The 71,609-nt window shown below is 48.9% G+C and overlaps 1 protein-coding gene across 1 annotated transcript; it reads right to left on the minus strand.

The window, feature by feature from the left end:
• Positions 1 to 11,535: 11,535 nt before the first annotated feature.
• Positions 11,536 to 56,599, minus strand: GYPC (glycophorin C (Gerbich blood group)). Its single transcript, XM_065931357.1, has 3 exons — positions 56,186 to 56,599; positions 14,394 to 14,444; positions 11,536 to 12,194 (listed from the first exon to the last, which is right to left on the minus strand). Exons 1-3 carry the CDS (start codon positions 56,217 to 56,219, stop codon positions 11,998 to 12,000), a joined length of 282 nt encoding a protein of 93 aa, XP_065787429.1. The 5' UTR covers positions 56,220 to 56,599; the 3' UTR covers positions 11,536 to 11,997.
• Between the last annotated feature and the right edge of the window lie 15,010 nt (positions 56,600 to 71,609).

A 71,609-nucleotide genomic window follows, 5' to 3' on the forward strand; every position in this document is an offset into this window, starting at 1 on the left:
TCTTTGATTAGCAAAGCAATTGCACATTTTTTTTCCTCCTAGAATAATTTTTTTAATGGCAAGGGGATTAATGGTTGGTGGAATAAACAAGTCAGAGAGCTTACTTCTCCTTCCCTAGGGGGTAGCTACCATTAGCTGCCAAGAATTTCAGCTCAGCTTGGCTGGGTTTTTTGTTTGTTTTGTTTTTTTGTTTTTTTTTTTTAATTAAACATGTCTGTAGGGGAAAATCCCTCCATAAAAGCAACCAAGCAAATCTTTGCGATGGTGATTTCAACAGGGTGTTGAAAGGGATGATAAGACCACGGCAGAGGTCTTCTCTTCATCCTGAGCATCTCTGTGTCCCAGGGGTGCTCTCATTCATTCTCACAGTTCTGTGAAAAAGGGCCAGTGAGACGCTTCATCCCTTTTCTACTCATGAGGAGATACAGGCTTCAAGAGGGGAGCCTCCCAACTGCTCCGTGTAATCGCCCAGGAACCAGCTCGTCTCCTTCACTTAGTGACACTCAGCTGAAAGACCCGATGGGTCCCTTCCATTGTCAGACCTTGTCTCTCGGTGTGGGGACCAGGGGGGTGTGGGGAAATCCAGCCAGGCTTTTGTAAGAGAGTGCCGCCTGTAAATGGCAATGCCTGCCAGGGACAAGTATGGGGAAGGACTTTCCCAAATGCCCAGTGCTGCCCCGATGTTGGTATTTACAACCTAGGTGGAGACTGGCCCCTCTGGAGTTTCTAAGATCCCGTTTCTTCTTCTACCTGAGAAATTAGAAGATTGACAGAAGTATCCCTATTGGTTTCTGTGACCTTAGCTGGACCATGTCCAGTCATTTTACCCAACATCCAGCACAGTCTCTTTCTTATATCCTAGTCCTATGTGAGCAAGATGGTGTTCTGACCTGAGATGGGTGTCAGAGCTGAGCCTTTGCAAATTAATGAAATGAGAAACATCTCCCTTCTCTGCCCTCCTGTCTCTACCACACAAATATGCATTAGCACTCCAATCCTGGCTCCTGCCTCCAGGCTCAGGTGCCCTGAATCTGCTGGACAGAAAAGAGCAATGTGTACAGCCTTGCTATATTCCCCCATGCTTGGAAGGATGTGTGTGGCAGAGAGATTTTCAATATATCTTCCTAAAGAACAGAACTTGAATTATGACATTTCTGACTTCCTTGGGGTTGAAAGTCTAGGTAGAATGCTTTTCATGGGTATTTTCAATGCCATATAGACAGGTTTTAAGAGGTATCTCTTCTGAATCCTTTGTTTTTATTTCCCTTCTGGGATTCTAGCCTGATATCTTTTATCCCAGAAGAGCTGCAAATATGTCTCTAGGAAGCTGAAGACCTTGGTTCATTCTGTGCAGATTTTAGTGACACAGGTGGGGGAAGAATCTTCATCCAAAACCCAACACAACTACTTTGAACTTTTGCTCCCGGTGCCACAGCATTCTGGGCACATGAAATCCCACAAGCAATGCAGAGCCAGGTGGATTCTAGTTGTGTCTGAACAGGATTTTGCTTCCAACCCAAGGGACTTGTTATAAGATGCTTCTCCCTATTCAAGCCCCGACAGGTTCTAGGTCATCTTTCTCCCCAGAGTACACCTCTAATTCAGCTTCAGCATTGGCCACCAAAGTAAACCTGACCGTATCTGCAACACATTTCCTCCCATAAGCCCCTCCCAGGGCTTGCCACCACCTTTGGGACAATATCTGGGCTCCAGGCCCCTCATTACCTGGCAGTCCAGCCTCATCCTTGGCCACTTCCACATGTCTCATACACCCCAAATAGGACAGTACACTCGAAGTTTCTGGAAACTCTATTTCTCTGCTTTCCTCATGCCTGCATCTGGCTGACTCCTTCCGAACCAGGTTCAGAGTTCCTCCTTCAAGAATCCTCCCCTGACCTCCCACACACCTGTTTTCAAAAACTAAAGTACCGTTTTGTTAGTTTCAAGTACACAGCAGTGATTCAGTTACATACATACCAATTTTTCAGATTCTTTTCCTTCATAGCTTATTATATTGAACATAGTTCCCTGTGCTATACAATAGGCCCTTATTGCTAACCTATTTTATATATAGTAATACTAGTTTATGTCAATTTATCCCACCCCCCCTTTCCCCTTTGGTAGCCATAAATTGGTTTTCCATGTTTGCGAGTTTCTTCCTTTTGACAGCCTTCTGCTCTGCGCACTTCACAACTTGAGCCATTTCGACACGTTTCCTGTGGTGCTGGGTGTCCTTTGGAGCGATGGCAGGGATTTGATCACCTCTAAATCTCTGGCATTGTGCCTGCCACATAGTATAAACTCAGTGGACATTTGTGAATTATTGAAGGTGTTTCACTGCCTGGACACCGGGGCCTGGATGCTCACCATCATTTTGTCCTAGCATCTCCACCTGTCACCCTTAGAAGACAATATCTGATGAACAACGGCTGTGAACAGGATGGAAGTGTGTTTGCCTCTGAGGCATTGAAGGGGCCCACAGGGTACTTTATCTTGAGAAGGTGAATGTAGAACTCTTCCCTAAGTTTTTTTTTTTTTTTACTTAGAAAAAGAAGTCAATTTAGTTGAAATATAAGAGTTGGTGAAGGTGTTTGCTTTGAAGTTAGAGACTGGGAGGTCTGCATACCTTGTCCTTGGAGATTTATCATGTTGGCAAGAGAGTCGCTTTCATCACAGGACAACCTCAGAAACAGAGGCTGGCAAATTCCATCCAACCTTATTGTCAAGGCTCTGGATTAATGAATTCACCCATGAACTTGAGACTCCCCTCAGTGTCTCTGTTTGTGATAGCAAAGCAGCAAATATACCACACTGCAGCCACCTCCCTCATATACATCTCCCTCATATACACCTCCATACAAAGAGTGGCAGAAAGTCTTTGACCTTAAACTCCCTTAAGTGTCTCAAGAAGCGGAAGGTGCTCTCTGGGAATTCCCTGGCTGTCCAGTGGTTGGGACTCTGTGCTTTCCCTGGTTGGATCCCCTGATCAGGGAAGTAGGATCCTACCAGACAGGCAACACAGCCAAAAAGAAGAACTGGAAGCTGCTTTCTGGTTGGCTGGTGAGAAGGTGGAGGTCTGAAGCTCCAATACTTTGGCCACCTGATGTGAACAGCCAACTTATTGGAAAAAACCCTGGTGCTACAAAAGAGTGAAGGCAGAAGGAAAAGGGTATGACAGGATGAGATGTTTGAAACTCACCACCGACTCATGGACATGAACTTGGGCAAACTCCGGGAGATGGTAAAGGACAGTGAAACCTGGCATGCTGCCATCCATGGGGTTGCAAAGAGTCGGACATGACTTGGCAACTGAACAACAACACAGGTGAGGGTCTAGTTATTTAGCTCATTGTTAGGGGGTCATGGATATGCACGTTTACTCAACAGACAGTATTTACTGAACCCCTCTGTCCCAGGCACGGGGTTAGGCAGTGCCTACCTAAATAGGAGATAGCTCTTAGTGGGTCTCTCTCATTTGTCACATCTTGTGAGTGAACCACAGGCTGCCTTTTGTTCTGGACCATCTTTGCAAGGATGTTTATAGAGCAAACAGCCTCAGAGGATGAAGATAGTGCCTCCCTCCAGAGCAGAGGGTAGGTATGCATACTGCCCATTTTAAGGGCTTTAGCCCAGCGTTCACTTTCAGAACTTAGCTCACTCATGTGGACACGCAGCTGTTTGGGACTACCCACATCGCCAGTCGGGACTTGGGGACAGAGAGAATGGATGTTCATGTCCTAGCTGTGTTCTGAGTGATGAAGCTCTCTGTCTCTGACCAAGGACTCCTATGCCTTCTGTCTGCACGTGCAGAGTTGTTACAGGCTGCCCGTTAACTCGAAAGCAGGTAAAATTTCAGCACCTCCATGGTTGCCGAGAAGCTTATCTCCTTATTGAATTTTATATTCAAAACACCATAAAATTCAAATGTCTTTATCTTCATTTAATTCATTGAACAAAAGCAGGGAAGTTAGTAACTCTTCCTGGATCACAGAGCTAGCTCATGTCACAGGGGAGGTTTTTGTTCATCTCTGTCTGATTCCAGAACCACACTCTCTCTACAATGTATGGAGCTGTTACACAGCAAACATTAAATTGCCTGTAGTTTCACTGTGGCCCTAGGCCAGTTACAATCCTGTTGGCCCCATAAATCACCCCTGTTGCCATGATGATAAAATATACTCAGCAAGGAGGCAAAGAATTGAGCAGCCTCTCCTCCAAAGGAACATAAACAAGATAAAACATCAGTTCCTCCCATGGCAGAAGAAGTTCTGCTCTAATATTTACACAATTGGCTCCAAGCCCTGACCTACTGCCCTTTCTTCCAGGGAGTGGATGAGATCCATTTCCCACCAGCAGGGTGGGTTGAGTCATGTTGAAGTCCAGGGTAGCTGGCATGACGGGTGTGCTCAGGGCGTGGAGTGCCTCGGCCCCTGGGCCGTGTCCAGACCTTGGTGTGAGCTTAGGACTCTTGTACGTTTCCACAGTGCTCTGCACCTGTGTCCTGCTGAATCTGCTCATGGCCACATTGCTGTGATGGAGACTGACCTACTCTTCATGGTTCTCTACTGCTCATGGGACAAAGGGCAGATTGCTTAGCCTGGGTCCCAAGGCCCTTGCTGGTCCACTCTTGGTCTACTGTGTGGCTGACCTGAGCCCCGCTTCCCCTCGAAACCTGCACTAAGTCCATGTTATCCCCCAGGTGGAACTGGCCCCTGCCTACCTGGTGTCCACACTGTCTGTATCACTTCTGTTACAGCATCACTGACACTTTTCCATGGTGTCCACACTGTCTGTATCACTTCTGTTACAGCATCACTACCACCTTTCCATCGTGTCCACACTATCTGTATCACTTCTGTTACAGCATCACTACCACTTTTCCATGGTGTCCACACTGCCTGTATCACTTCTGTTACAGCATCACTACCACTTTTCCATGGTGACCACACTGTCTGTATCACTTCTGTTACAGCATCACTACCACTTTTCCATGGTGACCACACTGTCTGTATCACTTCTGTTACAGCATCACTACCACTTTTCCATGGTGTCCACACTGTCTGTATCACTTCTGTTACAGCATCACTACCACTTTTCCATGGTGTCCACACTGTCTGTATCACTTCTGTTACAGCATCACTACCACTTTTCCATGGTGTCCACACTATCTGTATCACTTCTGTTACAGCATCACTACCACTCTTCCATGTACACTTAGGTGCTTACCTCCTCCACCAAGCCATGTGCCCCTTGAGGCAGGACCTGTTATATCCAGCTGTGTCACCCCCACACTTTGATAGGTACCTCATGCATGCTTGTGGGTTGCAGCTATACTCTCAGACTTACACATGCGTATATGACCCATCTGTCTCTGGGTCTGAAACGCTATCATTAAATATGCTTATTTTGGAATTGAATACTTTTTAAAAGCACAAATCATCCAAGCAGGGAGGGTATGAATAACATGGTTTCATCTAGCTGATCATTTTCCTCTTGATAAGAGTGACTTGGGCTCAAGATTCTGGGGTGTTTGAGGTGTAGGTGAGGTGTGATGGGCCTGAAAGCACTGACGGTCTCTATCTTGTTCGTTACCCCGCCCAGGACCAGCTCCCGTGGCTCAGAGCTGCTTCTGGCCTCAGCCAGTCCTCAGGAAGAATGAAAATGTTGACACAGGAGCCCAGGCCATGGCTGGCCATGCCTGTTGGGTGGCAGAGAGCTGGCCTGAGTGCCCCAACTCCCTGGCCTTCCCGAGTCCTGCTGCTGCCTGCTTTGCTCCCAGGCAGAGCCCCTGCCGATTCGCCTCAGCCTGTGGAAGGCAGGACCGTCCTCCGTGGCCTGCCAGTGAGACAGGCCTGGATTCAGAGGCTTCCTTGGCTGCTAGAAGCTGTGTGACCTCCAGCAAGCCCTTCCTCGGTTTCTACAGGTGGAAAGAGAGGTGAGGCCATCTTCCTGTGGTGCCATCGCGAGGATGGAGGAGGACCATGTGTGATGAAGCCAGGGTTCACACAGACTATAAACCCTAGCTCTTTTTCTAGCTCCTCCTCCACCCTTCTCTTCCTTTCCCCTCGGCTTCCTCCCTCTGACTGCACAGCCCTTGGAGACTTGGGGTGTGCATGCTTTCTCCTATTTGCCACGATCACATCTGCTGCAGGCCCAATGCAAGGATGCTCCAGCCCCTCATAGGAGGAGGAGTCGAAGACAAAGCGAGCGTGCTCCCTGCCCAGCGGGAACACTCCTCATTTGCACACCCGTGTGTGCTGGGTGCCACCTGCCCACGCGTGTGCCTGTCTCTCCCTAAACTGCTCTGTCCTCGTGTGGCCGCTTCACCTCCACACTCGGCCTGTGACTGCTCCCTCCCAGATGGCATCTACACAGAGCCTCCTTGGCTAACCCGGCCTTGCAGCTTCCACGTCACTGAAATAGGAGGATGGGGAGCAATCTCTGAAAGAATGACATAACCCTTAAGGACATGACATAAACCGGTTAGAGACAGTTAGCTCCAAGGTGGTGGGAGATTTGACTTCCAGTTGACTGTGAACCTCATTATATGCTCATTGTAATAGATCAGCTAAGTGATACACCCACAGGCATTATGACAGGTCTGAGGCTGACCATGAAAGGCCAAAAGGTGGGTGGTGGCCCAATTCCTGGAAATCTTTGCCTCTTCCCCAAAACAGTTGGAATAATCCTCCTATTCATTAACCTATGAAATTACCCAGCCCATAAAAACTAACTACTCTATTTATGGGCCTCTCACCTTCTAAGGAGGGGCTTCCCAGGTGGTGCTAGTGGTAAAGAACCTGCCTGCCAATTCAGGAGACATAAGAGACACAGGTTTGACCTCTGGGTTGGGAGGATCCCCCGGAAGAGAGCATGGCAACCCAATCCAGTATTCTTGCCTGGAGAATCCCATGGACAGAGGAGCCTGGTGGGCTATGGACCACTTGAGTCCATAGGGTCGCAAAAAGTCAGAAATGACTGAAGCGACTTAAAGCACACACACACCTTTTAAGGTGGTCCATACTCTATGCAGTGGGTTTCTCCTCTGCTCTCACCTTTTGAGATGGACAATATTCTGTCTACAGGCTATGTATTTCTCTAAATAATTCCACTTCTTGCCTATCACTTTGTCTCTCACTGAATTCTTTCTGTGATGAGTCATTAAGAACCTCAGCTTCATTAAGTTCTGAGGACAGGTGTGATCTCAGTTAAACCACTGTCTAGTGGTTCTAATCCCCATCTGGGTTGTGTGGCTTCATCATTGCTTCTGATTCTGGCTGGACCTGGGGCCCATTGGGCTGGGGAGCAATATGTGCTTCCATAAAGTTTTCCAAGATGCTAGGTAGGCCAGGAGGCTGAGGCTGAGGGGAGGGGATTAAGGAAGTAAGGGGCCAGGAACCCAGGTCCGATGGGCCAGCTCACGAAGTTGCGTTCAGTAAAGGCTTCCTGGGGCTGTGGAATGAGGGCTAATGGGCATTCCCCTTCCTCACAGGCACCAGCCCTCATGGAGACTCAAGGGCTGATTGTCTCCCTGGAGCCTTTCTAACGGAAGGCACTTCTCAGACCGAGCAGGACTCCGTGGGGCTCCTGAGCACAGATGCCTTTCTGCGTCTCCCATTTCCTGTTTGTAGGGAACACACTCCAGGCTCCATGACCTTCCCTGAGTTCCAAAAAGCAGGTTCAAATGGTTACTGATCATGGGAGGGAAGGGATGTGGAGACAAAGAAAGAGCAGCCAAGAGACAGCTGTGCAGCCTTGGGGCAGGGTCCTGTGCCACCTCAAGGGATACACATAACAATATTTTTGAGCTCTGTGTAGAACTAAGACCCTCAACAAATGGAAGGTGAACTACTTGATGAAGCTTCTTCATTCTAGAGTGTAGGTTAGAGTGTGATAACCGAGAGAACCATAGAAGCTCATCAAGACATCACCTGAGGCCAGATTAAGGAGTGCAGGCCTTGCACACACTCTGACCTTTACCAGCAAGTACTGTCTTGAGTCATTTCTATAAAACTCCTCACTAAATCCCTCTGGATTGGGACACACAGTTTTCAAGGGCACAAGCCTGCTGTGTCCCCCTTTGCCTGGCAAAACAATAAAACTATTCTTTTCTACTTCACCCAAATTTTGTCTCTGAGATTCAATTTGGCACTGGTGCACAGAGACCAGGTCTTTGGCGTCACTTGGATGTGTGGGCTCTGGGCGCTTTTTCTGTGCCCACTGGATGGTGATCTGTGTTCACATTCCTTAAAGATGAGGCCATGTGCCCACATATTCTCAAAATCCTAAAGTGATGACACAACAGGAAGGGATATAAGAAGTCACTTAGCATTTCCTAGAAGTGTTCTAAGGAATTCTTGGTCCACAGTTTGCAAGAGGTATTCTGGGAGGAAATGGTGTTTCTGGCCAAATACATTTGGGCAGTGCTGCCTGACTGTCCCCGCCTGTCATGCATAGGCTGGAATACTGGAGATGACAAGAGGGCTTGCACTAGCTTAGCTTTCTTAAAGTAGACCATTTTCCAAACCTATCTGCACAGAACAGTTTTTCGGTTTGGGCTGTTTATAGCCACTTTGCCAAGGTGGTGTTTGGGACATGGATACAAACCCTTTATTCTACAGAAGAGAATGTGGAGGGCCAGTGAGCTTGGGTCACCCAGGGAAAAGCCTCAGTTTCGGATCAAGTCTCTCCCATCTCTGCTTCTTTCTGTTGTGACTCCAGCTTCCTTAGATGGTAGCCATTCCTGCCTGAGCTTGTATCCCATAATTCCCCTAGGGAGAATCCTGCAAGATCTTTTTGCTGACTCCCCGTGCAGACGACTCAGCCTTAAGAAACTTGAGCCCTGGTGAGTTCCTGGTTGCCTGGGCTGCAATCTTTTATCTTAGAGCTTCTAGTCTCTAAATGAGTGATTGCTGAGTTGCTGGGACTCTTAGAAAGACCCTCATGCAAGAGGATGGTTAGTAAGTTCACTTTAACTCATGGTTACTCCTGAGGAGTCACATCTACTTCTGCTTCATTGACTACCGTAAAGCCTTTGACTGTGTGGATCACAAAAAACTATGGAAAATTCTTAAAGAGATGGGAATATCAGACCACCTTTACCTGTCTCCTGAGAAATCTGTATGCAGGTCAAGAAGCAATAATTAGAACCAGACATGGGACAACTGACTGATTCAAAATTGGGAAAGGAGTACGTCAAGGCCATATATTGTCACCCTACTTATTTAACTTATATGCAGAATACATCATGCTAAATGCCAGGCTGGATGAAGCACAAGCTGGAATCAGATCTCCAGGAGAAATATCAATGACCTCAGACATGCAGATGACATCACCCTTATGGCAGGAAGTGAAGAGGAACTAAACAGCCTCTTGATGAAGGTGAAAGGGGCGAGTAAAAAAGCTGGCTTAAAACTCAACATTCAAAAAACTAAGATCATGGCATCCGGTCTCATCACTTCATGGCAAATAGATGGGGAAACAGTGTAAACAGTGACAGACTTTACTTTCTTGGACTCCAAAATCACTGCAGATGGAGACTGCAGCCATGAAATTAAAAGATGCTTGCTCTTTGGAAGAAAAGTTATGAGCCTAGACAGCATATTAAAAAGCAGAGCATTACTTAGCAAACAAATGTCCATCTAGTCAAAGTTACGGTTTTTCCCGTAGTCATGTATGGATGTGAGAGTTGGACCATAAAGAAAGCTGAGTACCAAAGAATTGATGCTTTTGAAGTGTGGTGTTGGAGAAGACTCTTGAGTCCCTTGGACTGCAAGGAGAACCAACCAGTCAATCCTAAAGGAAATCAATCATGAATATTCATTGGAAGGACTGATGCTGAAGCTGAAGCCCCATTACTTTGGTCACCAGATGTGAAGAGACTACTCAGTAGAAAAGTCCCTGATGCTAGAAAGATTAAGGGCCTGAGAAGGGGACCACAGGGGACGAGATGGCTGGATGGCATCACTGACTCGATGGACATGAGTTTGAGCAAGCTCCAGGAGATGGTGAAAGACAGGGAAGCCTGGTGTGCTGTAGTCTGTGGGGTCGCTAAGAGTCAGAAACGATTGAGCAACTGAATAACAATGCTCCTGAGGAACCATTGAGAAGTGATGTACTGAGGAACTTTCATTGACTGATACATACCCATTATATAAAACTAGTTCTGAGCACCCAACACAGTTGTTCCTGCCACTGACCCCAAGAGTCCACCAGGGAGGTCAAGTGAGCTGCTCGAGACCCAGGAAGAGAGGGGCCAGGTCCCAGACCCAGGGACGGGGCTTGGCCATCTGCACCTCAGCCACTGGGAGCCATCATCAGCAATTGTGATCATGGGAAGGATGATGTGATACTCTGACTCATCATAAATATATATTTGGCCATCCAAATAACCAAGATGTATTGCTCCTATATTTTGATCTTTGTCCACTGTTCCTGGCTTAGAGCTCCCCAAACCCTCAGAATTTCTTAAGTGTTGAGAATGATAAAGGTATCTTTTCTTATTTGAATAAGGTGACTTTTGGAAGCCCCTAAGGTTGTGGGCTGGTTACCAGGGGAACCAACTATTCAATTAGAGGTTTGTAACTTTTAGTATCACCCCGTTGATTTCTGGAATGCAAATGGGTCTCGAGGTTGACGGTCAGTCATCATTGATGGATTTTTTAAAATCCGTGGTTGATGGATGTTTTAAAATGGAAGTTTAGTTGATTCACAATGTTTTGTCAATTTCTGCTGTACAGCAAAATGATTCAGTTTTACATATATATATATGTACATGCACACATTCTTTTTCATATTCTTTTCCATTATGGTTTATCATAGGATATTGAATATAGCTCTCTGTGCTATAATGAGGATATTGTTACTTATCCACCCTATATAATAGTTTGCAGTGTGTGTTCAATCACCTTTTACAATAAATCAGCAGTCTGAGTAAATCATGGGTAAACTGATTTTCCCAAGTTCTGTGAGCCCTTCTATCACATTAATCGAACCCAGAGAGGGAGGAGCTGGCACCTCCAGTCTTAGCCGGTTGGTGGGAAGCACAGGCGACATCTGAGACGAGGGTGATCCTGTGGGACTGAGTACTTTACCTCTGGAGTCTGCTTCCGTCTCTGGGTAGACAGTGTCAGAATTGAGCTGAGTTGCCTGTTGCTGTGGGGAAGCCTTCCCACACATGCTGGAACTGGGCTTGGGAACGCTTTTCTGATGAGGGTCACTCATATTTTCAGTAGGTCCATTCCTTCTAATACCAGGCATTTGGGAACCAGCGCTTCAGCCAGGGCCATCGGAGCTGGGACAATCTGTTTCTAGAGGGACACTGCACCCCTACATGTGTTTCCTGAAGCTGCGCTCATGTGGGGAAGAGGCCTGCTGGTCACTGGTCCCTCCCTCCCGCATGGGGCCCAGAAGCCTCCCCTATAGACCGTGTTCTCATAACCGCCCGGCGGAGCCCGGAGCTGTGCCCAGCGTCAGCTCACAGAGTTCATCAGAGAACGCAACAATCCCGGTCATGTCATTGACTGAATGCTCCGCTACATTTCAAATTTATTTCCAATCATCCAGAGCTGCATCTATGGGAGACAAAGGTGCCTAGGAGCGCTGGCACCTGCTGCTCCCCCAGATGTCAAGGGCTGACGTTTGATGCCACTGTCCCCGGTCAGCATGATGACAACTCACTCCTCGCTCCCCCAGGCCACGACCCCACTCACACGCAGCGAGGACTTCCACCCCCACGAGGTGGTAACGTGTACAGCCCAGGAGGGCTCGGGCCTCCTCCCTCCGGCTGAGCGTCCTGGGTCCTGGGAGAAGCCTCTCCAGCTGGCCTCCTCCTCCGATGCCCACCCCCGCCCCGGGTGGCACCGAGTCCCAGGTGAGGTGCGTGTCTTGGGCTGCGGGGGGCGCTGGAGGGCTGCGCGGCGCTGCAGGTGATGGGGCGGGTGGAGGGGCTCTTTCCTGACCGGGCGGCGTGGGGGCGCCGAGTCCTGCTAACGTCCTTCAGATGAAGTACTCCTTTCTGCTGCCGCCGCCGTTGTCCCGCAGGGCCGGGTCGTCCTGCAGCGCCACGTCCGCGCTCTCGGCGAACTCCGTGCCCTTGGCCTCGTTGGTGTGGTAGGTGCCCTTGTGCCGGTACAGGTAATGCAGCATGAGCAACAGCAAGCAGACCAGCACGAAGGCCACGGCCGCGACCACGCCTGCGGGACGGAAGCACAGGCTCAGCGCGGGCGGGGCGGGAGGGGCAGGCGCGGCCACGGGCGTGCCGGGACAGGCTCTGGGGGACGCCCAGCCTAGACAGGCTGCCTCCCCTCTGCCCGGCCACGTGACCCTGACCTCCCCCGCCCTCCACGCAGCGCCCTCGGACAGGCTGGAATCATCTCAGAACGGACCCTGTTCTGAGGCCCTCCTGCTCCACCAAGGGAGGCAGACCTCCAAGCATCATCCGCAGAATTCAACTCACGTTTTTGCCTAAAACTTAGAAGTTCATGGGACTTGAAACTTTTATTTTTTTAAAGAGATAAATAAGTTTAACTCCAAAGAATTAGGTGTTTTACATATAGATATTAAAAGAGTGAAAAATTTATTTTATAAAGTCATGCTCATTTTGTAAGACCTGGCAAATATAGAGAAATGAAAATGGAGATGAAAATGTCCTTAATCCTTCTACTCAGAAATCACCAGCTAACAACCTGATGTCTTTCCCTTCCAAGAAGCATTCTTGTTTAATCAAAGTTCTCCTTCAGTCTTCAGATGAATGCATGCGTGCTGTCACTTCAGCCTGTCTGATTCTATGTAACTCAATGGACCATAGCTTGCCAGGCTCCTCTGTCCGTGGGATTCTCCAGGCAATAATACTGGAGTGGGTTGCCATGCCCTTCTCTAGAGGATCTTCCCGACTCAGGGATTGAACTTGCGTCTCTTACATCTCCTGCATTGGCAGGCGGGTTCTTTATCGTTAGTACCTCAGATGAATGGCCCCCTCTAAAACTTTGTTACGCCTCAGTATTAAGAATTTGCAATCATTTTCAAACTCTTCTTACCAGAGTCCATCTGGCTGATCTGTAATTCTCCAAACACTTTTTATTTGACCATTTTCCCATGTCTTTGCAAATGTGCTGTCTGCTGAAAATATTTTCCCCTCTTATATTCCTGGTAAACTTGGATGCTGCCTTCTGAATCATAAGCCTCTACCACTTCTTCTAAGAAGATTAGCCTTCCCCTGCAGAGGGCATCACTGCATCCCTCAGTATTTCTCTTATACTTTACGAATCTGAGAGTTCTCGGTTTTAAAAGCTGGACCATCCCAACTGGGCATGGGACTCGAAGTGCATGGCGTTGGGAAGACCAGTTGAGCTGGCTGTCATCTGGGCAGGAGGACGGTGAGGAGGTGAGGGCTGTCCACGGTGTCGGGGGCAGGTTGGGTGAAATGTGGTTTGAGCTCCTCACCCCAATCCAGTTCCCTGTGCTTCTGCGGGAGGGGTCTGGTGGTGCAGTGCCAGGCCTAGTCAGAAGGACCAGGTCACTCAGGGTCTTGGAGAGATAGGATGAGTGGGGAGGATGGAAGAGTTAGGGTAGGACTAACGGGTGGCACTCTCACAGCTTGGGAAGGGGTTCAAGCTAAGGTGTTTGCTTTAAAGTGCAGAAGAAACCCTCTGCCTTGACTTAGAAGGTGGGTTTACTGAGGGAGGTGCTGTTGGGAAATATGTGGAGGCTTTAGCTGAACCCAATCTCTGCTTTGTGGCACAATTTCCTCAACTTCCCACTGCTTTTAGGCACTTCCGTCTGCAGGATGTGAATGATATTATCTAAGAAAAAGAAGGTGCAGCGCCCAGTGAGAAGGAGAACACCAGTGTGATCACCTGCTTTTATCTATTTATATTTAATCATGAAGTTCCCTGAGCTATGAATGCACTAGGGGAGACGTGTGAATCTCAGGACACCAAAAGCTATATCTCACAGACCTAGTGGGTCCTGAAACAGTTTGGGGTCACAGCCGTGACCAGCAAGGGCCAGTGTGGGGTTCACAGCAAGGCTGGAGCAGGGTTAGAATAGGGAGACAGGAGTGTAAGATGTGGCAAGGAAGAGTGTGGCTGGAGGGAGCTGGGGAAGGAGGCAGGGCGCCGTGGCCAGCCCCTCAAGCCCACCCAGCCCTGCACAGTCCTCACTGGAGGCCCCCCCTCCAGACTCCAACCCTGTGGATCCAGGGCCTGACAGGCCTGATTTGGCTGTCCGGGCCCCTCATCCACCAGGATGCGTGTTGGACGCTTTCTTACAGAGACCGAGTCCCCGGCCCACCTCCTAACCTCCTTTGCGGGAAGGGAGGTGAGGCCACGGCAGGCCCCCCCGTGAGTCTCTCTGACCCTCCTGCCTGCTCGCAGGTCCCCAAGACCGCATACCTGCAATGACAGCGATGTCCATCTCACTCGAGGCCATCCCGGGGCCGGGCTCTGCAGATAGAACAGAAGAGCCCTAGGTGAGAAGGGATGGCTCCCCACTCGCTGCAGTGTCTCCACTGAGCTCGCGCCCTCTGCTCGCGGGTGCGCTGGCCCAGGGTGCCCGGGGAACCGCGCGGCACGTGGGCAGGCCTCGGGCCGGGAGTGCAGGGCAGGGCCCGGGCTCTGCCTGGCTGCTGCCCGCTGCTGGAGAGCACTGTGCGAGCCCTGGGGCCGTCAGGCACCATGTGGCATCTCCAGGGCATGAGGGCCCCTGCTGCATCCCTACTGCGCCTCTGACCCAGAGCCCTGCCTGGACCTGCTCGGCAGACACCTGGGCAGGGCGTGATGACAGGCCCAACTGGGTTTAGTGCAGCACCACCTGGCCCTGCAGGCCTTAGCTTTTCCCGTGATGGTAAAAGCAGACCACCTGTGGGGCGTCTGCATATGTCAGCTGTTGGTTTAGCTGCTGTCCATCTAGTATACCAGGTGCGGGGTATATTGGGGGCTTCCCGAGAGGTGCAGTGGGAGAGTCTGCCTGCTAATGCAGGAGATGAACAGGAGATGAGGATTTGATCCCTGGGTCGGGAAGATCCCCTGCAGGAGGAAATGGCAACCCAGTCCCGTATTCTTGCCGGGAGAATGTCATGGATAGTGGAGCCTGGCGGGCTACAGTCCATGGGGTTGCAAAGAGTAGGACATGACTGAGCGACATAACCACCACTTTTATTAGCCCATTTCACAGGTGGGCCACTGAGGCTCAGAGTGATGTGCCCACCATCACATAGCTGGTCGGTGGTCAGGCTGGAGGCCAGGACTTAGTCTGCCTTCTCTGAGGGGCCCTGTGTCTCATCTCTCTTGAAGATGCCCCTCCCAGAGATCCGTCTCTGAGACCCTGCACAGGCCTCTGCATTCTTCTTCTGTGGGAGAGGCACTCTGTGGGACTATCCAAGCTACTGAGTGTGTTTTCCCAAAGCTGAGTGATCTGGACGGAAGGCTAGGATGTGCAAGAGAGCAGGAACCTCCCCTCTGGAAGATGCGTGAGAGGAAGGCTTTATTACAGCATGGAAACTTCAGTGTTCACATGGAAATCCCATGTTCCCATTACAAGGGCGCCTCCTATTAAAACAGAGAAGGCTGCTTCATAATAGTCATTTCCGCTCAGAGAGTTGTTTTAATTATAGTGTGATGAGGTCATTCTCCCCAGTGAAGCTGCCAGATGCCTCTTTCTGATAAGAAGCTAGCTGGTGGTGGGAGGAAGCAGGGATTCCAGGTCTGAGGCCCCAGGAGGAGGGAGGGCCAGGCTGAGGGCCCCAGGGCCAGCGCAGAGCCTGGAGGTGGGGAGAGGAGAAAACGAAGCCTCAAGTCAGCAGAGACAGAGCAGGCGCCAGGCGGGGCAGGGAGGCACAGACAGGGAAGGTCAAGTGGATGCTGGGCTCCTCGATTCAGGGTGATCAAATGCAGCTCGGGACTTAGTCTAGCACAGAGTAGGCACTTAATAAAATTTACTGAATGCGTGATTCCTAGGATAAAGGCATGCATACAAATAAATGCATTCAGAGGCCAGCATTCTGGAATTTACTAGATTACCAAGCCCCTCAGAGTAAGTAAGGAAGGCCAGCACCTTCCTTAAGTCGGCGTGGATGGGTATAGAAGCTCAAATACCCAAGATTGCTGTGAGGAATTTTCCAGGTGAAGGCAAGCCTTTCTTAAGTCAAGTTTGACCAATGCAGCCAGGATTAGAAAGGACTGTTATTTCTCTTTTAAAAACAATTGGCAATTGTTTGCCATTTGCCAGGTACTGTTCTTAACACTTGAGGTTTTTTATTCAAATAGTCCCTGAGACAATCCCATTCAGTACTAGTCACTGTTATTCCCTTTTTACAGATGTGGAAGCTAAGCTCCAGAAAACTAACTGATTTCCCTGGGTTGGAGTCTCTCCTGTGTGAGCCTTCGCAGCCTCGGGTTGGCACGCTTAACTCTGCAGGTCCTGCCCAGTGGTGAGCCTAGGTGAGCTGGGTGGGGACCAGAGGTAGGGGCTTGGATCACTGGGGGTGAATTTCTCGGCCTACGTGCAGAGACCAGAGATTAACTTGTTCAAGTCACACCATGTGCTGACTCAATGGTAGTGACACTTCAGCCTGGCCAGACTTGCCACATAGGTCAGAACAGGCATAGAGGAGGGTGCTTGGGCATGTCTAGGAGGGTGGAGATGGTGTAAGATGGTGGTTCTCAGACCGTGGTCCCTAAAACAGCAGGGTTTCCTGGGAGCCTGTCAGAAATGCACATTCCTGGGCTCTACATTTTTGTACCAGAAATGCTGGGGTTGGGGCCCAGGTGATTCTGATGCACATTCAGGGGTGAGAACTGCTGGTGTAAGAGAAGACTTTCCAGAGAGGGTTTATCAAGATGGGTTCATGAAGGATGAATAGGGGTTTGCTGCACAGACAAGAGTATACGCATTCCAGGCAGAGAGCTTAGCCCCTATAAGACTGCTCACTTCTCTCTAGTTCTGTTTTCTCCCCAAATAACTGCTTGCCATCCATAGCACCAAAGGTCCTAAAACCTGGGGTTTGATCTCTTGCCTCTGGAGATGCGCAGTGAGAGTCCTCAAGGGCTACACCACCCTGTACTGTTTCAGCTAGCAGCAAGGACAGGGATATCTGCAGAAGGCTAGCGGGACTAAGACAGACCCTGTGCATGGAGTTGACGGGGTAGTATGCAACTGGATGAGGAGCCTGGAATGAAAGGTCGTCACTGCTGAGGGTACATATGAGCTTGAGATTAGGATCACTGTGAGCTCAGGATCTGGGCTGGGGGTTGATGGGTAGCTGAAGGTAGCGGGGTGGGGGGTGTTTATGGCAAAACAAAGTGTTATTTATGGTCCCTTGTGGGTCTGGGATCAGAAGCAGACGTCTAGTCCTGAGACTGGACAAGTATGAGTGGCCGCCCCACCTTCTGTAGAGACCCAAAGTACCCTGTGTTTTTCCTTCCTAGCTCTCCTTGAGACTCCAATGCCCTGACCAGAGATGAGGGGCTTCCTTGGTAGCTAAGCAGTAAAAGAATACTCCTGGCAGTGCAGGAGGTGTGGATTCAGTCTCTAGGTTGGGAAGATCCCCTGGAGAAGGAAATGGCAACCCACTCCAGTGTTCCTGCCTGGGAAATCCCAAAAACAGAGGAGCCTGGTGGGCTCCAGTCCATGGGGTCGTAAAGAGTCAGACGACTGACCAACCAACACACACACGTGATGCCTAGTTCAGAATAGGTATTTATCAGTTGCAGCCACTGGCTTGATTCTGAGTCTTATTATGGATATTACTCTGGGTCCCTCACCTGCAGCTGGGATACTGTTTAAGGAGCTCTGACTTCCTGTGCACACATACCACGAGCCTATCGATCTGAGTCACAGTGTAAAGTGGGTTTCTTACCGAGGGTATCATTCACCATGATGTTTACAGGCTGTGATTTAGACAACTAAAGAGTCTCTTGATGAGGGTGAAAGAGGAGAGTGAAAAAGCTGGCTTAAAATTCAACATTTAATAAACTAAGATCATTGCATCTGGTCCTATCACTTCATGGAAAATAGATGGGGAAAAAGTGGAAAGAGTGACAGATTTTATTTTCTTGGACTCGAAAATCACTGCAGATGGTGACTACAGCCATGGAATTAAAAGATGTTTGCTCCTTGGAATGAAAGCTATGACAAACCTAGACAATGTATTAAAAATCAGAGATATCACTTTGCCAACAAAAGGTGTGAATAGTCAAAGCCATGGTTTTTCCAGTAGTCACGTATGGATGTGAGAGCTGGACCATGAAGAAAGCCAAGTGCCAAAGAACTGATGCTTTTGAATTGTGGTACTGGAGAAGATTCTTTTTTTTTTCCTTCATTTATTTTTATTAGTTGGAGGCTAATTACTTTAAAATATTGTAGTGGTTTTTGCCATACATTGACATGAATCAGCCATGAATTTACATGTGTTCCCCATCTCGATCCCCCCTCCCGCCTCCCTCTCCATCCCATCCCTCTGGGTCTTCCCAGTGCACCAGCCCTGAGCACCTGTCTCACGCAGCCAACCTGGGCTGGTGATCTGTTTCACCCTTGATAGTATACTTGTTTCAATGCTATTCTCTCAGAACATCCCACCTGGAGAAGATTCTTGAGAGTCCCTTGAAGTGCAAGGAGATCAAGTCAATCAATCCTAAAGGAGATCAAATCAATCAGTTCTAAAGGAGATCAACCCTGAATGTGCATTGGATGGACTGATGCTGAAGCTGAAGCTCCAATACTTTGGCCACCTAATACAAAGAGCTGACTCACTGGAAAAGACCCAGATGTTGGGAACGACTGAGGAGAGGAGAAGGGGGTGACAGAGGATGAGATGGTTGGATGGCATTACTGACCCAATGAACATGAATTTGAGCAAACTTCAAGAGATAGTGAAGGGCAGGAAGCCTGGAGTGCTGCAGTACATGGGGTCACAAAGAGCTAGACACGACCTAGTGACTAAACAACAACAAGAAGAATAAATTAAACCCTTTGTCCTAGGGCAGCCTGATCAAGAGATCAAGCAAGAAGCCGACAGAAGGAGAACAAATCACAGCTGATTTCTACTTCACTTGCATCATACCCGTGAAAGCTCTTGTGGTGATGGCAGTGGAATGGCCAAGCATTCTGATACCTCTGGGCTTCTGAATCCCCTGCAGAACTCGCCAGAGGGGGCCGGGTCAAGGGTGGGGACATCAGGTGTTTCCTGTAGCTGTGGATCCAGAGAGGAAGGGAAGGGCTGTTCCTGCCCCAGCTCTCACGTGGGGATGTCACCACCTCCCATGGAGGTGGGGCATGGGGGTAGGGGTCAGGGGAGGGTGATATTCTAGTGAATCTCGGGGATTTTCAGGGGTGGGCACGATGTTCCAGGACTGGGGAAGTGCTGACACGGGTGCTGGGGGCTCAGCCTTGGGGTGGGGGTGGTGAGCAGGAGGAGGTCTCACCAGGCAGAAGGCACCGGGTGAAGTTGCCTCATAGCTCTGAACAGCAAGTCAGCAAAAGGGAAGCCTTTGCGCCTTTTTGTGAATTGCAGACAATAAAATGCGTGCCCAGAGAGCTCAAGTAAGAGGTCAAAGTCTCACAGATGGAAGGGGCAGCGCCTGTGTTGTAACCTGGGATGCCACAGCACTAAAATGTGTTCTCTCCCCTCAGCGCCAGCTGCTGAGTTTGGAGATGGCCTTGCTCCTGCGCCATATGTAATTTGGCTGCAGCCAACCCCTGCTGATTTTCCAGGTCTGCAGGGTAGCCAGTCGCCTGTCCCCTGGTCCAAGGCAGCAGCCCTGGGGGCAGCAGGGTGCAGAGGTGCTGCTCCCCCACGCAGGCGACATTCTCCGTTCCGCCGGGCAGCTTGGACACAGCTCACAAGGCACAGCCTTAAGCAGCAGCTGGACTCTCAGGGGTCGCAGTGCGTAGGCACTGGCCCCAGGGACATACGGCGACCCTCCTGTCACCACCAGGGGCCTCACTTCTCTTGTATTTTCCGATAAAGCTGTGCTGGGGCGTTCTTTTTCCTGCAAGGCTTTGTCTTCATACCTTCCCACCCACTTCTGATGATTTTTCCTCCTGCTTCGGAGGTCCTGGAAGAAGCACCCCATTCCTGTTTCACCCGGTCCAGCCAAGAAAAGAACTCACACACAGGGCAGAAGACTCTGGGAAGAGGAAGATTATTTCAGTCTTCGAATCCTGAAGGGAAACTCGGGCGTGTCACGAAGTCTTGGGTGAATTCAAGCCATGACAGCGGTGGATGTCCGCAGTGCAGCGGCAGCCACGTCTGTTGCTTGATGGTATTGGGTCAGAAAAGTCACCTTACCCAGCGAGCTCGGGGGGAGGGGGCGATGGCCCTGCGTGCGTCCGACTTGGGTCCAGGGGAAGGACAGGAACCTCTGTGGCTGCAGATAACTCTCCTTTGCTTGCACTAGACTTTCTCCTTCCTTTTCTACATTCTGGCCTCAAAGGCCTGATGCAAGTGAAGTCGAAATCAGCTGACAACTGATGTCTACTAACTGACTTTCCTTTGAGGTAAGAAAAAGGTCAAAGACATTTACTTTTCTTTGGTCTGTTGTTAATCTTGCCCTGAAAGGGTGTAGCACTCAAGCTAAAGCACTCCACGGAAAGAAACGGATAGCTTGTTATCCACTTTCCGTTTTTTGCAAACCAGCATTTGCCCAGCCCCAGGCTTCATGGTATGTGGAGAGGATGAGGTCTGTCCCCAAGACACTTATGACATGGTTGAGACCGACACATTTATGTGACAAGTTAGACTCTGTGTCTTCGAGTGTCACTATAAGCAATAAGACGTGCCTGGGAAACTGTCACAGATGCAGAAAAAGCATGGCTGCCGAGGGGGAAGGCGGGGGAGGGGAAATGGGGAGAAGGAAACATGGGCCGGTTAGGATTGACACACACATTATTATATAACACTGATCACTAACAAGAATACACTGCATAACACAGGGAACTTGGCTCAGTATTCTGCAAGGACTGTAAGGGAAAGATTCTGAACAGGAGTGAATATTCGTACACGCGTAACTGGTTCACTCTGCTGTGTGCCTGAAACCAGCGCCGCGCTGTAAGCCAGCTGCGCTCCGACAAAAGCTAATAACAAACAGAAGACGCGCCTGGGGCTGCTCTAGCGGGAACTCAGCCATCAGACTCGGCCCCAGGGTGCCCCGGTTCCAGGGCAGCGCGGAAACCCAGGCCTTTGTTCACTCGTCCTTTCCTTGGCAAACTCTCTTTAGCACCTACTGCACCCCACGGCAGACAGTTACGGCAAGGGCCCTGCCTTCAAGGAGCAGATAGTACTTGACAAGTAGCAGAGACAAGGATGCCTATGGGAAACTCCAGAAAGGGTAATTCTTTGGCTTCTCACAAAGGTTTCCTAGAGGAGATGGTCCCCAAGACTGACCTTCTGAGATGCTGAGTGGGCAATGCCAGCAGAGGTGGTACGAGAAGGGTGTGAATGGAAAGGTGATGGGAGGTGACAGGAGGCCCTCCAGGTGGGTCTGCCTGTTGGGATACCTGGTCATCATGGGTCAGGGTCTGGGCTCCTGGGAGCTGCTAGTTGTATGCTGGAGAAGGGGAGTTACCTGCCTGCAACTGCCAGCAGGTCACCCTTCCTATCTGTGCAGAGAGGCTGTGTCCACTTACCCAGGCTCCCAGATCAAATTCTCAGCACAAAGTACCTAGCCAGGTGAGGCCCATGTGAATCTGATGTGCCTTGGTGAAAATGTGTCTGCTTGTCTCAAGGTCAAAATGATTGCCCTCATGGTCCCGTGTGTTCAGTTCAGTTCAGTCACTCAGTCGTGTCCAACTCTCTGTGATCCCATGGACTGCAGCATGCCAGACTTCCCTGTCCATCACCAACTCCTGGAACCTACTCAAACTCATGTCCATCGCATCCAGTAATGCCATCCAACCATCTCATCCTCTGTCATCCCCTTCTCCTCCTGCCTTCAATCTTTCCTAGTATCAGGGTCTTTCCTAATCAGTCGGTTCTTTCCATGAGGTGGCCAAAGTATTGGAGTTTCAGCTTCAGCATCAGTCATTCCAATGAATATTCAGGATTGATTTCCTTAAGGATGGACTGGTTGAATCTTCTTGCAGTCCAAGGGACTCTCAAGAGTCTTCTCCGACACCAAAGATCAAAAGTATCAATTCTTCAGTGCTCAGCTTTCTTCACAGTCCAACTCTCACATCCATACATGCCTACTGGAAAAACCATAGCTTTGACTAGATGGACCTTTGCTGGTAAAGTAACGTCTCTGCTTTTTAATATGCCGTCTAGGTTGGTCACAGCTTTCCTTCCAAGCAGGAAGTGTCTTTTAATTTCATGGCTGCAGTCCCTTATGTGTCACCTTATAAATAATCTCCCCAATCCAAGGGCGGCCAAAGCGCTCTGCAATGTCATCACACTGCTCTGAAACCCCATCCAAAGATTCAGCCATATTTGTCTCCTCCTGGCTGTGATCCCACTTTCCCTGTTGCCCTGGTGCTTGTTTATACTGTATAAAAACAGGGACAAGTGTCTGGTGGGTACTTAATCCTTGCAGGCTGCAACACCCCAGCCATATCACCTTACATGGGTGAAGCACTGGGGCTTGGGATCGGGTGAAGAGAGGAGGGCTCCCTGCTTTGGAGAATAGAGCCACTCCTGGCATTGATACACTGGACTTCTCCAGTTTATATGCAGACTGGGGGCAGATAAGGGGGCTGGAAAGGGGTTCTTCCTGTCTTTGGATCCTTACCCAGAGAGTTTGCATGTCCAGGCATTGCTGTTTTAGGGATGTGCTCAATGAAGGGGAACTGAAAGTTGAGGATGCTGTAACTCACAACCCAGAGTATCTGCTTTCCTCCAGCTATATTTCCCTGCTATTATTCCTGAGGTTTTTTGTTTTTTTTTTTTCAAATAGAGTCTTATTCCAATACAGAAGTCACCACTGTCCATAGGTGGATGCTCCTCTGAGAGAGGGGCCTTGTCAGCTTTGGGTTGTGTGGGGTTTGGGGTTTATTAAGGGGGCAGCAAATAGCCTCAAGGCACAGAGTGGGAAAGGGAAGCACTGCTTCCTCTCCACACCCTGCCCTTCTTCCTCCTGAAGATCTGAGGATTTCTGAGAAAGTGGAATTCAAAGGAGACCGGAAGATGGGGACGAAAAGATCGCAGTTTGGCCACTGTGTGTGGTCCTGGGGAGGAGATGGGGCGGAGCAGGGCCAGAGAAGTGTCTGGTCTAGCAAGCACCACCAGAATCTCAGATAAGACAACACCAAGACCACCAAAAGAGTTCAGAAGGTTTGCTCTTCCTGGGAGGAGGCGAAGTAGAATGCCTCCACGTGCCACCATGCTGGGCTCCAAACCCCCAAGAGGACTGAAGTTCCTTTGTTTGGGAACCTGCCCTGTGAATCTCTTCACTGGCTGTTGATCCCTTCCTTGTCTTCCTCTTTACCCTGGGGAGGCTGACCCTACTCTGCATCTCCTGAGCGACCAGGCAGCTGGTTTCCATTTAAGTTGGGAGATGGCAGCAGGAAACTGGAGTTTGGGAGGACAGAGAGGGGTGGTTATGTTTTCTCTGCCGCCTCCATGACAACAGCTCGTAACCAGATGGTCTTCCCTTCACAACTTCCGCTGTAACTCCAAACACACCATCCCCACCCTGTTCCATCAGCCTCTTAACTATGGCTGAGAGAGACTAACGACCAAATTCACATGGCAGTGCTGGATCTCCTGCTGAAGCTTGAGTTCTTAACCACTTGAAACTGTGTCTGCTTCTTTTCAAGAACAGAACAACCTCACGCAATGGGAGAGGTAGGTTGCCAACTCAGAAAACCAGGGGCTGACTACTTTTGTTCTAGATACCAGTATATAGAAGAATGCACTATTTTAAACTTGTTGTGAAGATAAAATTAAGAATGTACTTTATAAAACATAAAGCACTACAAAAATTTTCATGATATTTCATGCATTTACATGCTATTGTCTAAAATACATGCTGTCAAGATTGCTCAAAAAATGTGGGATTCTCAAAAATAGGAACCTTTCCTTCTCTCACACATTCTTTGGCAAATATATCACCCCAAGGATCAAACTCCATTTCTAGTCATTGATCCTGGAGAAATCACCTGGAAACAGCAACACAAATTCATGTGTGGCAAAGTGTATTGCCATTGGGTTTAAGATGGAAAATAAGAGAGGACTATCTAAATGTTTTGCGTCAAGAAATTGGTTCTGTAAATTATGATACACCCACAGGACAGACAGTTCTGCTCCACTTACTGAGGGACACATGGGAATTCTTAGTGACAGGGGGAAACGCTCATAGTATGATCTAATGGAAAGGAATAGGACTCTAAATATAAACTATGTTAAACATTCTGAAAAAGAGTCAATAAAAGAAAAGAAAGGAAATACACTTTCTTGAGATGGTGGCTTTTGGGTGGTTGTGGGGGTTATGGGGGTATCTTTCACAACATCCTCATTTACATATATGTTCATGCGTGTACCTGGGACCTGCAGCTCTATCAGTGGTCTCCCTGGGCTGATGCAAGTGCTTCTCTAAGGCACGGTCCCCAGAGTTCACTGATGGTGAGTTATGCCCCAGCCAGGGCCAAGCGGGTGGACAGTGAGCAGATCCAGTTATGATGGGGAAGACGGCTCTTTGAGGAGCAGCTGAGCTGTGCAGGCCCAGGGAATGGGCCAGCGATGCTCCTCCCAGCCCTGATTTCCGGCTGGGGGACCAGTGTGGGTACCAAGGGCCTGACCTCTCCAGCCGAGAAAAGAGCAGAGGCCAGGGCTATAAAGCCTCTCCTTGCTGGGGGTTGGGGAGAGACATCTGGCTGCTCTGAAGATTTATCTGAAGAGAACGTCTCCTCCCGCAGATGTGCCGAAAGCAGAACCAGGCCCCCTGGCCCCCGCCCCGCCCCGTGGTGTGTGGGGCCTGTTTGCTCTCCCACTCACACCCTGAGCTTGCTGCTGTTTTGCGCATGCCTGGCCTGCAGTTAGATTTGGTGATAGGAAAGTCCGGCAGTAGATGGAAGAACTTCCTTATCCTCACTTCTTCTTCCCTCCCCTTTCCTGAAGACAGTGTGGCCCCATGAGGAGGATCAGGGGCATCCATGGACCACGTTGGGGGTGTGGGAACCGCAGGAACCTAAGACCCAGATATAGAGGGAGCACTCGGCTGGGGACCAAGGGGGAGTCTCCATCACTGCTGGCTTCTCTGTCCCCCTAGAAACACTGGCCTGAGACAGGTGTGAGCATCCTTACTTTAGAAATGTGGAGAGTGAGCCCAGGGAGCTCCTGGATCTTACCCAAGGCCTCACAGCTAGAGAGCAGCAGGGCCAAGGCCGCAGCCCAGCCAGGCCCTGGCTCTCCCCCTGCCCCAGTGGATCTCAGAATGCCCCCTCCCACTCCCACAGCACCACCAGCAGCAGCAAAGGTAAAGTGTTTGGTTGGCTAAAAAGTTCCTTCAGGTTCCCTCTACCCCTAGCTTCCACTTCCCCCAGTGACTATTGTCTCTCTTCTCACTTGAAAGCCCTCCTTTCTAGATGTGCATAATGATATAATCACCACCACTTAGGGGCTCACTTTATAAGTTTCTATATCTGTGCAATTTCTCAGGAGAACCACTGAACTGGATGCAATAATGCCCATCACTTTACAGAGCAAACTACAACCTGCCTGAGGTCACACACAGCAACACGGGGGTGGGAATTGGGTCTGATTCCAAAGCTTCCTCCAGAATCCTCCCTTCAGAGAAGGTTCACTGAGGACCCATCACATTCCCTTTATTAGAGTCTGAAGGTCTAACAGTTAACTGCCCTAAGTAAGACCTGCCCTTGGGGTTTTTCTTCTAGGGTAGGGAGTTAAAAATAGGGATTCATGATTTAAGGCCAGGGTGGTGATAAATCCTGAAGACAGGGAGAAAGGGAAAAAGAATAATTGAGGAGGTGATCAAGAGGAGGCAGCTTTTGGGTTGTGCTAGACTAAATGCTTTTTCCCCTCTGCCCCACCACCCCTGCCCAATTTCATATGTTGAAACCTAACCTCCAGCGTGGTGGAATTAGGAGGCCATCAGAAGGTGACTAGGTCATGAAGGTGGAGTCCTCATGAATGGGATTAGTGCCCTTGTAAAAGAGACCCCAGAGGGCTCCCTCAGGCTTTCTGCCACATGAGGACACAGAGAGAAAACGCCTGGCTATGAACCAGGAGGTGGCCCCCACCAGACCTCAAACCTGCTGACACTTTGATCTTGAACTTAATTGTCAGTGCCCAGAACTGTCAGAAATGCATGTCTGTTGCTTTAGCCCAAATCTGTGGGAGCAACTGAACAACAATCGCGGCATTCACTATAGTGCCAGAAAGGACTAACACAGGCTGAAATAGATGGAGAAGATCTATACAGTCAGCAAAACCAAGACCGGGAGCTGACTGTGGCTCAGATCGTGAACTCCTTATTGTCAATTCAGACTTAAATTGAAGAAAGTAGGGAAAACCACTAGACCATTCAGGTATGACCTAAAGCAAATCCCTTGTGATTATACAGTGGAAGTGAGAAATAGATTTAAGGGACTAGATCTGATAGACAGAGAGCCTGATGAACTATGGATGGAGGTTCGCGACATTGTACAGGAGACAGGGATCAAGAGCATGCCCATGGAAAAGAAATGCAAAAAAGCAAAATGGCTGTCTGAAGAGGCCTTACAAATAGCTGTGAAAAGAAGAGAAGCGAAATACAAAGGAGAAAAAGAAAGATATTCCCATTTGAATGCAGAGTTCCAAAGAATAGCCAGGAGAGATAAGAAAACCTTCCTCAGTGATCAGTGCAAAGAAATAGAGGAAAACAACATAATGGGAAAGACTAGAGAGCTCTTCAAGAAAATTAGAGATACCAACAGAACATTTCATGCAAAGATGGGCTTGATAAAGGACAGAAATGGTATGGACCTAACAGAAGCAGAAGATATTAAGAAGAGGTGGCAAGAATACACAGAAGAACTGTACAAAAAAGATATTCACGACCCAGATAATCATGATGCTGTGATCACTCACCTAGAGCCAGGCATGCTGGAATGTGAAGTCAAGTGGGCCTTAGAAAGCATCACTATGAACAAAGCTAGTGGAGGTGATGGAATTCCAGTTGAGCTATTTCAAATTCTGAAAGATGATGCTGTGAAAGTGCTGCACTCAATATGCCAGCAAATTTGGAAAACTCAGCAGTGGCCACAGGACTGGAAAAGGTCAGTTTTCATTCCAATCCCAAAGAATGCTCAAACTATTGCACAGTTGCAGTTATCTCACATGCTAGTAAAGTAATGCTCAAAATTCTCCAAGCCAGGCTTCAGTAATATGTGAACCATGAACTTCCAGATGTTCCAAATGGTTTTAGAAAAGGCAGAGGAACCAAAGATCTAATTGCCAACATCTGCTGGATCATCAAAAAAGCAAGAGAGTTCCAGAAAAACATCTATTTCTGCTTTATTGACTATGCCAAGGCCTTTGACTGTGTGGATCACAATAAACTGTGTAAAATTCTTCAAGAGATGGGAATACCAGACCACCTGACCTGCCTCTTGAGAAACCTATATGCAGGTCAGGAAGCAACAGTTAGAACTGGACATGGAACAACAGACTGGTTCCAAATAGGAAAAGGAGTACATCAAGGCTGTATATTGTCACCCTGCTTATTTAACTTATATGCAGAGTACATCATGAGAAATGCTGGGCTGGATGAAGCACAAGCTGGAATCAAGATTGTCGGGAGAAATATCAACAACCTCGGATATGCAGATAACAACACCCTTATGGCAGAAAGTGAAGAAGAACTAAAAAGCCTCTTGATGAAAGTGAAAGAGGAGAGTGAAAAAGTTGGCTTAAAGCTCAACATTCAGAAAACTAAGATCATGGCATCTGGTCCCATCACTTCATGGGAAATAGATGGGGAAACAGTGGAAACAGTGTCAGACTTTATTTTTGGGAGGGCTCCAAAATCACTGCAGATGGTGATTGCAGCCATGAAATTAAAAGACGCTTACTCCTTGGAAGGATAGTTATGACCGACCTAGACAGCATATTAAAAAGCAGAGACATTACTTTGACAACAAGGTCCGTCTAGTCAAGGCTATGGTTTTTCCAGTGGTCATGTGTGGATGTGGGAGTTGGACTGTGAAGAAAGCTGAGGGCTGAAGAATTGATGCTTTTGAACTGTGGTGTTGGAGAAGACTCTTGAGAGTCCCTTGGACTGCAAGGAGATCCAACCAGTCCAACCTAAACGAGATCAGTCCTGGGTGTTCATTAGAAGGACTGATGCTGAAGCTAAAGCTCCAATACTTTGGCCACCTCATGCGAAGAGCTGACTCATTGGAAAAGACCCTGATGCTGGGAGGGACTGGGGGCAGGAGGAGAAGGGGACGACAGAGGATGAGATGGCTGAATGGTATCACTGACTCGATGGACATGAGTTTGAGTAAACTCCGGGAGTTGGTGATGGACAGGGAGGCCTGGCGTGCTGCGATTCACGGGGTCGCAAAGAGTTGGACACGACTGAGGGACGGAACTGAACTGAACTGTAAGCCCTACAGACATTTGAATGAGGAATGTCCCAAGGAGACATTAGCCAGACGATGTGTTCCCAGGTGAGCCAGAGCCCATGTGGCCGCTGCAGAGTGAGTGCGGGGCAGAGTGCGAGGAGGTGCGGCGACGACAGGACAGGCTTGCCCCTGCAGCACTCTGCGAGGGATGGGAGGCCCGGACAGGGGTCCAGCTGAGCCACATGAGCTGTGCGTGAGAGAGAATCGTCACTCGGACTGCCTGCTGAGGACAGACCCTGAGTAAAGATGGCAGAGCCTGTGGCCGTGGTTTAGGCAAGCGCCTGGATAGGAACCGTGGTGGCACAGGTGATGAGGAGTAGGGACATTTGGGGCACATCTGGAATGTGGGGCAAGCAGAGGCTGCTGATGGATTAGATGTGGAGTGTGCAAAGAAAGAAAAAGAGTCAGAGTTTTGGCCCGAGCAGGGAGGGGGGCAGAAATCAGCGCTGGTTAAGGATCTGTTAATCTCAGGGATGTGTTAGATGTGCGGCACAGGTGCAGGGCAGGCCCCTGGAGAGAGGAGCCTGGAGCTCGGGGGAAGGTGAGGGCTGAAGGAATATCTGGAGTTGGGCGTTGCTCCAGCATCATGACGGTGCTCACAGACATGGGCTGGGGCCACATCCCAGCAAGTGTAGATGAAGGAGAGGAGGCAGAGCTGAGCCCTGGGCTTCGGACTCATGCCACAGCACTGGAGCCCAGGCCGAAGCAGGCAGTGGGCCAGGAGAAGCCGGGGGGCGGGGTGAGCCACACCTAGGGGACAGGCCAGGCTCCCCTGCAGGGGCCCTGTTCCATCTATGGCTGCCCTGCGCTCCCCAGGCCTGTGTGTGTGCGAGATGCCACCTCCCACGCTATGAACGTCACCACCGAGATCTCCCCTCTCTCGAGGGCATCATCAAACTGGCCCCTGCCAGCAGATGACCCCTGACAGCACACTGTTCTGCAAACTGAAAAAAAGATAAACCTTCCTTCTTCACACCTTGTCTCCCTCCCACTCCTGGGCCCTGTCTCTGCTCCCCCTTATAGCAAAACTCCTCAAAAGGATTTCTATACCTTCTTTTGATGTTTCAGACGTTTCTTTTTCAGTGAGATAAGCCTCCCTCATAATTGGTGCTTGGAGGGAAAGCAAGCGGAGGGAAGAACTGAACAGAGAGAGGTAGTGGCTTGTTGAATAGATAATTGGGGTTGGGGATCACAGCACTGAGTGTGGGGGGGATCAGTCAGTGTGAGGATGTGCGTGTGTGTGAATAAGGGGTGCTCTTAGCCAGCCGTGAGTTCAGCTGCACAGGAGGGGGAAGAGTTACATTTCCTGATCTAAACAGGGGCCGTTAGGAGAAAAGGAGAAAAGGTTAAGAGAGCTCACATGTTCATTCAACAAAATTCATCTGGGGACATAGCAATTAAAACAAAAATAAAACAAACAAAAAAAAATAGCTGAAATTCTTCTCTTTCTGGAGTTTACATTCAAGGGAAAGGATACAAAAAATACAAAGGAGAAAAACACAAGCTATGGCGTATCCTAGACAGTGTGAAGACAAAAAAAGAAAAAGACAAGGACCATGAGTAGGAGTAATAAATGTGAGTAAGTGTGGCCAGGGAGACGTGGCATTTGACCGTGACCTGAAGGGGGTATGGGAAAAGCTATCCAGTGTGTATCTGGAGAAGAGCATCTCAGACAGCAGGAACAGCAGGTGCAAAGGCCCTGGGGTGGGAGCAGCTCCAGTGTCAAGGACCAGCCAGAAGGCCAATGTGGCTGGAGTGAAGTGAGCCTGGAATGAGCTGTAGAAGATGCAGTCAGAGAATTAACAGCAGAGGATGATGGAGGGCCTGGAGAGCCTTGGACGAGTTTCAGCTCTTACTCTGAGAAGGATTTTGAGCAGAAGGGTGATGTGAACTGATTGTCATGCTGTCAGGATCACTCTGGCCACTGTTCAGAGGAAGGGGACCAGGTGGGGGCCATGGTACAGTCCACAGAACAGAGGATGCTGGCTTGAACTTCAGTGGGAGACGTGAGAGGTGATGGGTTAGGAATGTATTTTCTAGGAGGTCTGATGATGGGCTGTGGGGTCTAAGGTGCTCGGTGGGGAAGTGAGTAGATGGAAGGTGATGGACAGGGGAAGTGGTCAGGTACTGGATTCAAGATGCCCATGTGTCTGAGGAATTGCTGGAGTGAAGATGTGGAATCAGCAGAGGCCTGAGCTGTCGGAGAGAAGGCCACTTGAAATGAAGACTTTGGAAGTGCCCCGTGAATGTGTCATTCTGCTTATGACTGCAGGAGCTGATGCCAAAGTGGGGAATTGAGGTCAGTGGTGTGTGTGTGTGTGTGTGTGTGTGTGGACAGTTCAGAGTGATGCTGGTGAGAAAGCTGAGATGGTGAGAGAGACAGCAGACGACTGCTTGGAGGAAAGGGTGATGTGTGTGTTCAGGGGGAAGGAACAACAGTGTCTCCTATTCCCACACTGTGCCCAGTTGTAAAGCCAGGTGTCTGCTCCAAGGAGGGGAGGTGTGTTCAGCCAGGCTGGGGTAGGAGGCTGGGTGGTACAGCCTGTGGTCCCTGTGTGCTGAGACGTCAGGGAGCTGAAGGGATCTGGGGATGGGGATAACTGCAGGCCTGGGTATCCAGGCATTTGTATGCCTTCTCCTTTCCCGGCAGTTGCTTTTCTCTGCCACATCGTTCAGTCCCCAGGTTGGATCTACTGGTGATTCAAGGGCTAACATCCCTGGCATCGAGGCCACAGGGCATGAGAAGCTGAGTGGTCTGTCCCTCTCACTGTCTCGGTGTTGGGGGTCAGCCAGCCACATCCAGTCCTTCTGCTGTACAGTGGGACAGGTCCACATCCCACTGCCTGACATTTCAGAACCTCTGGACTCTCCCAGGCCCCCTTTCAGGAACGAATCCTCTAAATGTATCCTTTGTGGTTGCTTGTGTATGGTGCACTGGCTGGTTGGAAGGAAGTTCCTGGGAGATGGAGATGCCGTGCCGCACTGCAGACACGCCTGCTTAGCTCTGAGTTCAGGTCATGTCCCCTCCTCTGAGAAGCCTTCCTGGGTTCTGTGTAGGGCTCCTCTGCTGCCGCCTCTATTCCTGTAGGAGCAGCAACCTTCCTCATGAATATTTTAGGCTTTGCAGCCCATGTATGGCCTCTGCTGCATATTCTTCTTTATCAGTTTTTCTGTTTCTCCAAACAATCCTTTAAAAATGTATAAACCCTTCTTAGCTAAACAGGCCACAGGCTGGGTTTAGTCTGAAGGCTGTAGTTACTGAACAACTTGTTCAAATCATCACTAAAATGCTTTGTGGTCATCTATCCCTACACTTACTTTTGAGCTATAAAGAGGAAGGATTGTATTTGACCCCTCACTGTCTGACACAATGTTAGGTTGTTGGATGAATAAGTGATGTTGCATAAAATATCCTCTGACATGTCCCAACTGACTCCCTTATCATTATTTTTTCTACACACCTGCCTCTCACATGTTAAATAATCTCTTTGAGAGTCTCCAAGTCAGCCATCAAACAGTCGTCACTTCACAGAGGTACACAAAGCTCCCGGCGACATTAACGGCTCTCATTTATTAAGTTCCTGGTTTGCAGGAGATCATTGTAAAGGTCACGCTGACACCTTGTGTGTGTGCAGTGCACGCATGCATGCCTGTGCATGCATACGTATGTGCATATGTTCACGTGGTCACCCGTGTGGTTCAAGTACTGGCCACTTGGCTCTGAGCATGCCATAGTCAGGCTGACATGCCTTCCATGGTCCCTGCTCTCCAGCTCGATCACATGTGCTAATCCTTACCGCTTCTCCAAGGACTTCATTCACTTAAGAAATCATATAATTGCATTTGCAGCACAATTAGGTACCTGATTACACGACTAAATGTCCTCGATCAGACTGCACGTGCAAATGATGATGATGCAGTTAGCCATGCTTTGTTACTGGGTTCCGCAATTTGAAGAGCAGGACACAGAAAATGCTTTTCTCTTCCCTTTGTGAGCTTTGACAGGCAGGATCCACAGAGACCCATGTCAGGCCCGGAAAGTGAAAAGGATGGTGGCAAGAGGTGGTAGGGGACTTGTGCTGCCCTGGGATCCGGTCAAAGCCTCAGGGAGAGCCTGTCAGATGCAGGAGTGGGGTGCTTGCATTCTACAGACAGACACTGGTACTTCCTCTAGGATGTACTAAGGGGAGTCCAGACTGAACCAGAGATACAGTACTTTCAATTCACGAACTCGAAAGGTAAAGGTGTAGACAATGATCCTTGAAGGAAGGAAAGCATGTTCCCCTGTCCATTCCCTGAATTCTCCTCCGCCTCCCAGGCCAGGGAGGGGGCTGCATCAAGGGACTCTGTCTTCTCCTTACCCTGGGTGGAGGCAGGCTGGGCTCACTATTGTTACGTGTGCAATGGGGTCACAAGGGAGCCTGCCTCTGAGGGTGTTTGTGGGGATGACATGAGATGATGCATATGATCGTGTCTGCGCACACTCACAGATGAGTCTGGGCACAATACATGTTAGCTGATACTGTGAGTAATACCACTGTAGATTTTTTTTTTCCTGCTGGAATAGTGTTTGAAAAGTGTGCTAGGGAGCATTCTGATCTAAATGCTGGGAATGTGTTGCTCAAGGTGGTGGTAAAGAAAAAGGAGAAACAGCACACATCAGCAAACTGCTCTTTACAAAAACTGTCTGAAAGTGATTCAAGGGAGTACCTTGGATGTGAAGGGAGGGTGGACTGCAATGCCAGAGAGGTCGGTCATGAATCCTGGCTCCTCCACTATGGCCATCTCCAGCCCTCAGCTCACTGATCTGTAGAGAAGGATGCACCTGTATGGCTCTCAGGAGGCTTGTCTCCAACATATGACAGCTCTTCCCATCATCCCCACCTTGCTGAGAATAGCTCCTTCTTCTCTCTTTCACACACACACGCGCACACACACACACACATCCTTGGCTTCTGAATGTAGGGAGCCTGGGGGGCCGGAACAGGGGACCGGTTCTTGTGACTTGGGGGGCAGGGAGGGCGTGCTCGCCTCCTGAGTGCTTCCGCTGTGCTGCGGGCACTCTTTGTCCCCTGGCTATCGGGGCAGGAAGGGGCTGCAGGAAGTCATCAGCTCATCTCTTCAGTCTGCATCAGGCCGCGGAGCTAAGAAGTTGCCTGGCTCTAGTTCAAGCCCTGCATAGCCTTTGTGCTTGGGGAGAAAGAGCGTTTCTCTTCACTGCTCCCGCCCCAACACCCCTGCGTCCCATCCTCCCTCCGTTTCCTCCCTGATGAAGGTACTTTACAATATGTCTCAATCCATCACCCTGACATGCTCCTGCATCTCTCTCCCCTAAAGGTCTTGTGATTTATGTTTCACTAACATTAATCTTTTAAAAGCAAAGAAGTCATAAACACACACATAACTCTTCCTCCTGTCAGTAGAAATCCCATGACACAAATCAACTGCCATCTAAATTAAATGTTTCTTTCACAGAAGGTGATAAATGCCCTAGAAACCTAATCAAATAAAGCAAACAAACTTAAACTTTGTTTCACTTCAGGATTTTGTAGGTGGTTTATTTAAAGTCCCACAACTGGTTAATGTCTAATAACCAACAGGAAGGGTGAATTTCACTCTCCTGTTATTTTAATGCAGCTAATATAAACAGAAAGGATTGTCCATATTGCCTCATCAGGGATCTCAGCACCTCAAAATTGGGTTTGAAATCTAACACATATTAGGGGGTCAAGGGTAAGTATAAACAAAATTTACTATTCTTTGAACAGGTATACTGATTTCTTAAGCAAACCAAGTAAGAGAGCAAAAACAGAGTTAGCAAAAAAGATATTGGTCATCTACAGGGTTGGATCTATTTGAGTAATCAGGATTAGGGAGGGACTATGAGATAAGCCAGATGGTCTAAGACAATACAGATTTGAAATACTGTTATCCTTTTTAGTATGAATGATTTTACATTAAAACAAACGCAATGTTTAACTTTATACCTCCTATTTGGAATAGGAGAAGGAAGGGGAAAATATCAATGACTAAATTCAGTACATGTTTTTAGTTTATTTTCCTCTCTTCCTTTTCCTTGTCTTATTACATCTTCCATCATCACTATCCGATTTGATATCATTAATAAACTTTATCACTCATCTGCTTGGTGAGTAATGAGTAATGAAGAGTCTTAAAGGTGAGGTTAGATAAACTGAGTCTTGTCCTGTAGGCAGTGAGCAGATGAGAGATTACAGAAAAAGAAAATCTCTAGAAAGTTTGTAGTACAGGAATAGAGAGGAAAGTCTCTCTCCTAAGTTTAGAAGAGCCCTCTGGCGCTACCAAGAGAGGATCAGCATGACACGGTAGGAGAGCAGCAGGGCTGAGGGTGATGGACACGGGGAAGGCGGCCCGGGTGTGAGGTGGGGACTCCAGGAGGCGCACTTGGCGAGGCTGGGAGCTTCTGGAAGGAGTGTGGTTAGAAGTCAGTGAAGGAGACATGTGTTTTGGGAGTGGGATAAGCATTATGAATAAGGATTTATTGTTTTGTATTTAAGTATATCCAGTCATTGAATCACTTCCACAATTACATCACTTAAAGTATTAAAAATTAATTGGCTTCGGATTTTCAAATTTATACAAAAACAGGTTTTTTACCTGCTGTGGGAGGCATCCATGAACTAGATGGAAAGGATGAATAAGAAGGAAATCTCAAAAGCTTCCCTAAAGATGTTTTTAAGAGTGGGAATGCTTCATATACTCAAAGAGTCTTTGCAGTTAGGGACCTGGCCTGGGGCTTGAGACAGTGAGCTTGCTCAGAGCATCACCAGCCTCTGGCTCCTGGTCCTCAACTCTAACTGGACAGTAGCATCTCATGAGAACCTTTGAAAAACACTCATGTTCTGATCAAATGCAGGTTGCTAATTAAATTTGACTTCTGGATAAATAGCAACAATTTTTAGTATGTCCCAAATAATGCATGCCAGCTCCACGGACTGTTCAGTTCTTTGGTCAACTTAACAGCTGCTCTGTGAGTTCCCTAATAGGGATCCACCCAGAGGAGACCACGGGGGCTCCCAGGCCTAAACCCAGAGTGACAGCCACAAGCCAGTCCAAATTCCCACACTGTCATCTCAGACATTCACATGGTTCCTGTCCCAGGTCAGCCCCTTGGAGGTCATATGAACTCCAATTACATTTTGCACCCCTGGGTTCTGGCTCTTGCTGTGCCCTCTGCCTGGAATGTCCACTCCACCTAGCTTATCTGGTGAATGTCCACACGTCAATCCACACTGGTCCAATGCCACCTGTAGAGGGCATCTATTCTGACCTTCTGGAAGGAAGTGACCTTCTGTTTCTATGGAGAGGCTCATCAAACACATCAAAGAACTCTGGGGCACAGTGAGGGCTCTGGTATCTTCCTTTTGGCATCTGGTATTTTGCCAGGTGACCTACACATGGTAGGTGACCATCCGGGTGATCATCAGAAGCTCACTAAGTGAGAGCTTCTCCCAGCAGTGCAGTGGACACAGCAGGAAATGTATCCAGATGAGTCGTTACAAAAGCAGGAGTTGGCAGTGATGTGAAGCCCAACATATTAAGTATTGACTAGCTGCTAGGTGTGAAGACCATCTCTCTTGCCTTCATCACTGCAGAGAACATTTATACATGCTGGTCCTCTGGCTCTCAGGATTACACATGACGTTTTGACGGATTCCAGGGGAGAGATTTGAGGAGTCCTGCTGTTTCTTCCCTAGACACAGCTCATGAGAGCAGCCACCCTGGGCTGGTCCTATTGCTCTGCCCCTCAGCCTGCCTTTTCTCTGGCCTTGAGTATCTGTCAGCCTCAGTCAGGGAAAGCTGGTTTCTTGATATATCAGGTTCCCCTGGTCCCTCTAATCTCAGGTCTCCAGCTCGGTGTCCATCTCAGGGCAGACCACCTGTGTGGTCCTGTTTTGGGGACTGAGTCAGGAGCAGCTGCTCCTCCTGGCTGTGCTGCCAACCCTTTAAAAAATGTATTATTTATTTGGCTGCATCAGTTCTCAGTTGTGGCATATGGACTCTCAAGCTGTGACCCCCCGGCTCCAGAGTGTGTGGGCTCGATGGCTGTGACACATAGGCTTGGCTGCTCTGAGGCATGTGGAACTTTAGCTCATTGACTAGAGACTGAACCCTGGTCCTGCGTTACAAGGTGGATTCTTAACCACTGGACCGCCAGGAAAGTCCCCGTGAGGTCTGCTTTGACAGCGCTCCTGAAGGCCATCTGAAGACAGGCCGTACCCCTCTGCACCCACGCTGCAGGCCTCTTCAGTGGCTGCACATCCGTCACTGGCCCAGGATGCCAAGTGGCCCTGTTGGACCTGCCTTGCATGGAAGCCTGCTGTCTCTGCTTGTCTCGGAGGGATCTTCAACCTCATACGTATCCATGTACCTAAGCACCTGGAGCAGAGGGCAGCCAGCAGGTCAGCTGGGCTCGCGCTGCTTTTTATGGGTCTGCTCTGTGCTGGGGACTCACTCACATCATCTCACACTCAAGATGCTTCTCATTCAAAACCATTCTCATGGGACAGCCACAAATCACGAGTAGCTCTCATGAACCGAACTCCCCCAAACAACCTTGCCAGCCTGGCACTTTCATCCCGACTTTAAATATAAAGCCTGGAGCTCAGACAAAGCGTCCAAGGACAGAGCCAGGATTCAAACCCAGGCTGAGGCGCCACTGTTGACCTTGCTGCTAGGCCCTGGCCCCGTCTCCCAGGGTGGAGCAAAGCCTGGTGGTGGACCCTGGAGAGCAGTGGAGGCGAGACGCCCTCCTCCTGTGAAATCCTGGGTGCTCCCAGCAGGGACTGCACTTGGGGTGACAACCCAGTTCACAAATAAGGTCAGAAAGGCCAAGTCACTTTTCTTTCTTTTTTTTCCTTTGTGCATATATTATAATCAATTTTTACTGCTTATTACAGGAAAGGTATTTTTCTTTAAAAATTTTTTTTTTAGTTGGAGGATATTTGGTTTACAATGTTGTGTAGACTTCTGTCATATAACAAGGCAAACAGTCATAATTACACATGTGTGGATGCCCTCCCACGTGACCTCCCTCCCCACTCCCACCCCACCCCCTGGGTCACCACAGCTCCAGGCTGGGCTCCCCGTGGTACAGGCAGCTTCCAGTAGCTCCCTGTTTCACACGTGACCGTGTGCACGTCAGCGCTACGCTCCCAGCTGGCCCCGCTCTCCTTTCCCCGCTGTGCGCACGAGTCCGCTCTCCCTGTCTGTAAGTCATTCCTTCCCTGCAAATAGGTTCATCGGTGCTGTTCTTCTAGATTCCATATGGCCAAGTCGCTTCTCACAGAACAGTCAGCTAGCCCAGTCTGTCCTACCTCGAGGACAGGAAATTTAACAGTGACCCAAGCTTAAAGGAAAATAAGTTAATGTTTGAAGGTAGAATTTCTGTCTTCAAATGGGGTGTGTGTGGGGCGGTGGGGTGGGGGGATGAGCTCTTTGATCTCCTTCAAACCAGAGCTCCCAGGAAGGGGGCAGGCAGCCTGAGCTTTTGGGTCTGGCAAACCGACTTCAAACATGATCACGCCACATTAGAACAAATGTCTTAACACCTCCCCTTCCCTAGTCTTGGGGTGTCTTAACAGGACCAGGAACAGTAGGGCCTCGCAGGGAAGGGCTCAAACCACACACTTGATCCCGAAGCGCCCTGGGAGGAGCCGGCTCCCATTGTCCTGTGGAGCCCTAGCCCTCCTGGGCTCCTCTGTCCCCTCAGCCTCATCACCAAACCTCGGTCCCCAGTGGATTCCTATCAGATCCTGTCACCTGCGGTCACCCGAAGTCAGCTCTAGTGCCTAAGAAGGAAAGAAGCTTCCAGGGTCTGGCAACCCCCCACTTCTGATGGGTCAGGCCTTGGGGGCAGGTTGAGAAAGCTGCTGGTGAGCTGGGCCCAGGCCCATTTTATCAGCACCAGGCCCGCCCAGTGCTGGCACCAGATCCACTGCTCCTGTCTGATAAGAGGCTCCGCTCTTGAAACCGCCTGGAGCTTATCAGAGGCAGGCCTGGGTGAAGGAGCCATTTCCATCAGCATGAATAAAGGGAGGGAAGAAAAAAAAACCCGGGAGAAACAGAACGCCTCTGCATGCAGACACAGTCAGGCTATAATCCTGATGCTGGTGCAAGGCAGCTTCCCGGGCACGGGCAGCCCCACTCAGAAGCCGGCAGGACCTGAGCTGAAAGCAAAGAGGCAGGCGCCCTCATAGTGTGTGTGTTGGTGGTGGTGGTTTGGTGGTTCAGTACCTAAGTCGTGTCCGACCCTTCTGACCCCATGGACTGTAACCTGCTAGGATCCTCTGTCCACGGGATTCTCCAGGCAAGAATGTGGGAGTGGGTTGCCATTTCCTTCTCCAAGTGTGGGGGTGCAAACCAGGTTCAAGCATGAAGCATTTACCCCCTTAGATTTTAATTTTTTTATTGAAGACTAGTTGATTCACAATGCTGTGTTAGTTTCAGGTACATAGAACGGTGATTCAGTTACATATATAAACGTGTGTGTGTGTACACACACACACACACAGGCACACGTGCATACATGAGTTTCATAGGTGGCACTAGCGTTAAGAACTTGCCTGCCAATGCAGGCGACGTAAGACACGTCAGTTCGATCCATGGTTTGGCAAGATCCCCTGGAGGAGGGCATGGCAACCCACTCCAGCATTCATGCCTGGAGAATTCCATGAACAGAGGAGCCTGTGGGCAACAGCCGATGAGGTCGCAAAGAATCAGAAATGACTGAAGTCAGCAACTTAGCATACACGCAAGCAGTATGTATATATTAATCCTATATTAATCCCAAACTTCTAACTTATCCCTCCTTCCTTTCCCATTTGGTAACCATATGTTTGTTTTCTGTCTGTGGGTCTATTTTTGTTTTGGGAATAAATTCATTTGTATCTTTGGTTTTAGATTCCACATATAAGCAATATCCTATGGTAACTGTCTTTGTCTTACTTCAGTTAGTGTGATAATCTCTCGGTCCATCCATGTTGCTGCAAATGGTATTATTTTACACTGTTTACGGCTGAGTAAAAAATGTCCCCAAGGTTCATAGCACAAAAAGCACTTGGCATCATGGAGGAGGATACTGCCTGCCAGTGGGTGAGCCTCGGGGGTGCGGACATCATGGAATTGAGAGACAGCCGGACTCTGGGGTTGGCTCTCCCATCTGCTGTTGGTGTGGCCGTGGTACAGTCATCTGTCCCTTTTCCAGGAACACTCAGGATGCCGAGCTGTGTGGGGACCCCAGACCCCTCTCCTAAGTGGTGTCTAAGGGCACTCCCCCCCCCCCGCCCTGCCGGTGGGAACACAGACAGCCTGCCTGGCCCCTTGGCTTAGAGAGATCTCAGGGAGGCTGACCCTCCCTCCACACCCTCTGGCCTGTCCCAGGCTGTGGGGAGGACCAGGCAGGATGAGAAACGTGCCCATGCACTGGGATATGCCAGAGGGCCCAAGTACCAAGGATGCTCAGGTGACCCGAAGTCCAGCATGCCTGTCCCGCGGAGATAAGGAGCCAGTCACTTGAGGATCACCTGGATTCGCATGCAGGGACGATGTTATTTGAGGGCAGGAGGCAGCCAGGATGAGCTCCTGAGCGATGTTTAATTGGCCCCCACCACTTAGCCAGATGGTTTCCGCGGCAGCTCAGCTGACTAAACACAACATTGTGTAAACAAAAAGCAGATGAAACCTCAACCTCTGTCTCCGCCTTATGAGCCTGGGGGCTAGTGGGACCTGCGTCTGTGACCAGTTGCATTAATTTGTGCCTCTTACATGGGGGTGCGGAGAAGGCAATGGCAACCCACTCCAATCCTCTCGCCTAGGAAATCCCACGGACAGAGAGCCTGGTGGCGTATAGTCCATCGGGTCGCAAGGGAATCAGACACGATGGAGCACACACGCATAAATACAGATGGGGAGCCTGGTGAAGGCCTCCGTCACCACTGCATCTCAGGCATCACTTAGGAGTTCTCCGTCATCCTTTTCTCTCCTTCCCAGCTCCCAGCACGTGTCACAGCTGACTCAGAACCTTGCTAGAGCCTTGGCAGAGATGCCGAGGGGCTCCTCACTCGGGATGAGAAACCTCCTGGCAGGGAAAATTCAGGAAGGTGGTAGAATTCCAGCTGCTGCAGCGGGCGCTGGGAGACAGTCCCATTGGCCCGCTGCCTTACCTGCCTGACTCCAGCTCCTAGTCGCCACTTCCCACTCCTCTCCCCCTGCACTGCCTCCGACCCGCTCCCCCATCAGGCCAGCCGCTCCTACGGCAGCACCGCTGCGTGCGCTGGGCTCCGTCTCTGGTGCCTCCTCTCAGACGTTCAACCCCATGTTTGGCTCCCTGGCTTCCTTTAGGTCCTTCTCAAATATCAGCCTCCCCAGTGAAGGTTCTCCGCCCACTCTCCTGAGAATGGCACCACCTCTTGTCCCTTGGGCCTCTCCCCGTTCCTGGCTTGATCTTCCTCCCCACACTCAGCATCGTCTGACTTACTGAGCACTCTGCCTGCCTACCTGCAGGTCTTGTGTCCCTCTGTCCACCACCACTGAAATGTAAGCTCTCTTTTTGGAGGACTGTTGGTTTGTGCAGTCACATCCCCAGGGCCTGACACACAGTGGGCGCTCAAAACACACTCACGGACTGGGCTAAAAAGCTTGCTGATGCCGGTGGCAGAGGCAGAGTAGGAGTGTAGACTCAGGGAATCCATTGAACTCCAGGTCCACCATCTTACAACTGGTGAAATGTGGACATACTTTTTCCTCTGAGTCAACATACCGAATCTGAAAAGAGGGATAATAACCTGCTGAAAAGGGGAAAGATGTCACTAAGTTGGGTAAAGAAAATGTGGTACTTATATAGAGTTGAATATTACCCAGCCATTAAAAGAATGAAATGATGCCATTTGTAGCAACATGAATGGATCTAGAGAGTGTCACACTGAAGTAAGAGAAATAGAACTAGCATATGATATTGCTTAAATGTGGAATTTTTTTAAAAAGATACAAATGAACTTTTTCAAAACAGAAACAGACTCAGACTTTGAGAACCAACTTATGGTCATCAGAGGGGAAGGGTTAGCGGAAGGGGTAGACTAGAAGTGTGAAATTGACATGTGCACGTTGTTACATTTAAAAGGGACAACCAACAAGGACCTACTATGTAGCACAGGAACTCTGCTCAACATTATATAACAACCTAAATGGGAACAGAAATTGAAAAGAACAGATCCATGTACATGTATACCTGAATCACTCTGCCGTACACCTGAGACTAACGCATCATGCTAATTAACCATGTGCCAACACAAAATAAAAGCTAATCAAAGAGAAACAAAGCCAGGTTCAGGACATGCTCCTATCCCGATGCCTGCCTGGGCCCTGTGAGGAGCCCTGTTTCCTGAACGGGACGGGAGAGCTGGCGGGTCCGGGCACAGCCTGTCTGACGTGTGGCCCTTTTTCCTATACCTGCCCAGTTGGGGTGGGATTTTCTGCAAGGCAGGAGAGCCCCGGCTGCCTATGTCTATGGGGGCAGGGGTGGACGGGTGGCGAGAGGGCAAAAGAAGGTAAAAGCCACAGGGGGGAGCCTTCCTTCCCCTGGCAGCTCGGGTGGATCAGCCCATCTTCACCCAGCTGAGCCAGGCCTGGCCTGACGGGCCTCCCGGCTGCCACCTGGTCCTGGCCTCGGTGGCAGGTCTTTCTTCTGTGGCTTCTCATCCATCCATGAAGCTGTGGCCTCCCCAGAGAGGAGTGCAGTGGGCCAGGCGGGCTCCAGGCCTAGAATTCGAGCCACTGGAGACGCTCCTGTTGGTTTAAGACAGCAGTTGGGCCACACACCAGAGTCTGTACACCATGTGGTCGCTGCTACAGCTCTGCTGCTGTCCCTTGAAGGAAGCTTGTTTATAGAAACGCATGGGTGCAGCTGTGTTCCGATAAAGTGAAAGTGAAATTCGCTCAGTCGTGTCCGACTCTTCGCAATCCCATGAACTATACAGTCCATGGAATTCTTCAGGACAGAATACAGGAGTGGGTAGCCTATCCCTTCTCCAGAGGAATCTTCCCAACCCAGGAATTGAACCAGGGTCTCCTGCTTGCAGGCAGATTGCAGGCTGAGCTCCCAGGGAAGCCCATTCCAATAAAACTTTATTTGTAAAAACAGGCAGCCTACGGGCCTTAGTCTGCAGACCCTTGGCTTAAATCTGTGTCACTGAGCCTCTTTCTTCCCCCTCATATTGCAGATATTTGCAATATTTGCATTGTGGTGGCCCCGTGCTAGGCCTGGGCCTTTCCTACATCTCATTTAACGTGCTCATGAGGATGAAGACTTGAGTGGCTAAGCTGCATCTTGAACCCAGGTCTGACATGTTTGCAGTCTATACTTTCAAATGGCCACCCTCTGCTCATTTTTTTCTTGGTGAGGGCCCTGTTCAATGGAGCAAGGAGAACCATAGAGAGACCCCAGGCAGAAAGCAGGGCAGTGAGAGGTGCAAGTTGAAAGATCATTAGCTATAAGAACACAGGACGCCATCCACTGCTGTGGCCACTTTGCACAGATTTCAGAGTCTGGCTGCACCCATGGCTCGCTGTGTCCTGAACACTCCATGAGTGTGACAGGATGCAGGCACCGGGGCAGTGGAGGCCACAGAGGCTGAGTCACCAACTCAAGTTCACCTGCACTGGTCACTGGTGGGGTTAAGACAGTGGCTGATGAGATGGTATGGGAGTGACAGGTCCCACCTCTGATTTAAACCTTGTACAGGTTCAAGCCCATCTCTGCAGTGAAGGCTATGGCCAGCCCTCTCTGACTGGGGTCTGTGCACCTCCCCTGGCCAATTGCACTGATTAGAGAGGCCTCATCACAGAGGGCGCTTCCAGGGAATCTTGAGTCCTGAGATGTCAGGTCCCAGACCAGAACAAAGTGCTTATTCAAGTGGTCACAGCCTGGCTACACAAAGGCTTTGCTCCAGGGAGGCCTGGGGAGGTCTGGGAAGCATTTGTACAAGGGTCCCCGAGTGGAGCTGGTTGGCTCGGGAGACATCAGGAACTAAGGTCAAGGAGAACGACCATCCTCTGTTCATTTCTTCTTAGAGGAGGCCCCACTCAAGGGAGCTCAAAGAAGAACCTTGGAGACCCCAGGCAGAAAGCAGGGCAGTGAGCAGTCAACCTTTTATCTGTGCAGACAGTCAGGCCTCTGTTTCTAGAGCCCCAGGGCAGAGAGGGCAGGAACCAGGATAATTGTGCCTCTGGGCGGTGTGACCCCGTGGCTTTTACCAAAGGAACAGAGGACAGTGAACAGTTGGCCAGAGACCAAAGCCTCAGGAAATAAACAGCCCGGAAACACGCCTCACAGGGTGTCTGAGCTTCGGAGGAAAACCATGGGTTTCATCTGTCATTGACTGCAATGTCTTCAAAGATGTATTCTGACTTTCTCTAGCATTATGTGTCTTTTCAGTGAGTGACAAATGTCATTTCACTCGAATGTGTTCTTTAAAAATAGCATGTTCCAGAAGATCTTTTCAGAAGCTCCAAGATTCTTAAATAGGAAATGACCTAGGAGTAGCGACCAAAGCCTGATATAAATAAGCGTAGCTAAAAAGCCCATTGGAACCAACCTTCTTTCACTCCTGTGAAAGAGAATTTTGTTCTTTTTTGAAACTCTCCACTGTCTACACATACAGTGATACTGAGCAGGGTTGAAAAGATGGCCTTGGGGAGGGAGCACCTGGGTTCAAATCACAGCCCTGCCGCTCACAGCCTGTCCTACATCCAGGGGAAGGGGGTACCATCCACAGACCCATCTCACAGAGAAGGAGGGTGACAAGGAAAGAAGACTTTGAACCAACATTTGCTCAGCACGCGTGACACGTCAGATCATCCACACTCACAGCAGGTACCCCATACACTTGCACTATTTTCCGTATTTGAACATTCTTTCAACTTGTCTTAACTTCAGTCATTCCCTGAGTTAGAACATTCTCAACAATGAACACTGGTCTGTGAACTAAAATATTGCCTGCCACATCAGTAAGCAAAGGATGTTGCAGCCATCAAGCCATCTCATCATAGTCACTCAGACAGTCAGTCCCGAGGGAACTTAGGGTGGAAGCCGGACACCTGCCATCTAGCGCTCTGCTGGGTAGCCACCCCTCTGAGACCCTGGATGAGAAAGCACAGGCTCCTGGCCCCATAGCCTAGCTGCACATCAAAGAAATTATTTCAGTGAACCTAGATTCTTGCATCTTCCCAGATACAAAAAAGTGCTGAATTCATTAACTTAAGATGTCTAGTTTTCTTTGATAAACAGTAATCTTTTGATTACTTGATTTTCCAACTACGTGGTCTTGTTGCAAAACCTTCTGTATATCCTGGCTTTCCCTTTGCCTCTTTGGAGCAGTCTTTCAGAGCTATCTGAGAGGCTGCATCTTGGGTTTAAGTCCTCAGATTTATCCACCAAATAAAACATAATTCTAAACTTTTAGACTGTGCATTGACAAGTTCTTCAAGGACAAAATCTTAATTCAACAAGATAAACCTATGACAAGTTAAGGAGAAACACACCATAATTTAATATTAGCTATCAATGTTAACTAATTTTAGATAGCAATTTATATTTAAGAAGTTAAGTTAGTCTTTAAATTGCTAGATATCTATTCAGCTATGAAGAATCACAAGAAGCCACAGGTGATTCAATCTGGAACCTGAATTCAGTTGCTGAGAAATTTCTCAGTAAGGGGACTGGATGCTTTTTATTCCTGGCATGATGTGTGGCCCAAGAAGTCCAAGGATTCTCTGAGGACAATAATCTTGTCTTAGACTTTCTTTATCTCCTCCTACATCCCTAGGTCAGGGTGGATACATAGAAGTCTTGAGTTTCTGTTGATGAACCAGGGATGTACACGGTCACTACTAAACATGTGAGGATAAATTGCTTCCCTAATGGAATCACCCATCTTTTGGGTTGGCCAAAAATTTCATTTGGGTTTAAAAACCTGAACAAAATTTTTGGCAGACAGAATAGTTTCTAACTTTTCAGATCTTCTTCATGGAGTCTCGAGTTTGATAAGAACCTTTCTTATGGAGCTGGGTGTATGCTGCAGTCTGGCTGTAGGCAAATAATTTAACCACGTATGTTCACGCGTGCCAAGTCGCTTCAGTCGTGTCCGCTTCTCTGCGACCCCAGACAGCAGCCTGCGAGGCTCCTCTGTCCGTGGGATTCTCCAGGCAAGATTACTGGAGTGAGTTGCCATGCCCTCCTCAATTTAACCACAGTGAGAGCATTTTATGGCTTCATGTGAAGAAAATGTCTAATATGGAAGGACCCTCCAAAAGCCCCAAAACATCATCACTAACAACAAATAGTAATGAGACCTCAGGGGGCCATTCTGGGACGCCCCAGCCAGGAGACTGGAAACCAGGTGACCGGGGCCCTCCGTGTCCAGCCATAACTTGACAGTGACAATCACAACGGGGTCCAGGCGTGGAGTCGCCAGGCTGCAGCGCCACTATACAGATGGGCTTTTTACCTCTTTCATATTTGCAGACTTCATCTCAGAATTTATTTTGTAGCAATGTCATTTCTCCTGAAAGTAATTGCAATGGAGATTTGTTGCTGTGACATTATTTTTTAATGTGTGTGTTTTTGGGGGGTGGGGACCCCAGGTGGGAAGTCATTGCTTTTGGAGATTCAAGGATGGGTAGACTTCATTCCTTTTGGTGACTCTATAGTCCCAGCATCAGTTCCTCAAAGTCATTACATCATCCTGTCCCCACTTAAGAACCTGATGAGTGAATTTCTGTGGAAGAACAGTGCATTCCCAAGGGAATCAGAGATATGCACCCCCAACTTGCTCCACATACTACATCTGGTTGTGTAACCCTCCTAACATTTCTGAGCTTCGCTTTATTCACCTACCACAGAAGGCAAGCAGTGCCACCTTTTCTTCTTTATTTTTTTAAATCGAAGTATAGTTGATTACAATGTTGTGTTAATTACAGCTGGTATAGCAAAGTAATTCAGTTATACATATATATGCATCCCCTTTAAAATATCCTTTTTCATTCTAGTTTACCATAAGATATTGAATATAGTTCTCTGTGCTATACAACAGGACAGACTGCGGTTGCAAGGGCGAGAGGGGTGCAGGGGAGATGGAGTGGGAAGTTCAGGTGAGCATATGTAGGCTTGTATATACAGAACAGAGGAACAAAAAGTAGTGACTCCTGAATGAAGGAAGGAAATAGATTTGAGAGTGCCTAGCAAGGGAGAATACAGTGCAGGAATGGTCCCACGGCTGGTGGTATTTCAACAGAAGACAGCTCTGCCGACGCAGGGGTGGGTCTGTGGTGGAGGCATTCCAGGAGTTGGCCAGGAACTGGTGGGGGCATTCTCTCTGGGTGCCCTTGCGGCGACCCTGAGAGGCAGCTGCCCACCGCCCCCCTGAGGAAGAGCAGGGCCTGTGTGTGGGCTGGCCTCAGCTGGTACGATCGGCACAGCCCAGGCCGCGCAGGCCACAAGGCGCATTTGCTCAGCAGCTGCTCGGCTGCCAGGCGGGGGCTCGCTGAGGCGGGCAAGGCCAGCACAAGCGGCCCGCGTGGGGTGGAAGAAGAAAGGCCTTTCCTTCCAAGGCAGGAGAGTAAGCTCGGGGACACAGGGAGATGAGCAGCCCACCGGACTGCCGGGGCCATGGGCAACACCCACCCCGCCCAAGCATGCGTCTGCCACATCCCAGGGGCGGATGGATACACCGGGCTGCGGCGGGCGCGCCAGCGATGCCCGGTGAGGCCCTGGGGGAACAGTCCGTTTGAACCTCCGTTTCCATGCTTCTAGGCTGGCATTAATAAAGTCTACATCTGGGGAGATGGTGAAGGGCAGGGAAGCCTGACGGGCTGCAGTCCACGGGGTCACAAAGAGTCGGACACGGCTGAGCGGCTGAAAAACAGCGTCCGGGTAGCATCTTCCGGCGGAACGGGGCGCCCGGCGTGCCCTCCCCGGGCGCGGCCAGCTGCTCGCCCACCCGGCCTCTGCGCCTGCGCTGAGACCACCGTCCAGGGCCCGCTGTGAGCCCCGCGGGCCCTGCCCTGGGCGGCCTCCTGACTCCGGGCTCCTCCGCCTTTATCTCTGCCTGGTCTCGTCCTGAACTGCCTTCCCCCCGGCTCCTGGCTACCCCCTAGGTATCTGAAAGTCACCTCTGCTCTGGAGACTCTTCCCACTGCCTTCTTGATTTTTTGCAAAATTGTACAAGGAACACAAATTGCTTCTTTCGCAGTGAAACGGGGCAAAACTTTTAAACTTTGATGTAAAGAACAACAGCCTAAATTCATGGCTGAAAAAGGCAAGAGGATAAGAGAAATACAGAGATGGAGATAAAGATAGGACTTCCCTGACCGTCCAGTGGTTAAGACGCAGGGTTTTCACTGCAGGGGGCAGGGTTCGATCCCTGATTGAGGAAATAAATTTTTTTGCAACGCCAAAGTTTTTTTTTTTTTTTAAGGGAGTATTCTGGGTATCCTCAAGCATTTCCTTTTGATTGAGGCAATCTCCCAGGGTAGAGGCAAACAGCAGGCATGGGGGAGCCACTGCAGCTGCCCAGCCCAGGAGCCCTGCCTTTGTTGGGGTGGGCAGGGCTGCTGGGGTGCAGGAGAGTGGGGGAGCTGACGTGGAAGCCCTGCAGAAGGTCAGGGTTGCGGTCACTGGGCAGGGACCAGCGGGTAACAGACCCCGGGGCCTGGATGGGCTGAGCCAGGGGGCCTCTGTGGGCCTAGGTGCTCTGCCTTCCTGGGTCCTTTCTCCCCACCCCCCATGTTAACAATCATATTTTAGAGGGGACACTGATGTAAAGACAAATACAAGGTTTAGTCTTAAAAGTTCACTTTCCCCTTTTGATTGTAAAAGAAATACCTTTTTCTGTGGCCCTCTAAAAGCTCTAAGTGCTGTGCCGAACGTGCGGGTTGGCCCTGGCTGAGTCCCTCGTAGAAACACCTGCTGTGCCTCAGCGAGGGCTGGTGGCTCTCGGCAGCTCACGTTGCCTCTTGAGCTTCTGTATTATCGCATGCAAAACGGAGATAAAATACTCACCGGAGGGCTGCGAGAGGGTGAAATGAGATAACTTAAGCAGAGTGCAGCCAATTTTTTATGCTCTGAGTCAGGGAGACAGTTGGTCAGGACAGTTTATAGAATTTGTGGAAAAGAGGGAAAAAAGAGATTTCAGAAATTAAAAAGACAACTCGGGATTTTCAACCAAAGCTGAACTGAATTCACTAAATTGAGACCTTTGGAAGAAGCTGAAGTAAAGTTATTCAAATGACAAGTCAATCCCAGGGCACAACCAAAGGAGGGAAGACCCAGCTTCCTCGCAGGAGCGCAGGCATGGGTCGGAGGCCGGGAGTGGGAGAAGGGGGCCCAGGAGAGCGGGCCCACCAGCTCCGCACCCGCCCAGTGGCAACATCGAGGGACAGACACTGAGGGCTTAGCAGTTGCAGGCCAGGCGGGAGGGAGGGAGCCCCTGTGCACACAGGTTGGGGTGCTCAGGAGTGCTGGGAGGGCAAGGCATCGGGCTGAGCTCGAGGCCGCTGGAGGCCACCGAGGGGCAGGGCTAACGCAGGACAGGGAAGGTGCAGGTGAATACGGGACTGGCAGCGCTCTCTGTGTAGATCAGACTGTTTACCCTGGTTGGCCCTTCATATCTCCCCATCCCTCCACCCACCCATGCATCCATCCCTTTCTTCCTCCATCCACCCACCCATCTCATCCATCCACCCCTCCATCCATTCATTCCTGTATGATTTTAAGGAGCCTACTCTTCCTCAAGACAGCCAAGACGCTTATTGTTAAGTGGGCGGTGAAGCTGAGGGAGCATGGGTTGTTCTCCTTGGATGCTAGCTGAGAAGACGAAGCCGCAGAGGGTGAAAGGCTGGTTCAGAGTCCCAGCTGGTGGGGGAGGACACATGCAGTCTGCCCCACCTTGCCCACTGCGTGATACACAGCGGGAGAACAGAGCCTGGGACGAAGCTGCCCCAGCACAGAAGGGCGCAGTGTCCCGAGCCACCGCCAAGGTGACTGCTGTGCTGGGCCTGAGGGCCGCGTCTAGGGCCCTGGGACCCGGGCAGACTTTGCCTCCTGCCTCTGGTATTATTTTCAGCGGCCAATGAGCAGACAAGGGGAGGAGCCGGACAGCGGAGAGTGAGCCAGAACGCACTGAGCGCAGATGGCAGAGCACGCGGGCAGGGACAGTGATAGACGCAAACCAGGCTTTGTGTCTGGAGCTTCACCCACGAGCTGAGAACAAAGGGCCGCAGCCAGGTCAGAGCCCATCCACGTTCAAACCCAAAGCCTGACTCTAGAGCTGCTCTCTAGCCTCCTGGTCACTGGACAACTGAGGCCGAGTGTATTTGCACTAAATGGCTTCACACGGTACCGCAGAGGGGCCTGAGCTTGAACTCCCTCCTTGCTAACGGCCGTGTGTATGGTGAGCATCCCAAGAGAAAGGACCTTTCACAGCCCGGGACTCTGCTGTCCAGTGAACACAGAGGTCACAGATAGGAACCCTGCACGAAAGGCAGATAGGACGACTTATCTAGTTTTGATCTGGCAAACCACAATCCCCTTCACTGTAAGACACGGCTGAAATATGTGTCCACAGCTACAAATAAAACAAGAAGACTCTCCATTCCAGGGCTCAAGGGGGTGTGCCGGGGCCCAGGGTCAGCTGGTAGCTGCATACTTGAACTCTCATAAAAGTGCGCATTGTATGAGGGAGAAGGGGGGTGGGGGGTCCCAGCTGTGCTCCCCGTAAGTGACGTGCCAGCCAGTCCATCACAGTGGAGATAAAACACCTACACTAGGTGTGCAGTGAGGTGATGGGGCATTCTTGTCCAGAGCATGTTCCTCCCAAAGGCCCCAAATTCAAGCCTCCTTTCCTCGGAGACCCAGCAAGGGTCACAGGTGCGTCCACTGAGCAGCAGGGTATTCCAGCCACAGCGCTTTGGCGATAAGAGAAGGGGGGTGTGGCAGATACAAGAGAGACTATAATAAAAGTGTCATAAAGAGTTACTCATCACAGTCGTTTTAAATTCCCAGTGTGATAATTCCCACCTCTCTGTCTGGTTCTGATGCTGGCTCTGTATCTTCAAATTGTGTGTTTCGTCTTCTTGTATGTCTTGCAATTTTTCTTGGCAGCCAGATGTGACATACTGGGTAAAATGACCTATTGTGATGGGGTGGTGAAGGGCAGGCAAAGGGGAGCACCCTGTGGTCTAATGAGGTCTGCCCGTTAGAGAGCCCGTCTCTCTGGACTGTGAGCTTCCCAAGTGTCCCTCAGCGTGTCTCTGCCCTTGCAGGTGGGTACAGGAGGCTCACGTGGGCGGGAGGTGGGAATTCCCTTCCTCTAGGTCAGTTTGGCTCTGACAGCATCACATCGGACCAGGCTCTGGTTAAGTTTCCCTGAGGCCAGACCTTGTTAAGAACAGGTGCACTTATCCCCTCCTTCCTGCTGGAACCTCAAGATGACTTTTCTCTGATATTTACTATGGGCACCTGGTCAAACTCCAGATAGCGGATCTCACCATATTGTGGGGGGAGGGCGGGGCGGGGTGCTTTCAATGGCTGGGCCCCTACTCCTGAGGTTTTTAACTCGCAGAGTTATCCACACTGTTTAGTTGCTAAGTCATGTCCAACTCTTGTGACCCCATGGACTGTAGCCTGTCAGGCTCCTCTGTCGATGGGATTCTCCAGGCAAGGATATTGCAGTAGGTTGCCATTTCCTTCTCCACAGACTCTTGAGCAATTTATCAATCCTGAAGAGTCAGGAATGAGAGCTGCAGAAGATGCTGGGCCAAAAGGAAGGGCGGGGCTTCAGAGCAGGAAGATGGGCAGCCAGTGATGCTCTGATACAGACCACCAGGCGAGGCAGCCCAGTGGCTGTCTGGACCACAGGGAACCAGCACATGGGCTCTCCGGTGGCAGGAGGGAGAGTGAGGGGAGTTGTGGGAGGTTCAGCCTGTGAGGGAGCCAGCGTCTTGAGCTCATGCTCCCGCTGGCCTGAGAGAGAGAACTGACCCTTGACAGTATCTGCCCTTGGCTAAGATTTTGCACACTAACATTTGTTCTGGAAGGATGTACCCAAATTAAAGTTTATAACAACTAAGGGCAGGAAGTGGTGTTCCCACAGAAGTTCAGATTATGTAATGCTCTGAAGGAAACCCTGAGCAGAGATGGGGAGGGCAGACGGGGGAACAGAGGAGGCAAAAATGAAATACCAATCAGTGAATGCAGAGCGGAAGAGCTCAGTGGTGGTGCCTGGGGCCCATAAGCATGTTCTTAGAATTGGTTTTGGTTTGACTATCTGTCCATTGCAAGGTATTATTTACTGATACCCAAGTTCTGGATTAGGACCTATTGAGCAAATGATATTAAAAGGTGCTTTTGGCCCTTCGAATGGACATGGGCCCAGGAGTGTTGGCCCTTGGGTGGTCTGTGCAGTCACCTGTTTGTGTCTGAGTTGTTGGCTAAGCACTTTTCTGAGCTAGGCCCCAAGTGGTAGGGGACAGTTGGGGTCACAGAGTTTCTTGGAAGTCAGAATTCCTGAAAACGTGACAGACCCAGAAATTCCTCAGGCTGCAAAGCGTCCTCAGGGCCCCAGTGAGTGTTTTTCTAGTGTCAGGAGGGCCCAGGGAGGCCTTAACTGACCAGCAGGTATAGGTGTGTGTCTGGGGGGCAGTACCCAGAGAGCCTGGAGGCCTGAAGCAGGAAGGTGTGAGGCTGTAGCTGGAGAGACATGGTGGTCCAGGCAGGAGGAAGGACCCTAGGGGATGGCCCAAAGCTGGCTGGGAGGGCAGCAGCCGGCCCAGTGTGGGTCAGGCCCGACCACAGAGTCGGGGTGACAGCAAGCAGTGGTGGACTAGGGTTGGACCACAGGCCTGGCCGAAAAGCTATGGTGTGGTTGGCAGGTTCTAAGCATCTGTGCAAAGGCACAGCGCTGGTTTCCTGGGTATGGTTCTCATGGCCTGTGGGAGGCAGAAGGCCCTGCTTGGCACACGCGGGCAGCAGGCCCACGTGCACCCTGAGGCCCCCTCAGGTTAGCCTCTGTTGGCTCGGGGCCTCACACCTGTGTCCACAGCCTGGCTGTGCCCTGGGGACCTGGGGGCCCTGAGGGTCATCACCCCCGCCTCCATTGTTTCACCTGCACAACAGGAGGGAGTATGCCTGTGAGGCCAGGCAGTGCAGGGGTGACCCAGGCAAGGCTGGCCCGCGGGCCCAGGCACACAGGTTCTGACATTGCTTCTGCTCCGTTATCAAAAGCAAACTCGCCACTCTCTGCTAGGGAGACCCTGGGGACGATCTGCACCTGCAGGCCAGGTCTGCTCAATTCTGTAACAACAACATCTGCCAACACCGCATCACCGGGCGCGGCGCCAGGCCCTCATGCTCTCGCTCATCACATGATTCCCGAGAAGCAGCTGTTGTGATCCCAGTGACAGGTGAGAAAACTGAAGCTCCGAGGTCTCCTGCCTCTCCTGAAAGTCAGTACGTGTTGGGGATGGTGTCCAATCAAGTCTGACTCCCCAGCACAGCACTTGTGGGGCTCAGGTCCACCCTCTCACTCACCATGAGAAACAGCACACTTCATTTAACTTCTGGGGCATGTTTCCTCATTGGGGGTAGGGAACCTGCTAGGAAGTGAAAGGCCATACAAGGTACTTCTCAGCAAAAGAAACACAGTATCTTACAGAAGTGCAGAAGCATGTGTAATTACAGCGGCACACTCAAAAGTGACAACATGGGCTACACATCAGATTGGCCAAGATAAAAACCACACGGTGAGAGTGAGGACGGGGGAAACACCATTTCCATTGGCTGGCGGAAAGTGTTAGAAATTCATGTGACCTTTTGAAGGGCATTTTTTCAGCATCTAAAAACATTTTACACGTATATACTTTTAGTCCAAATTAAATTCTGAGGGAAAGTATCCTAAATGTATATAAACACATGTATATGAAACCCTACATACAAGGGTTGTCATGGCAGCACCGTGTCTGGTTAAAAAAAGAAATCAAAGACTGTACACAACCCAAATGTCCATTTTTGGAGGAATTGGTTAAATAACCCATTCATATTCATACTATGCAGCCCCAAGAAGGATGGATCTATATATGGTGATAAAGTATACTCTGTAAAACATGGTCTTATAAAAAAAAAAAGATGAAGTAGAATACATGTTTCATTTTGTAAATGAAAAAGTAATTGCATAGATGTACAATACTTCTAGAAGGTTTCTCATAAATCTATAAAATTCCTGCCCTGGAGGTGGGAAGAAAGTATCCTTTTCTATTATGAACTCTTCAAACATTGTTTAAATTTTCTTGTTTTGTTTGTAACTTGTGCTAAAGAGTGCCTGTTGTGTTTGCTCACCCTTGTTTAGGTTGGGGTCTCAGAAGTGCCTTTGATGGACTATATACCTGCCACTCAAAGGGGCAAACTGACTTGACTTGCCAGCTTCTCCTTGCTGGTGAAGGGCTTCTCTCTCCGCATGGTAGATGGGCTGGTGAGCTCCCACTGCAAACACAGGACACCTCTTACCCCACATTCCTATTTCCCTGGAGGCACTGCAAGTCCCCAGAAATAACTGACCAACCCTGGGCACCCTTGGAAGGTGCACTTGCTGGCTGTGCCAAGGCCATGTGACTCCCAAAAGCCACGGATATCTGGAGGGGTTGAGCAACAGCTTCGATGGAATGTCATCTGGCACTGAACACAATCCTCCCAGCTTCTGCCAGAGGTAGCGCATTCTATATAAAGCTGCCAGACCTGGCCATCTCCTCACTGAGCCTGATCCCTCCCCACCAGGGGCAAGACACTGGATTTCTGCACATGACCCCTCCACAAAAACTGTGACCCTTGGGTTTATGCACCCAGTTGGGTGGGGGAGGCCTGGCTGGGAGGAAGCACCAGGTCCTCTCGTTCTAATCTCTGGTTCTGGGGGTGGGGTAGCGATGTAAACTGAGACAGGAAGGATATAGACACATCCTGCCTGAGTTAGCAGCGGTGGTGAGAAATAGAGCCCCATGGTTCTCCCACGGCAGAGATCCTGCCAGAAAGTAAATCCTAAGGGTAATCTGGAATGGTGTGCAAGTAAGGGCTGCATCTCCATCACTTCTGGAGGAGAAGTGTTTGCAGTCATCCGTCAAGGGTCAAGGTCTGAAACCTGAATCCTGGAGAACCGCTGCAGAGGGGCAGGGTGAGTGGATGGGTTGGGGGAGGGCAAGGCTCCCTGAGCATGCCCGTCTTCTCCAGCCTGCACTTCCTTGGTACCTGAATTGGCCCCCTGAGACACACATACACACCAAATGGTATCCGATTCACACAGACACACACTCACTAGTGTCTGACTCACACTCACAGACACACACACAAAGGTAAACACGAACTCACAGGAGCTCATGGATTCTCAGTATGATAAAGATGCTGGAATTTACCAAGCGCTGAACATGTGTTCACCTCTATGCTGAGCCACTGATGTGTACCAACTCTCACAATCCAGACAGGCACACTATCCTCTTATTCCCACAAAGGGTGATGACACTGCAGCCAAGGGATGTCGGCTTGCCTCAGGTTCCTGTGATAAGCTGCACACACGGTTGGAAGCGGGCAGCGAGGAACTCGGACACCTCGTGGGCCATGTACGCAGAGAGGCGGCCCAGCGGCCCTCAGCCAGGCTCAAGTTTGCTGCCTAAGGCCACACGGCCGTTTTTTTAAAAGAGAAACAAACGGAGTGTGTCTCCAGTACCCATGACCAAGACCCTGTTAACTACTAAATGTGTTACATTATAGACTCAGAGTCTCCTCGAACAGTTTCTAAGAGTCAGACCTAGCCAGGGTAGGGAGGAGTGATCAACACTGTCTTTTGTTTGCTTGCTTGTTTTTTAAATGAAAATTTAATGTTTACTGCAAAAGCCCAACGGTGGGGGAGAGGGTGGGGTTGGGGGAGGCCCAGAAACGTTTCAGAACATTGCTTTTGAAATTCACAAAGAACCCCAGCGGGATTTCCTGTCCTTAAGAAAGCAAGTGCTGGTTTTAAAAAGAAAGAAAAGAGGCTCTGGAGAATTGCAACCGTCCAAACGGTCACGGCGAGCCGAGCCGATCCCTGTGACATCTGCGTGTGGCTGGTTCCCGCCCGCCTGGGAGAGGAGAGGAGTCGGAGTTGGCGGAGTTAACTCCGAGTTTCTCAGAACGCGCCTCCACCTTCCTGCCAGCGCAGCCCGAAAACAAGTTGTTGTGCTTCCTCTCTGCGCTGCCTAGCGAGCTGTCTCTCCCTCTTCATCTCTTAGGGGAAAGTTCTGGCCACAGGCACCCCGCACCACCACACAAAGAGACAGACAGCCAGCGGACGGCCGCTGGGACGGAGGTGGCCTCCCCACCCCGGGGCGCGCAGCCCGCGCCGGGCTCGGGGGGCGCCGACCCCGCGATGCCCGGTGCCCAGGGCGCTGCGCCGCCGGCTTCCCCGAGGTCGGCGGCGCGGTCGCGCGGGTCCCTCGCCCAGCGGGAGGCCGGGCCAGCCGGCGGCGCAGCGCCCTGGCCGCAGTGCGGGTCGCCCCCGCCCCGGCGGGCACTCACCTTGCTGGGTGGTGGTCGGCGGCGGCGTGCTCATCGCTGCCCGGCGCGGGGCGCGGCCCGGACCGGGGAAGGGTCGCGTCGGCCGCTCCGACCCTCAGCAGCCGGAGGAAGCGGCACCTGTGTCAGACTCGGCGCGGGCCGCGGGGAGGGGCTCCGGCCGGAGGTGGGCAGGCTTCGCTTAGCTTTCTGCAGACTTGGCTGATGGGGTTCCCACCCATTTTTTTTTTGAACACACACTCCCGCCCACTTCTGAACTCTTCTGTGCTCCGACTGTCCTGCGCGGGAATCACGATTTTCTAACTAGTTTCTGTTTCTATCTGCAGCTAACAGGAGAATTACCCTGTGTGTGGGCCGAAGAGCCCGCAGGGTGCCGAGATGGCCTTCCCCAGGGCCTCCCCCGCCGCCGCGGGCCGGGCCGGTGACCGAGGAGAGCCAGACTCAGGTCGGCGTCTTGGCGGAGCCTCTGAGGCCTCGCAGAGCCTTGCGGCCTGCGGAGAGTTCCTGGCCTCCTCGTGACTTAGGGGAACTGTCCCAACCCATGGGCTTGTGTTTGGGAAAGATTCTTAGAGAAAACGGGTGCTGGCTAAAGACCTGTGAGTTGCTTTGGATCACCTTTGTCTGAGGCTTTCAGAGAGAGTGGAGTGTTTGGAGAATTCACTTTACTAGGCAATTAAAAACTCAACAGGGATTTTGACACTCTGGTTAAATGAACTCGACCCATCTCAACCAAAAAGAATATTGTCTGATATACAGCATTATATTCTCTTCACCCGGCAGAGAGAAAGGCAGGTAGCTTCAGACAACATCACCTTCATTTTAAATCCCTGTCCAAGGAAACACCCTGGCCTTCTCCTGTCTCACCTTTTCTGCGCAGTTTTCGCTGCTGTTTGTGGAACAGCCCTCGTCTCTGCTGCGACCTCGGGGCACGTTTCCAGCGGTCTGTGCAGTGTGTGTGCAGCTGGGATTACATCCAGACTGAACACAACTCAGGACTGCTCCCTGGAGGTGTGCAACGCCGATGATCTGCCCGTTTCTCCCAGCCTAGACCACTCCAGGCATCTTTACTAGAGCTGCCTGTTTGACACACTGGGAAAGTATTTCTAAGTCTCTTTAGTTAGATAATATTTATAGAGCTTTAATCAAAATTCCACACTCAACATGTCTTGTGTTGACGAGAAGTGAACTCTTCACAGAATGTCTTTGGCCAGGTATGGAAATTTTGAGTCTCAGTTTCCCTATCTGTAAAATGGAGACAAGAACAATTACATTCCAGAGTTTTAAAGAGGCAATGTCTACATAATGACAGTGGGACAAAAAAGGCATTTAATAGAAGCTGGCAGTGATTACTGGAACAGTTAATACATGTAGGTTCATGTTGGATAATAGCGTCACCTGTGTTCAGATTCATAAATAAAACAACTGCAATTATCTGAATGGCAGCTGGGGAATTGAAACCAAAGACCAGTCAGGTAAGCAAAGGTTGAGTCCCGAGATCATTGCACCTCGCTAATGGGAGGACATCCCAGAACCTCATTTACAGTTAACTGGTCTTTGGACATAAGCCTAGGATTTGCTTAATTAATTTTTAGTGAAAGTGAAGTTGCTCAGTTGTGTCCGACTCTTTGCGACCCTATGGACTGTAGCCTACCTAGCACCTCCGTCCATGGGATTTTCCAGGCAAGAGTAATAGAGTGGGTTGCCAGGTAGGACAGGTTAAAAGCACCAAAAAAAAAAAAAAAAAAGCCACAAATCCCTTATGGACAGGAAGCCCAAAACTAAGTAACTAAACAAGTCAACAACAAGAGTAGAAAGCTGAACAAACTATTCAGATGAGCTACAAGAACAAAGTAGCGTTCTAAAACATCTCAGCTCCATCCTTAAGGAGAGAATGTGAGCGTGCCCTGGGCCACTGAGGAGCCGAGGCTTTGGGACTCCATCCGGTTCTGTGACTTTACTGCCGTCTAGCTGGGTAACACTCGGCATTTTACTTGACTTCTCTGAGCCTCGTATTTCTCGTCTATGAAATTGAGGAGATCTGCAAAGTTTGGTTGTTATGAGTGATACATTAGCCAGTTAATCACGAAACAGACAATATGATGTCTTACTCAGCACATAGGAGTTAAAGTTATCTGTTCCCTTCTCCTTCACTGGAACACTTGGTTTATGGTAAGGACCCCAGGCAAATCTGAAAAGAAGGTAAATAGTATTTAATGGTCCGTGGGGTCGCAAAGAGTGGGGCACGACTGAGTGACTAAGCACAGTGTTTCATAGTGAGTAGTTCAGCTAATAGGGACATGTTTGATATTTTAGAAGATTAACCATGAAAGTGCCTAATATTAAAGAAATGAGGACTAGTTAAAAGGGTAAAATCATTATATGAGATGTTAGCTAATATGGCAAGTGTCTGACATTAAATCACAGAAATGCATTACTAGTGTATCTTAATGTGTTAGATATTTATTAATGCGGTAAAGAGCTCAGCTCTGTCTTGAAACAATAAAGCAGTTCTTATCTCACTTACTTCCCATGAGTACCTTCAACGAGGATATTGTCAAGGGCCCGTTTTATTTTTAAATTAATTTTTTAGTGGTGCACAGTTGCTTTTCACTGTTGTGTGAGTTTCCCTGTGCAGCAGAGTGACTCGGCCGCACACACAGATCTGTTTGGACTTCCCTTCCGTTTGGGTCCCTGCAGAGCGCTGGGCAGAGCTCCCTGTGGTGTGCAGCGGGTTCTCAATAGTTATCTGTTTCACCCAGAGCATCGATAGTACATGTGTGTCAACCCCCATCTCCCAATTCATCCCTAGCCCCTTTCCCTCCTGAAGGACACATTTTAAAGGTGAGAAAACTGAGCTTGGGAACAGTGACAAGAATTTGATCACGGCAGTAGAACCAGCATTGAGTCTCAGCCCTGCAGACTCTAATGCATGTAGAACAGGGTTGGTGTAACCCTCCTACAACCCTCCAAGGGATAAGAAGGTGCGACGGAGACCATGTTGGGGATTTTCTCTTCCTTCCAAGCACCATACAGGGTAGGCGTTGCCCACAGGAGGTGTACCCCTGCCTGCTTTATCCCCAACCCAGACTAAAATGCACGTGCTGCTGGTCCCCTTCATAGGACAAACCTGTATGCAGGTCAGGAAGCAACAGTGAGAATGGACATGGAACAACAGACTGGTTCCAAACAGGAAAAGAACTACATCAAGGATGTATATTGTCACCCTGCTTATTTAACTTATATGCAGAGTACATCTTGAGAAATGCTGGGCTGGAAGAAGCACAAGCTGGAATCAGGAGAGAGAGAGAGAAATATCAATAACCTCAGATATGCAGACGACACCACCCTTATGGCAGAAAGTGAAGAGGAACTAAATAGCCTCTTGATGAAAGTGAAAGAGGAGAGTGAAAAAGTTGGTTTAAAGCTCAACATTCAGAAAACTAAGATCATGACATCTGGTCCCATCACTTCATGGCAAATAGATGGGGAAACAGTGGAAACAGTGTCAGACTTTATTTTTCTGGGCTCCAAAATCACTGCAGATGGTGATTGCAGCCATGAAATTAAAAGACACTTACTCCTTGGAAGGAAAGTTATAACCAACCTAGATAGCATATTTAAAAGCAGAGATATTACTTTGCCAACAAAAGTCCGTCTAGTCAAGGCTATGGTTTTTCCAGTAGTCATGTATGGATGTGAGAGTTGAACGGTGAAGAAAGTTGAGCACTGAAGAATTGATGCTTTTGAACTGTGGTGTTGGAGAAGACTCTTGAGAGTCCCTTGGACTGCAAGGAGATCCAACCAGTCCATCCTAAAGGAGATCAGTCCTGGGTGTTCATTGGAAGGACTGATGTTGAAGCTGAAACTCCAGTACTTTGGCCACCTGATATGAAGAGTTGACTCATTGGAAAAGACCCTGATGCTGGGAGGGATTGGGGGTAGGAGGAGAAGGGGATGACAGAGGATGAGATGGTTGAATGGCATCACCGACTCGATGGACATGGGTGTGGGTGGACTCTGGGAGTTGGTGATGGACAGGGAGGCCTGGCATGCTGGGGTTCATGGGGTCGCAAAGAGTCAGACATGACTGAGCGACTGAACTGAACTGATGAGTTCTTAGAGGCAGAGGTGGACAGATTTTACTTGAGTCCTTTAATTTTTTAATTTAAATGAATTTCTAATAAAAAGTTTAAAAATTCTAATAAAAGGTTTGTCCTTCATCAAAGGAATAGATGCTCTTTGTGTAAAAAACTAAATGGAGAGGAAAGAAAAATGAACCACAAGTCTAACAACTGCTCGGAGCTCTGGTATGTGTCATGGATCAGTCGCTCAGTCGTGTCTGCCTCTTTGTGACCCCACAGACTGTCGCCTGCCAGGCTCTTCTGTCCATTGGATTTTTCAGGCAAGAGTACTAGAGTGGTTTGCCATTTTCCTCCTCCAGAGGATCTTTCCAACCCAGGAATTGAGCAAGTGTCTCCTGTGTCTCCTGCATTGCAGGCAAATTCTTTACCTGTTGAGACAGAGTCAGAGAAACCCTAATTTCTGGCATGTGAAGGTATTTTTATTTCTAGCTTTTTTTTTTTTTTTTTTTTTTTTGCATTTGTGGACCTTTGTTCTGTACTACTGAGATTTTCCTGACTAAAATTCCCAGGTGGCACTAGTAGTAAAGAACCTGCCTGCCAATGCAGGAGATGTAAGAGGTGCAGGTTTGATCGGGATCGGGAAGATCCCTTGGAGGAGAACATGGCAACCCACGCCAGTATTCTTGCCTGGAGAATCCCATGGCCAGAGGAGCGTGGAGGGCTTACAGTCCACAGGGTGAGAGTCAGACACTGCTAAAGTAACTTAGCACACATATCTTCATTTCATGTATTTTTCCCTCTTAGCTAGTATTCCACAAGTGGGATTACTGAATCAAAGTCAGAGTGTATTTAAGGCTTTTGATATATTCATGAGCTGTGCCGATAACAATTTGTATTCCCCCTAATCAAGAGTGCCAGTGCTCATCTCAGAATTAAACGTGAGATTTTAAATCATTCTGTAAATTCTGTAGATGAGAAACATGTAGTTATCTGCGTTTGCATTTTCTTGATGACTTGTGAGGTTGAATATGCTGTCATAGGCACATTTACAAATTATGTGTTCTTTTAGGTGAGTATATTTTTCCTGCTATTTCCAAATTCAGAGAGGGAGCTAATGTTTTTCTTATTGATTTATCTGAACTCTTAACACACAAAAGGCAGCAATACTTTTTCATGTATATTGCAGATATTGTCTTCCTAGGTCTTTTTCTGGTTCTTCCCCATCGGCATAGAAATAGTTTGACTTAGCTGATTGGCAAGTTGGCAACTTTTCAGGAAAGCGGGCTGTGGCTCTCTGTATTTTAAGAGTAGTGGAGGAAAGGGCTTTGGCTCAGTGATGCTGCCACAAGTCGTGAGTACTGAGGAGCACGGAGAGCAGGGTGGAAAAGGCCACGCACGAAGCACAGACAGTCCTCGGGCAGCGCACCCCACCACCACACACTCCCCAGGAAACGCACCCCTCTCCAGGAGCACGCGGGTCTTTCCGAGGGGGAGTTTTAGAGAGGAGGGATGAAGCCTGAGAGGGAAGGAACCTGATGTTGGTTGCTGATGCTGAGATGCTAGCCCACTTTGATCTAGACTGCTGAAGGCTGGCTCTCAGCTTGCCAGGCAGAAAGGAGGGTACCCCAAGTTCGAGCTACAGTCCATGCCCCTGGCTTACAGGGCACCTCATCCAAGGGCAGATCTTGAAGCATCCGTAATGGCCTGTCTCTGACAGTTTGTAAACTGAACCAGGGGGAAAAGGACTGCATAGAAACTCAGCAGAAACACCAGGTAGTCTGAGATAGTTTGAGGCTACCATAGGCAAAACTCTCATGTGGCGGGGGACAGCTCTAATGTCAGTCTATTAGGAGCTGGGATTGGAATGAGCCAGGAAGCTTCATGCTGGGAACAAAAACAAACAAACAAAAACCAAACAGAAGCAAAATAAATAAACCAACCCGAAACCAACCAACCAAAGAAGCCAAACAAACAGAAAGGAAGAGCACAGGAAAATGTGGGAGTGGAGCTGGTTTGAATCTTAGAAGAGCCTGGGTAAAGGGCACAGCAGCCTGGCTGGTTCCCACACTGTAGGGAACGTGCGAATTTCAGGGAAGCACATCCCCCAGAGGCATAGGATTATGTAGATGGAGACAGTTTCCTGAAGACAAAGGACGTGCCAGACCCATGCTGCCTCGAGGACTCTCATGTGTGATTACTGCTAATGTCACAGTGTCCTTACTAGGCTGGAGGTGCTTTATTTTTGCTTGTTTTTCCTTTACATCTTCTTCATTTCACAGAGAGGAAACCGGACACCAGAGAGGTGAAGTAACTGCTGAGGTTCACACAACACTCAGTGAAGGCTCTGCTCTGGGGGAAGGGCTCTCAGTTCGCTCTCCTTAGGACCCTTCCCTCAGTCTGTGTTCCTTGGGGATTCACTGGCTTCCTGCTCAGCTTGATGGGGTTATTCACACCTGAGGAAAGGGGCAAAAGGTTGCTAGATGAATTTCCACTGGGTCCCCTCAGAACATAGGGATATAGAATTTTCCAGCATTTAGTGAATTACAAAGTTCCAGGGAACCCTTTTTGGGCCACAGCCCTTTTCCTCTGGATTTAAGTCTGGATATGACTGAACTAAAAAATTATTTTCCAGGTGCTCCCAGCTGAACTCTTGGCCCAACAAAGGAAGAGTCAACTTTCTCCTCTTTTACTGTTTTGGGCCCAAGACGAGGGAGGAACTCTGGGCATGGAGTCTGTGGCTGGGAAGACGGAGTGGGGATTCTGTTTGCTGTGAGCTCCACTTATTTCATGCCAGAGCAATGTCACTAGCAAGGAAGGACCAGGACTGGGGATGTGGTGATATGACTTCTCATTAGTGGGACACCAGTTGCCACTTTGCTAAGTGTCTTTGCCTCCAAGGTTTTCTCATGTGCAAAATGGGGTTAATGATGCCTCCATCTGATGTGCTTCTAGGGAGCTGTTGCAGGACCCCCTTGGAAGCTCACAGTTTCATTAAGACGATAAAGGTACAGGCTTCAGAGCACTGTAGAAAAAGTTTAAAATATGTGAAATAAATACACACAGACATAACTGTGTGTCATGACCTCCACTAGATATGATTGGTTCACCCCCAGACGGTAATGGTCATGGCAAGGCCACATGGATGTGAGTGACTCTTTCTTTCTTTCCTTTAAAAGTTTCTTCAGGTGGATGGCTCCAGACAATAAAATTAGTGTATTTCATACTCTCTCACTTTTGATAGCCCATTACAATTACACAAAAGGAACAATAAAAGAAATTAATTTCCATGTTGCAAAAAGTCAGACATGACTTAGCAACTGAAGAACAGTAACAACAAGCGTATAAATAGAATGAATAACAAAGTCCTATTATAGAGCATATGGAGCTATATTCAGTGTCCTGTAATAAATCTTAATGGAAAAGAATATGAAAATAATATATGTATATACATAGGGCTTCTCCTGGTGGTTCGGTGGTAAAGAATCTGCCTGCAGTGCAGGAGCTACAAGTGATGCAGGTTCGATCCCTGGGTTGGGAAGATCCCCTGGAAGAGGGCATGGCAACCCACTCAGATGTTCTTGCCTGGAGAATCCCATGGGCAGAGCCTGGTGAGCCTGGCAGGCTACAGTCCATAGGGACGCAAAGAGTCAGACATGACTGAAGCGATTTAGCATGCGCGCACATGTGTATATATATATACACACACACACACACACACGCATATACATGTATATATATACATAATGGAAAATCTTAACGGAAAAGAATATGAAAATACTATATATGCACATATATGTATACATATAATCTTAATGGGAAAGAATATGAAAAGAATGTATATTATATGGCTTCCCTGGTGGCTCAGTGGTAAAGCATCCGCCCGCCAAAGCAGGAGACCCGGGTTCAACCCCTGGATCAGGAAGATCCCCTGGAGAAGGAAATGGCAGCCCACTCCAGTCACTTTGCCTGGGAAATCCCATGACCAGAGGAGCATGGTGGGTTACAGTCCATGGGATTGCAGAGAGTCACGCACGACTGAGCACACACGCACACACACACACACACACACAATACACACACACGTAACTGAATCTCTTTTCTGTACACCAGAAATGAATGCAACATTATAGACCAACTGTACTTCAATAAAAATTAAAAAATTAACTTCCAATGGGAAGATGCTTTAAGGGGATCCTTCGGCATGTATGAGATTTCAGTAATTGTGGGAAAATGGATAGGGTGTGAAGCACGGTGAGTAGAGGGAATAGGGAAACAAAGGCTCCAGCTCTGGGGGAGGCCGGTGGGTTAACCTCGGGGAGCGAGCGGGTGGGGAGGGTACCACCAAGTCTTTCCAGAGGTTTAGGCTGTGTCAGCAGTTGGAGGGTGGGAGTTAGAAGTGGGGGTGATGGCAAGGAGATGTGCTGAAGATTTGGGGTGGAGGAAACTCCCCTCTCCCATATGTTGGGGACAAAATGCCAGCCTCCCCCACCCCTCCCAGACAAAAACAAGTGGATGTACTTAGGAAAATTAAGAAAACTTGTAAGTGAACCAAGCCTGCTAGTGTGGGAAGGAGCTTTTTTCACCAGAACTCTCCTCTTTCTGGGGTTTGGGGGGCACAGAGCCTGTCAGAAAATTCCTCTTCCACATACTCTAAAGCAGAGACGGTGTGATTCAGGAACATGGATCTTCCAGTCAGAGTTTTGCTCCCAAAGAAGGCTGATTAGGAAACAGATGGATTCAGACAATAGAAAAGGAAGTTCTTAACACCCCTTTAGAATAGTGAGCCTGGTCTTTCATTTTTAAATGTTGATAGACAACAGTATATGACAACCAAGTCACATACAAGAACCACAACATGGGAGGAAAAGGCAAGTCAAAAAGAAAAAAAAAAAGGAAAGAAACTAATGTCAGTTAAAAAAAACAGAAATAAATAAGGAAAAAATTTAAAGTGAAGGGAAAAAAAAAGCAGAATTGTAATATGCTCAAAGATTTGGGGAAATACTAAAACTGTATAATAAGAGTAATGTGCTATGAAAAAGGAAAAGCAAATAACCCGAAAGAATTCTTGGAAATTAACAATATGCTGACTGAAGTGAAAAATTCAATGAAAGAGTTGAAAGTTAAAACTAAAGTTATAGATAAAGAAAGTTAAATCTATACTTGGGGCAAAACAAAAGAAAAAAAGATGAGATGACCTAAGCGGTCCAACTAGAATTAACTTCTAGAAGAGAGAACAGAGAAGATGGAAGGGGGGAAATTACATGTAAATTACAAGGAGACAAAGAAGAAGGGAGGAGGAAATAGTTCCGAGCTCAATCAAAAATATGAGTCTTCAGACTGGAAGGGATGAATTTTAAAAATGCATATATCTCTGTTATGTAGCTTTAGAACAACAATGCTGAAGAGGAATTTGTAACAGCTTTCAAAGACCAGGGGGTGGAGGGTGGGCAGCAGGGGCACATTCTACAGAAGAATAAAATCGGACTGGCATCAGAGCTCACATCTCTAGGACAGGATGCTGGAAGGCAGGCAGTGCTTTCAAAGGTCGGGGTGGAGATGCCCTTGAACCTTCCATCTTGCTACTGACTGAAAGAGTAATTGGACTGTGAGAGAAGGATAAAGATAGCTATGGATATACACAGACTCAAAACATTTAGCTCTTAAACACAGAAGAAAGCTCTTGGAGGATAAAATTTGCCAGAACAAGAACATATGTATATATGTATATACATATATTATTTTCATATTCTTTTCCATTAAGATTTATTACAGGACACTGAATATAGCTCCATATGCTCTATAATAGGACTTTGTTATTCATTCTATTTATACGCTTGTTGTTACTGTTCTTCAGTTGCTAAGTCATGTCTGACTTTTTGCAACATGGAAATTAATTTCTTTTATTGTTCCTTTTGTGTAATTGTAATGGGCTATCAAAAGTGAGAGAGTATGAAATACACTAATTTTATTGTCTGGAGCCATCCACCTGAAGAAACTTTTAAAGGAAAGAAAGAAAGAGTCACTCACATCCATGTGGCCTTGCCATGACCATTACCGTCTGGGGGTGAACCAATCATATCTAGTGGAGATCATGACACACAGTTATGTCTGTGTGTATTTATTTCACATATTTTAAACTTTTTCTACAGTGCTCTGAAGCCTGTACCTTTATCGTCTTAATGAAACTGTGAGCTTCCAAGGGGGTCCTGCAACAGCTCCCTAGAAGCACATCAGATGGAGGCATCATTAACCCCATTTTGCACATGAGAAAACCTTGGAGGCAAAGACACTTAGCAAAGTGGCAACTGGTGTCCCACTAATGAGAAGTCATATCACCACATCCCCAGTCCTGGTCCTTCCTTGCTAGTGACATTGCTCTGGCATGAAATAAGTGGAGCTCACAGCAAACAGAATCCCCACTCCGTCTTCCCAGCCACAGACTCCATGCCCAGAGTTCCTCCCTCGTCTTGGGCCCAAAACAGTAAAAGAGGAGAAAGTTGACTCTTCCTTTGTTGGGCCAAGAGTTCAGCTGGGAGCACCTGGAAAATAATTTTTTAGTTCAGTCATATCCAGACTTAAATCCAGAGGAAAAGGGCTGTGGCCCAAAAAGGGTTCCCTGGAACTTTGTAATTCACTAAATGCTGGAAAATTCTATATCCCTATGTTCTGAGGGGACCCAGTGGAAATTCATCCCGTGCCAATGCCCGGGAGCCCTGGGATCCAGGCGACAGTTGATGTGGCTGGAGGGCAGGGAAGTTCAGAGGTATTTCTTTCCTTCTGCGGGCTGGTGAACCTCAGAAGGGGTGATTCTATAGATGACAAGATGCCTGATTGCCTGGATACACCTGAAAATATGGTGAGAGTGCATACATAGCTTCTCCACATGGTAAAAAACATTGTTGGCTATAACCCCAGGAAAACAAAAATCTGTACAAATAAGTCATGGCCCAAATATGAAGCCAACTAAAATATGGCATCACTTGGGGCCATTTGTGGAGAGTGAGAAAAGAACACTCATTTTGCCACAAGTCTGGGGAGATTCTCTTTTGGGAAATGCTGGCAAAAAGATGTCAGACCCCAGGAACAGGAGATACAAACCTCCCACACCTTCAGGCTCTTCAGTGGAAATCATTCTGTGGCTACCACACACAGGCACTGTTAAATGGTATTCAGATTCAAAATAAACTTGTTGGGGGAGGGGGGAAATCACCATGGAAGACAGTTGGGGTCAGGGCACAGACTGCAATTTTTGATAACATTTTGCAGGTCCAGGTCCATCGGTGATGGAGGTGGAGGGGAAGGATGCTGGTATTCTTGATTGACAGAGAGAGCATAGAGGTGTGGGTGGCATGTGATGGCAGGTGTGCTCCCTACGTATCTCATTTAAAGTTGCAAAAATAACCAACCAAGAGAGCACCAAACATAATGATGCAACTATTCGATTTTTGGAGAAAAGGGGGACAGGAAGGGGGCTGGTGCCAGCGTGCTAAGCTGCCACTGTCCTCAGTACCTGGAGTGGCAGTGATGAAACACATGGACGTACAGAGAGCTTTGAGGGTGGACTGGGCTAAAGGTCTGCTCTCACTCCACCTGCCTCGTGTGAGGCTGAACCTAAATGCACCTTCCCCTGATCAGTCCTTACCGGCAGGGTCCTTCACCTGGGCATGATTATTAGGAGAATGGATCTGGGATGGGGTAAAGGAAGAGTAACTGCCATGAAAAGTCTGAAGTTGGCAACTCAAAAACTAAGATAATTAGTATTAATACATTATCTAGAAGAATGAATTAACCCACTGGAGACCTCCTGTTGGTGATGGTAAAAGAGTCTTTGGAGAGCCTGCTTGTATGTGGTGGAAGAGGGTTGCTTGTAAAACAAAAGCCCTCTGCAGTAGTATTCGAATCATGGTTTTGGTTTTTTTGTTGTTGTTGTTTTAATTTTTGAAGAACACTTGGGAAAACCTAAAATATCAAAAACAAAAAAAAAGCCCACGTTCAGCTGGCTGAGAAAATGGGCTTCATTTAGCAAGATGAAACTTAGCAGCAACTAGCTTGAGCCTCTGAATTTGTTTCAGTAAAATGCACGGAGACACCAAGGAGCCGTAACTTAGCTTATTATCCCAGGCTAAACTCTACATGATTTAAGGGGTGTGTGTCAAGGAAAGGAGCTTTCAATTCTGTTATCTCTTTGAAGGACTGGTCATGAGTCTCCCCGGCCCCCAAGCAATTCCAGATGAAACTCTAAGTTGAAATGGTTACCCACCTTGTCCCAAAGGAATATCCAGGTGGATACACTGTGCATTCCTGCTCGCTTGCATGCTAAGTGCCTAAGTCATGTCCTACTCTTTGTAACCCATGGACTATAGCCCGCCAGGCTTCTCTGTCCATTGGATTCTTCAGACAAGTGGGCAGCCATACCCTCCTCCAGGGGATCTTCCTGATCCAGGGATGAAACGCACATCTCTTAGGTCACTTGCTTTACCACAAGGGAAGTGCCCCATGGGAAGCCCTTGCTTGCTTGAGTCATCACCCAAAGTTCACACTTCCTAATGTCTTCATCCCACCCTGCTGTAAATCCTTAACTTGGCTTTATTGCACATCCCTTCTGATTCTCCAACCCTTTCACACCAGTGCTCCAAAACTTCTAGTCCTACTGGCCTATTTCCCTGTATTTTGTAACTTTTTGTTAAAAGTTGCCATTAGGATCCTGGCTTTTTTTAAGGACATTTACACCTCTTTAATCCTCTTAAGTCAATATACAATGGAATATCACTCGGCCATAAAAAGGAACAATACTGGGTCATTTGTAAAGATGTGGATGGACCTATAGTCTGTCATACAGAGTGAAATGAGTCCAAAAGAGAAAAAACAAATATTGTATATTAATGCAAATACATAGAATCTAAAAAAATTGTAAAGATAAACCTGTTTGCGGGGCAGGAATAGAGATGCAGATATAGAGAAAGGATATTTGGACACAGTGGGGGTAGGGAGGATGGGGTGAGTTGAGAAATCAGGATTAACATATACTGTCAGGTGTAAAATAGGTAACTAGTGGGAAGCTGCTGCATCGCACAGGGAGCTTAGCTTGGCGCTCTGTGATGACCTGGATGAAGGGGATGCGAGTGGCTGGGAGGGAGGCCCGAGAGGGAGGGGATATATACATATGTGTGTATGTATCCATACTGCTGATTCACGTTGCTGTACAGCGGAAATTGACATAATGTTGTGAAGCACTTATACTCCAGTAAAAAAGAGTTTTAAAATAATTATTGTTTGCTTACATACCTCTATGTATGTCCACGCCTATATCTGTATCTATATCAACTGCATCTCAGAGCTCAGAGAGGTTGTCACTCCGTTGTGTCTGACTCTTTGCGACCCCGTGGACTGCAGCCCACCTGGCTCCTCTGTCTATGGGATTCTCCAGGCGAGAATGCTGGAGGGGGCAGCCATTCCCTTCTCCAGGGGATCTTCCTGACCCAGGGATTGAACCTGGGTCTCCTGCATTGCACACTGATTCTTTACTGTCTGAACCACCCTCTATATGTTACATCTATACTTGGGAAGACTGCTTTCCATTGCGACTAGTAGTGTATGAAGATACTAAACTCTTGGTATTTTGAATCTTTTAAATTTAGTTTTTTGGTTTTTTTTTTTTCTGATGTGTAAGACTTTTTCATCAATCAGTCAATCAGAGAAGATGGTCAGTAGAACTGAGCACCCTAAGAAGCGGGAATGTGTTCATGGCAATTAGATAGATTGCTAGAACTAGGCTTGCCATCTATCTCTGGCATGGACTTAGTGACACTGAACTAGATACTTTCTCTCTTTGATCTGTAGCTTTCTCATATATAGTGTGGGCATAGCAAGTCCTACGTGAAAGATCTGTGGTGAAAATTAAAAATAACACACACACATACATATATGACAAGGACACACTGGATGCTCCTTTTATTATTATCTTTGCTCTGGGTGGGAGAAGTCACCAAAACATACAAAGCTCCAGGGAACTGTGAGGAGGCAGCAGAGACCTTGAGAGTTAAATCTGGAGTGGACACCCCCACCCTCCCCTGCGATAGCTTGTAATATTATCCAACAAATATTTCTTCCTCCCTTCCCCAGCATGAACCCAGTGTAAGCCCCGCCCTGTGGATACTGCGCTTGGCCATGAGGTTTGTTTTGGCCAATGGAATGTGAGTGAACATGACCTCAGCCACATCCCAGCAGAGGCTTGGAATGTGTCTGCATAGTTTGACTTGGCCTCTGGTCCTCCAGTCCTCCACCATGGGGCGAGCATGCCCCAGGCAGCTGCTGCTTCCGGAGCCTGAGCTGTGCTTCTGGAAGCCTCACTGGCCCTTCTGTGCCATCTTGATGCCTTGCTTTAGCTGTGCATGATTGCTGACAATTGCTGGCAATGATGGCAGTCTGAGATGTATCAGGAATTCAGTGTCCATGAAAATAATAAAAATAATAGAATAGATTTTCCTTACAGATAGAAATTCATATGACAGTGGACATATACTCTGATATTTATCCTGGAGGCTGTTAGTACTTGTTTTCTCAGAAACACAAAACAATAGATACAAAAGATCTGTCTGCTCTGAAAAGAGAAAAAGCAAATGGCATCCTTTTAGTTATAGTTTTCTCTGTACTGATGAAACTTAAAAGAGTAGAAATAAACTCCACAGAAGTGGAATCTTAGGGGAAGAAATAAGCTAGAAAAGAATGTAGAAATATTTGCAGAAGAGTAAACTTTGGATATCATCTAGTGCCACCCTGTCATCTATATATAAGGAAAGGGTTAATACTGGAAACTGCCACCCTCCCATCTGCTCACCCGTCGGTCTATCCATGTATTTGACAGCTGCTCACTGCCTGTCCACTGTGTGCCAGACACGAAGTATGGAGGAGACAGGGATGAGTCAGGTACAGAGCAGCCACGAGAAAAAACAGACAAACCGTGGAAACACCTGACCAGAAATTCCCACATGGTGCTCTAAACTCTACCTGGATATCTGGGCAAGGCTCCTGCTTTGGGAAGCCGGAGCAGAGTGTTTTCACATGATGTCCAGACCCTTTGAGACTAAGTCTTGTCCTTCCCGAGCCCCGCAGCGACTGGCACTGGCTCACAGAGATGGCAGTGATTGAAAATACCTGGTGTGAACGAGTGGCATCTTCTCCCATCAGTATCAAATCTTAGGTGACTAGCGGAGCCCCGTGTCTTTACCCAGCCGGTTCCATGTATGAGCCTTGACTTACCTGGGCAGCGCTCTCTGGTCTATGCCTCGTCTGCTCCATTCAGTCATTTTTTTTTAAGAAAATCTGTCTCTTCTATATAGTGTTTG

Source organism: Muntiacus reevesi, chromosome 3 (assembly GCF_963930625.1).
Source record: "Muntiacus reevesi chromosome 3, mMunRee1.1, whole genome shotgun sequence".
NCBI lineage: Eukaryota > Metazoa > Chordata > Mammalia > Artiodactyla > Cervidae > Muntiacus > Muntiacus reevesi.

Excerpts from the sequence above, each read along its gene's own strand:
- GYPC (XM_065931357.1), bottom strand. The coding sequence starts at position 56,219 with ATGAGCACGCCGCCGCCGACCACCACCCAGCAAG. Across the intron at positions 14,445-56,185 it reads GCCGACCACCACCCAGCAAG|AGCCCGGCCCCGGGATGGCC; the intron begins GTGAGTGCCCGC and ends TTCTATCTGCAG. Across the intron at positions 12,195-14,393 it reads GGACATCGCTGTCATTGCAG|GCGTGGTCGCGGCCGTGGCC; the intron begins GTATGCGGTCTT and ends TCCGTCCCGCAG.